At 41.0% G+C, this 72,089-nt stretch overlaps 1 pseudogene; it reads right to left on the reverse strand.

Moving 5' to 3' along the window:
- Positions 1–7,468: 7,468 nt before the first annotated feature.
- On the reverse strand, positions 7,469–58,109 carry LOC134370493 (chondroitin sulfate proteoglycan 4-like; annotated as a pseudogene).
- Between the last annotated feature and the right edge of the window lie 13,980 nt (positions 58,110–72,089).

The following is a 72,089-nucleotide window of genomic DNA, read 5'->3' on the forward strand; positions in this document are numbered from 1 at the left end:
TACATCAATTGGACATCATCAAAATTAAAAACTTCTGTGCTTCAAAGGACACCATCAAGAAAGTGAAAAGACAACCCACAGGATGGGAGAAAATTTTTGTATGTTATATATCTGATGAGGGTTAGTATCCAGAATATATAAATAACTCTACAACTCAATAACAAAAAGACAGATAGCCTAATTTTCAAAATTGCTAAAAGATCTGAATAGACAGTTTTCTGAAAAATATATACAAATAGCCAATAAGTACATGAGAAGATGCTCAAAATCATTAGCTACCACAGAAATGCAAATCAAACCCACAATGAGAAGCCACTTTACACCCACTAGGATGGCTACAATAAAAAGGACAAATAATAGCCAAGTATTGGTGAGGATGTGGAGAGATCGGGACCCTCACACACTGCTGGTGAGAATGCAAAACCTGGCAGCCACTTTGAAAACAGTCCGGCAGTTGCTCAGATGGTTAAACACACCGTTACCATACTGATGTCAGAGGTAGGGTCTAGGGGGCCCGATAGTCAGCCTCCAACCACCCAGTCCTCTTACCGAGTTCTTGACTCCACCACAGGAAAGAATTCAAGGGCAGAGTCAGAGTAGAAAGTGAGAACAAGTTTAATATAATAGATAAGAAATACAGATTCCACAGAGAGAGTACAGTGTAGCTCCAGAGACTGAGCGGGGCCCACACCAAGTTTAACACAAAAGTGAGCTCAGTACAGACATCAAGTCTAACACAAAAGCATGAAAAACATATTTAAAGTTCAGTACAAATGAGCAGCTGCTTGCTGAAAGTAAGTTTGATACAAAGTGAAGTATATGCACCTCAGACACTGAAGTACAAGTTGCTTCCAGGAAAGTGAACAACAGCCCGGCCTTCAGCTGGGACTTGGCTTTTATAGTTTCTCTATCTAATAAATATTTAGTTAAGGGGGTGGCTCCCAGTGATGTAACATTTAGTCTTGCACATGCTCAGTTGGTCTCTTCCTGAAGCATGTTCATCAGTCAGACCCTATCACATGCACCAGGCATATTCAAGAATATTCTGTGCTCTCCATTGAACATGCCCAGCCACTGGGTTTACATAAGCCAGCCCCTCATGGTCTCATTTTCCCTGTTGGTGCTAAACAGTAACACTTCACTTTCCTTGTTGGGGTTAAACAGTAACTTTCCTCCAGGGGAGAGCTCAGAGGAGGGGGCCTGAGACCTCAGGGAGTGGTGGGAAACCCAGAGGCATGTCCTGAAACCTGAACCCAGGGAAACTGAGCACCACCTATATCAATATGAACACGCAATTCCATTCCTAGGTTTAAGAGGAATGAAAACATATATCCACACAAAAACATATATACTAATATTCATACAGCATTATTCATAATTGCCAAAAAAAATGGAAACAACCTAAATGTCCATTAACTGATGAATGGATAAATAAAATGTGGTATATCCATACAATGAAATTATTTAGCTATAAAAAGTAACTTATGCATGCTACAACATGGATGAATCCTGAAAGCATTACGCTATCTGAAAGAAGACAATTGTGAAGGACCACATATTGTGTGATTCTATACACACGAAATGTTCAGAATAAGCAGATGCATAGAGACAGAAAGTATATTAGTAGTTGCTTAGAGCTGGGGGAATTGGGGATAAATGGAAAGTGACTGCTGATGGGTATAGGGCTTACTCTGAGGTGATGAAAACGTTTTAAAACTGTAATGATGGTTGCATGATTCTGAAAATACTAAAAACTATTGAATTGTATACTTTAGGTGAATTTTTGGTATGTAAGTATCTTAATAAAACTTATGTTCAAAAGGAGTACTGATGTAGTCTTTGCTTTGCAGAGACATGAGTCACATTGAAAAGAAATGCAGAGGAGCCTTTCTAAAATGTTATAAAATGCAGTAAATCTTGGGGTTGCTAAAAGTTGTGATAAAAGGGTTATTGTTCTGGGGCCCAACATGCCCAGCGGAGACTGCAATGAAGAGTAAGGAGATGTTCAACTAGAAGGTGGTTCGGTGGAAGCCTGGCTCCTCAGCACTATTCCAAAAGTGAGCCTTGGGCCAGGGTCTCCCGCCACCATAAGGCCTCCTTGCTCCCAGCTGCAGGTAGTCAGCAGTGTTGCAGCAGACCTGAGCTATACTGGGTAAGGGTCCTGGAGGGTAGGGGTTCTGGAGGTGGTGACCCAGATACAACTGTGCACCTAAGGGTCATGAGAGAACCATGAGGTAATGGATCCCTAGCCACAGGGTCTGTAATCTTAGCACACACAATGCAGGGAGAATGTGAACTATTGCTTAGCCTTGTTTCCTCAAAAGCAACGACTCATCTGTGAGTGGCAGCAGGCATGAGGAACAGGGATAATAAACAGGGAAGGAAAAGAGTCGGTGCATCAACTTACGGTGCCCAATCTTCAAGATGTTCTCAGAGGTCTTACAGAACGCATTTCAGATCTGTTCACTGGGGGGATGAAAGGAGGAAGCTTTATCCATAGGCTCCACTTTCCACTGGACCAGAACTGCTCCACGTGGAATAACTCTCCCCATTTCTGGGTGGTGCAAGCACAGGTCCCCACAGACATGCTGTGGAGACAGAGGCACCCTGGGGTAGGAAGCACAAGGCATCCTATACATGTACCCTCATTTCTAGCTGTAAACATGCTTGGAACTGGTAGCCATGGCTATCGCTAGAGTAAAAAGCAAGTTGAGAGAATTTAAAACAGTCCTTAGCAGGTATCTGATGCAACTATCAACTAAATCCTGTGAGGACTCAGAACCAGCTTAATTTGTGAAAAACGAAAATGTGTATCCACTTCAGCTCCAGAAATCTGAAAGACCAGAGGGTGAGGGCAGCTTTTGTGCCATGTCACCCCACCTACTTACTGCAGAACTATAAGGAAATCCACCCAGGTGTTTAAGAAGGGATCTCCCAAAGTTTAGAATCTGCCAAGGCGTCCTGAAAGGGAAAAATGTTTGTGGGAGGTCAGAAAAAAATACAAGACCTTCCACTCCCAGCCAACACAAACAGAGTATAAGCAAAAATCACCACTATTCTGATATCAACCTCTGGTATACACTTATTAATTTACCAGTCATTTGTTAAAAAGCAGTGAATTCATTATGATGAACAATTGAAACTACTAGGGTATAGCTCTGCATATGGGAGAAACCATTTCAAACTGATCTTCAATTTCCAAAACTTCAATTTTCAACACTAAACAAGGCTTTGCCAAAACTTTTAATTTCATGCTTTAGTTGAGCCAGCACAAATGGTAGGCATTGTTTCCTTTTAATTGAACCCATCTGCAAATCAGTAGAATATTCCAGAGCCTCTGGAAGAAAACTTTCCAAACTCTATATTAATTATTTAATTAATCACTGAAGTTTGACATCTGGGTCTCACTGATGTCCTTGCTCTAACAGGAACACTCACAAAAAATAACGTGAATTATTATTTTAAAGTGGCTGTGTGTGTCTCCTTCCAGTAGATACCAATTTTATTTGTCTGGAGTTGCAAAACCAACAGAAAAAAGAAAGGGGCCAGGTTGGTAATCCTAGCTCTACAGATCTTATCAAGGAAGAGACTAACATGCTCACTGAGCCAACTATGTCTGGCTCTTCCACAAAGAGCAGGCATTCTCTTTGTCCAGCCAAGGGGGAGCAAAACCCACTGACTGGAAGCAGGCACTCCTTGGCCCTCCCTTGTGTGTGCAAACTCAAGCACATGCTGCCATCCTATTCCCTCTGAGTACCTGGATTAGATCAGGCCTAAGAATGATTCTGAGTTGCATAACAATCAAGGCCAACTTTGGGCTAAGACTCTCATCCCTCCTTCTTTCTAAAACAAAAACACTTGAAAGGGGCTACATAATTCAGAAATCCAGAAACACAGGAGAGAAGCATTTCTGGAGGAAGAGTAGAGAAGTTTTCTTCAGCAACAGTGGTCTATGACATTAGATCCAGGAACCCAAAACATAGGTAGTTGTCTCTATATCCAAATATGCTACGCTTCCATTTATTCTATAGATTGTGAAATCTGTTTTCACAAAGAGCAGTTAAAATTGGGTTGAGAAGGAAGTGCAACTTAGAGGCGCCGAAAAGAGTGTGGTGAGAAAAAAGTCTTTGCTGTATGAACGCATCAGAGGCATCAGACTTTTGGGGACACTTTGACCTCATCTTTACCTTTGTAAATACCCTACCTCATTTTTTTTCTCCTGATGTGTTCCACTTGTTAACACCAGGCAAAAATCTGTTACTTAGATAAGAAATGTGAAGAACTGCGTTTGTTGTCAAGTTTAGTCTGGTTTTTAATACATCCTCTTTTTAAAATGTTCATGTGTACCATTAGCCAATCAGAGTTTCAAACATACTGTGGGAATTTTCACTCTTCCATTCTGTTTTTAGAATATAGTTTTTGCCTAGACTCGGTAGAGAGTTTATTAATCCTTCATTGGGTATACAAGAAAACTCTTCACTATGGCTTAAATCAGGATTTCTCAGTCTTAGCACTATTAACATTTAGAGCCTGATAATTCTTTGTCGCGGGGCCATCCTGTGCATTACTGGATATCTGACAGCACCCTCTCCTCACCAGTTCTGAAAACCAAAAATGTCTCCAGCCATTGCCAGTGTCCTCTGGGGATCATATCTCCCCTCATACTCATGCCCATCACAGCCCACTTTCACCCACACTCATCCCTGTTGAGAAACACTGGCCTCTGACTTTAAGAAAACAATTAAAGTAAGAAAAGGAGGTACTAAAGTGGATAATAATTTTGAAGGTTAAAATCTTTGTTTCCCCAATTAACAGAGTTAAAAGACAACCAACAGAGTGGGAGAAAATATTTGCAAAATATACATCTGACAAAGGATTAATATCCAGAATATATAAGGAACTCAAACAACTTTACAAGAAAAAAACAAGCAACCCAATTAAAAAATGGGCAAAAGAGCTAAGTAGGCATTTCTCTAAGGAAGATATACAAATGGCCAACAGACATATGAAAAACTGCTCAACATCACTCAGCATCCAAGAAGTGCAAATCAAAAACACACTGAGATACCATCTAACCCCAGTTAGGATGGCTAAAATCCAAAAGACTCTGAACGATAAATGCTGGCGAGGTTGCAGAGAAAAAGGAACTCTCATACATTGTTGGTGGGACTGCAAAATGGTGCAGCCTCTATGGAAAATGGTATGGAGGTTCCTCAAACAATTGCAGATAGATCTACCATACGACCCAGCCATCCCACTGCTGGGAATATACCCAGAGGAATGGAAATCATCAAGTCGAAGGTATACCTGTTCCCCAATGTTCATCGCAGCACTCTTTACAATAGCCAAGAGTTGGAACCAGCCCAAATGTCCATCATCGGATGAGTGGATACAGAAAATGTGGTACATCTACACAATGGAATACTACTCAGCTATAAAAACGAATGAAATACTGCCATTTGCAACAACATGGATGGACCTTGAGAGAATTATATTAAGTGAAACGAGTCAGGCACAGAAAGAGAAATACCACATGTTCTCACTTATTGGTGGGAGCTAAAAATTAATATATAAATTCACACACACACACACACACACACACACACACACACACAAAAAAAAAACGGGGGGGGAGGGGAAGAAGATATAACAACCACAATTACTTGAAGTTGATACGACAAGCAAACAGAAAGGACATTGTTGGGGGGGAGGGAGGAGAGGGAAGAGGGAGGGAGGTTATGGTGATGGGCAACAATAATCAACCACAATGTATATTGACAAAATAAAATTTAAAAAATAAAAAAAAATAATAAAATAAAATCTTTGTTTCCCAAGTATTTTGATAATTGAAGAGTATTTTACTAGACCCCACTCATTGCCTATCTAATTGCTAGTGTCCCATCCTTCCCTAATTACATGGGGGGCTGATCCATTGATCTCTCAGTTAGTAGATTCCTCTCTCAGTCCCAGGAGAGAATATCAGTCATGAGAATCCCATTTCCCTTTGTTAGTGGTTGGTCAAGGGATGAGAATCATGTCTCCCATTTCTAGATGATGAGACATAAACAGGAAAAAGATGTTAGGAGAGGAACTCCCCTTATAAGGTTAAATAATAGTAATAAAACCTGAGTCTCTCCCAGAAAAAGCCGTTGTGCCATATTTCTCTTTGCTCCACTGTGATTTCTGCCTTTGAATGTGGTTATATTGCTTGGAGCTTCAGCAACCATCTCCCAATCCCAAGAAATCAAATAAAAGAATGAAATGCTAACAGCTCAAGGAAGGTAGAACAGAAAGAAGTAAAGAGCTTCAGTTCTCCACAACATCCTTCGACTGCTGGACCAGCCTTGGAACGCCCACCACCAGAATGCTCATTAATTGAGATAATTCAGTGCTTTTATTGCCTGAAACAACAATGGGCAAACTAAGGTCTGTGGGCCAAATCCAAGAACTAAGAATTGCTTTTACATTGTTAAAATGTTGTTTAAAAAAAAAAAAAAACACAAGAAGAATGTATGGCAGAGACCATATGCGGCCCACGAAACCTAAAATATTTAATATTTACTATATCACTCTTTACAGAAAAAGTTTGCCAATCCCTAACCTAAACCACTAATAATGGATGTCTTGTGAATTGCAGCAGAAAGCATTTCTAATTTATGTACTAATATCTTCATTTTATAATTACAAAAACTGAAGCTTGGTGGGCCTATGGTGGGCTCAACCGACAATTCAAATACAAATTTTAATGATTTTAATTCATTGTAAAGTTAAGCACAATTGAGGTACCACAAAAGCATTTAAGAAACTTTTCTGTCCTTTAGGGCTTCAAATAATATTTCTACTACAGGCTTGATTTTACAAACCAGAACAGACAAAGCCTCTTGATGAAATACAATGTTTTCAGTGGATACTTTCAAAGGGAGCCACACTGACCCACAATCAGGAGCATCAAGGCATTTCCTGCCTGTGAAATCAAACCTAGAGACTCCAAGGAGGAAAACACTCTACAGAAAAACATGATATAAACAAACTCATTGATTTGATAAATTACGTCCTCTACATGCTGAAATAGTTCCTGCTTTTCCTGCTGACTCGCACAGAGAGAGTGAATCCTCAATGAAAAATATTCAAAGCTTTCCTCCTTTAATTGTATGTCCCAAGTTAATACTGCTATTTTCAGTAAGGCCAACATGTTCTGTAGTACCTTGGCAAAGGGTTTAAATACTGACAACAATGTATGTATGCTGAGAAGGCCAGGCCCAGAAAAGGACACACAAAGCCCACTGTGCAAAGTTACAATAAACACCCACCGACATCTAACCAGGCACTCATGACTGAGCATTGAGTGACGAGCAGGGCCAGGCTTTTCTCAGTTGATTCAACCAAGATTTCTTTGTCTTTATATTCCAGTGCCTATCCCAGTACCTGGTTAACAGTGAGAGGTCAATAAGAAAAAGAAGCCCTCAGTCTACACCCAGTACTGGTTGTGTTTCAGTGCTGGGTTGGTTTGTTAGCAGAACTTGGCTATGTCAGGATCCAGGTTCATCCATGTCTCCCACAGAGCAAAGTTTTCCATTGGCTCAGTCACTGGAAAGGCCATTTGCTCACACTGAGGGACCCTGAAAAAATTGATGGGGGAGCTGCTGGACCTTTTTATAAGGGGTGTCACTATGACAGTGGGAATGGTTATGCTCCTTTCTGGCCTATGACTTGGGATTGTGGGTTCCAGGTTGGTCTGGGGTCATGATAAGGGATTTTGCTTTTTCTACCTTCCGGCCCAGCAGCCAGACACACAAGGCCACTGTGGTCACTATCAGCAGGAAGACCACCACAGCCAAGGGTACGATGACCATCAGAGGGTATGTGCTCTCCCTGGGCTGAATGGGTGCACCAGGGCCAACATTGGTGGTGGCTGGTGACCAAATGACTCTGGTATGAGAGACCCTGCCATACACACTAGATTTTTCACTACTATGTTGTCCCAAGGGATCTGCTTCCTGCCATTTGGTCTAGGTCAGCTTTGCCAGAGTTTCTGTCTGTGTCAGGGGTCTGGAGGAAACCACATGCTTTTCCTGAGAGAGAACTGAGGTCATGAGGTTATATCCAGTGACTAATAAAGGAACATCTGGTTAAAACTTTGCAAAAGTAAGAGGTCAGGTGGAATGATGGTGAAGGGGAAATAACCTAACACTGGCTGTACATGGTCTTCCCTGAGTATGAAGGAGAAGGAGTCATTCGGCATATCAGTACCTGTTAGAGTAGCATGTGGATCAAGCCCTTGGTCAATGTCCCAGAGTAAATAGAGTAGCATTTCCATCGCAGTGCTGCAAACCACTCTTTGTGAAAGTCTTCCATGGGCAGGGGTTCTGCCACTTCAAATATGGGATCACTGTTAGTCATATTAGCAAGCTCAGTAGCACCAAGTTCCTTTCTTCTCAGCTGATGAGCCACCCTGTTGACAATTTTGAGGTTTGACAGAACCCACAGTAAGGGCTGCACTCTGATACTTGGTGTTTGTCCTGTCAGGTTGCTTTCTGATGTAAACAGTGAGAACTGTAGTCAGTCCTCTGAGGCAGTGAGATATGTCATGTGGTAGATGAGTCTTCCTAAATTCATATCCTCCTGTCCAAAGCTGGTGACCACCTGGTTTTCAATCAGCAGATGCCCATGTTAGAGGGGCATGTTATCCTGTAAGTGATTTGGTGGCTTCTTCCATTGGTCATTGCTGACAGGTAAGCATTGGTAATGGGTACAGTTGTCTGGCCTTGTGGGAGAAGTAGGTCAGTGAGGTTTACAGGGGTGATAGACATGGGACTGACATCCAGGTGGAAGAGCTTGTAGAGTGGGTGGTGTTCACCATCTGTCACACTAAAGTAAAACACTCCAGAGGATGGACTTCCATCTTGTATGAACCACACCTCAGAGTTATCAATGTCAGCTTTAAAATGGGTAAAATGGTAAACAGGTGTGTCTGGATGGTAAGCCATTACCAAAAAGCCACTTTTAGGATTACCGATGATCATATATCTGATCTCATCTGGAGGGCTACCTAGATCTTCCACCTTCAGGTTTTCAGGTTCCACAACCAACCTACTGCCCCGCAGAACTTTCAACAGACAAACCATTTTGTCTTAAATTCTGGTGCCTAGTCATCAACAGGAGAGATGGTGATGTTAAACATCTCTTCAGGTCAGCCTCTGGCTTGGTGACAGACTTGCTCTTTTGATTTGGCCAAACAGCAAGGGTAAAATTATCAGCCAGTGATTCAGAGTTGTCATGAAGTATGTAATTCCAAATTTGTTAATTATATATACTGTGAGAAATTGGATTTTCCTTTAGTAATATTTCTTTCTCCAACCATAATGGTCCCATGGTGAGGAAGAGATATAACCTGGAACCAAATTTCACAGGAAGAGCACTGAGATTGGGGCACTTTAAATAAGAGGTTAGAAGCATCTAACCTAGGTTGGTTGACAGCAGCTCTGGCTAAAACATAAATATAAAGAATAATGTGGCATTTCACTAGAAGTTCAGATGACACTTGCAAAGCTGTTTCTGCCTCGAATTGCCTGTCCTACTGAATTATTCAAAACCCTCTGGTTGCTCAAGTACTTGAATTAGCATTCCTACCAAAGGCATATGAAAAAAATAAATTTTAAATACAAACACACACATAATTAACTCAACATTTCAGGCAAGTGAGCTTTAAAACCTTTAGAATCACTTATAAAATGTTAATTTTCTAACTTATCTACTACTGGACTTTCTCTTGCCATGGAAACAGGTGCAGCTTTCAATACCCCTTTCCTTTCAAGAACTTTCCCTATTCATTTCCATTTTCTATCAACAGTTTTCAGTCACAGACACAGTGAAGTCCCCATTTGGAGGTACAAATAAAATTCTCTAAAACTGAGTTGCCATCCTTTCCCCCAATACAACTATTAAGCTTATGAGAGGAAATGGAAGAGGCCTGGAGAAAGAAGACATGTAAAGAAATAACAGTTTTTATAACTGTGTAAGTTTGATTTTGAAGGTTGATATCATGGAATTGGCAAGTAAAAGGGGAAAGATATATTTCCAAATTGCCCCTACTTTAATAATTACAGATAAGGCTTGACCCTATGTTGGTGGCACTACCTGTATTTGCAAGCAGACAGCTCTGCCCACCAGGCTAGTTAATTTCATGTGAAATAGTAATATGAAACTCCTCAGGGGCTAGAGCTGCTGGTGGGGAGGACGCTGTGAAAGTAAGTGTTCCACAGCCTAGCCTGTGCTCTCACAGTCCACATGCAGGCCAGCCCTTCACTGACCTGGCCAGACTGTAAGAAAAATTAGTCGCTGGTTTCAGGGATGATACAAAGATTAACATATATCCTAACTCAAGGAAATACATATCTTTTCAGGGCTTACTCTACTCATGCTCAAATTATTGCACATATCCATGTAAGTGCAAAAACATTAAAAATGTGGTAATGTATTTTTCAAACCTAGGGGATTCTATCACAAAAATGATCTATGCATTAGAGAAAGAAAATCACATTGATTTTTAGATGACTAATATTATACCTAAAGTATTTGTGTATTATAGAAAGTTGACAATAAACCTCCACTTACCTGTTAGACAGCTTAAACAATTACCAACTCATAACCAGTCTTTTTCATGTATATTTCTACCGACTTTTCTGCCCAATGGATTATTTTGAATCAGATTAGACATCGTGTCATTTCATCTGTAAATGATTTAGTAAGTATTGGTAAAAGATGACTCTTAAAAACATAATCACAACACCACTATCACACCTAAATATTTTAATTACTTAATATGATCAACTATCCAATCAGTGATCAAATTTCTCTAATGATCTAGTATGTCTTGTTTCACCCCCTCCCCCACAGTTGCTTTGTTTGAAAAAGGATCCTAAGAAGCCTACACATCACATTTGATTGATACTCCTCATAGGTGTCTTTTCATTTATAGATTCCCCTTCTCTAATTTTTTTCATGTAGTTATTTGTTGAACAAATCAGATTGTTTGTCTTGTAGAGTTTCCCATATTCTGGATTTTGCTAATTGCATCCCTATGGTGTTTTTTAACATATTCCTCTCTTCCCTATATTTCCCATACACTGGTAGTTAAATCTAGAGGTTTAATAAGAATCGGGTTCAATTTTTGGATAATAATATTTTACAGGTTATATTATATACTTCCTCTTATATCTCATCACAAAGCAAAATAATATTTGATGCCTCTCTTTTGGATATGTTAAGATTGATAGGTGGATTCAAGTGTTGCAGGTTGATCCATCTATTTTGAGGTTCCCCATCAGCCTGTCACCTAATAGGTTTGCAGAGTTGCCGATAACATTGCCTAAATCCACTATTGTTGCAGTGGCAAAACATTGATTTTCTTTCTTTTATCTTTCCTTCTTCATTTATTATCTGAAAGTCTTCTGTAAAGAACTTCCCCTCATCAGCTCTTTGGTTACAATGAGGTACAGTACAGAAAAGACAGGAGAAATGCTTGATTCTTTCCCTTTATGTACCAATTTTTAGAATAGTGAGTTGGTCCCCTGGCTCCAACCTCCAAACGTAGCCAATAGATTGCTTTTTTTGTTTGCTCTTTTGTTTTGAAATTATTATAAATTCATTAATTTTAATATATGATGTATTTCATTCCATTGTAATTCTTATCTTCACTGATGTCCAAATGGTCCCACCCTGCCTAAGGTATTTTTTTCAAAATTTAATCTAAGTCCCTAATGCCTATGCCTGTCAATGTCCCTTCTAACTCAACTGATGGGGATAGGTTCTACCCAGAGTTTTGTTGTTCAGACACCATGTGAGTAGTCTTTCCTTAAACAACAGTGATTGAAAGTTTCAAAACTGTAACCACAGAAGAGAAGACAACAGATAAAATGTCAAGCCCTTAATTCCTATAGGTCACATCTTTTTCTGACCTGAGAGCTAAACTTACATTCTTATACTCTAAACTTACAAATGTGTTTTGCCAAGGTATTCTAGTGTCCAGCTCAAAAGGATGAACTATGATATGATTTACAGAGCTGTTGAGTCTACTTCATCAATCAATATTCAGAAATACTGTAAGAATGAACAGAAGCTTGAGTTTCTTCAAATATATTGCTCTGCCCCAAAGCTGGTTGATAGAGTTTGGATGTTTTATCCTCCCAAAACTCATGTGGAAATCTGATCCCCAATATGGCAGTGTTGGGAGCAGTTTGAGTCATAGGGGCAGATCCCTCATGAATGGATTAATGCCCTCTCTGGGAGATTGGGGTAGTGAATGAGTTCTTGCTCTATTAGTTTCCATGAGAGCTGGTTGTTTAAAAGACCCTGGCACCTCCCCTTTCTCTTTCTCTTGCTTCCTCTTACCTGTGATCTGCTTGTACGTGCCAGCTGCTTGTTGCTTTCTGCCATGAGTAGAAGCAGCCTGAGGCTGGTGCAAGATGCAACTGTCCCAGAATCATAAGCCAAACAAAACTCTGTTCATTATAAATTACCCAGTTTCAGGTATTATGTTATAAGCAACACAAAAACAGACTAATACACTGGTACAGTCAATGAATCTAGAACCAGAGTTCTAGAAAGTCTTTCGGTCTAGTGAGTTTCCATGGAAGATAAGCTCCCTGTCCCAGAGTGGCCAAAAACTATTGGTGAAGAGTTTTTTTGCTCCTTATCCTATTCAGGAATCAGGCAAGGAAATGCTATCATTTTGGAGATTTTAAATGGAGAGAAGAAAATACCGTATCTCAACATCTCCTTAATAAAGAAACAAGGTTACTCACGAGAAAGTGGAGTCTCTCCAAAGATAGTAATTTCTCATACTAACTAATGACCCAATTCTCCAGCAGTTCCTGGGGAATAAAGTCTGTTTTATTTAGCAGTCTTACTAAAGACTTACTAAATAAATATTTTTATTTAGCATTGCTATTCTCAGCTTACGATTATGACAAAAGATTCGTCATGAATGTATTTCTCCTCCCAGAAGCAGGTGACCATGTTGTGGATTTTGGACCAGAGGATGGTTCCTAACAGGTTCCAAATCTGCTTGAGAGAGGTAGAATATCATAAAGCAAAAGAGATCTCCAGTTTCCTAATATTAACAGTAACATAGTCTGTTAACCAGGAGGAAAGTTTTTCTTGGAAGTTGATCAGTCTTGTCTATTGATCCTTTGGTATAAGTGAAAACTAGTTTTCCTGAGAAACATGTAAAAAGTTATTAAAATCACCTAGCGATCTTCTGATGTCTACAGTATAGACAGTGATCATCCCAGGAATAATGCTCATATATAGAGGGGGACGGTTGAGATGAAGGTCAGAAATCTTCCGAGGGGAGTGATTGGGGAAGCAGGGCTTTGCACTTCAGAAGCCTAGTGGAGGCCAAGTAATGCCTTTTTGAAAAGGCATTACAAGAGTGAGAAATTAAGTGTGAATAACCAATTGACTTATTTTATACCAGAGACAGAGAGAGAATTTAATTAGATGCAGTTTGAGTATCTGGACTTTAAGACTGGCTAGCAGGTTACTGAAAGTGCTGAGCTAGAAGTAAAAGGGAGTTATGCAGAATGTCAATTTGCTAGTCATGCCCTGAAAGAGATTTGCAAGTGAGGACAGTCTCTAACATTTAGAAGAGAGCTTTAGCCTCTCCAGCTTTAAGAGCCAGGTTCTAAGGGGTGTGTGTGTGTGTGTGTGTGTGTGTGTGTGTGTGTGTGTGTGTGTGTGTGTGTGTGTGTGTGTGTGTGTGTGTGTGTGTGTGTGTGTGTGTGTGTGTGTGTGTGTGTGTGAGAGAGAGAGAGAGAGAGAGAGAGAGAGAGCACCTGAAAAAGGAGAATGAGACAATGACTTCATAAGAAAAAGTGTGAGGTAAACCTGAGGAGAGAAGCATCTCAGAGAAGGTTAGGAATTTTGTCACCTCAGATAGAGGCCTTTGGAGCAACTTCCAACAGCTCTGCATATTTCCACTGTACTAAATATGGATAGATAAGCACTTAGCTCAATACCTGGGCTCTGGGATTAAGGAAAGGGGAAGGGAGGTTTTTATTTCCTATGGATTTAGTGTAGCCCAGATACTTTCTCTTTTACAGATGAAGTCTTTCTGGAATGTCATTAGAAAACCAATGGTATCGAATTCAAGCTCATAAATGTAGCAGGAAAAACAAAAAGAGAAAAATTATCATTTGGCAGCAACCACAGCCAGTAAATGTTTCAGGCAAGAATCCTAAAATGGTTGATAAAACTAATAGGCTAAAGTGTGACGGGAAACAGTATATTTAAATAGTTATGATGTATCTTCTCACAAGGTATTTATTAATTACAAAGGGGAGAAGAGTACCTACAAAGGGGAGAAGAGTACCTACAAAGGGGAGAAGAGTACCTTCACAGTGGAGAAACCTGAAAGGCACCACCTGACCAAGTGGTGACTGCAAACATCCTCAGTACCGGGACATATTACTGCTCTTCTTCCTCCAAGGAAGAAAAGGACACTTTAATATGAAAATAGAAGCAGAAGAGTGTAGTGGATTGATCAGATCTAAATTCAAATATAAATGATACCAATTTTCAGCTCTGTGACCTTTGTGCAAGCAACTTAATCTCTTGGAACCTCCATTTGTGCATTAAAGTATAGAATAATATCTCACCCATAGATATGCATTTGACTTAATTGGTCTATTGCCATAGCAATTGTCCAAAAAATGCAGACCCTGGGCATTTCTAGGTCTTTCAAGAAAGCTGAAAGTCCTCACTAACCAATTCCTTACTGCAACATCTGGGGACTCTGTTTAAGATGAAAGACTATACTTAGTTTTTATAGTGAATCATGACATGTGACTATTAAGCAATCAGAAAGTTTTAAAACATGCTTTATAAAATAATATTGTCCTATAAAAATGAAGGAATTTGTAGGCTGGAATCTTGGCACAAATTTTAGAAGCTTACTTCTAGTTGCTTTGTAAATAAGTATTTGTTCACACTTCTATACTAGGCATTTCAATAAATATTTGTTTAAAGAAAAAATAGACTAGGTCTGCCCAGTTAGCTCAGTTGGTTAGAGTGTTATAAAACCAAAGTCAAGAGATGGGATCCTTGTACCAGCCAGCCACTAAAAAAAAAAAAAAAAAAGAACAAATAAACTACTTTAACAGTGCTTTACAAAATCTAATTTTGAAGTATATACATTTATAAGCATGAAGCAGTAGAAATAAGGAAATCTAGAATATTTCTTACCCATTATTTAACAAAATCACAGACAGTACCTAACCCTGTTGTCGGAGTCTTGTTATGCCCATTTGACATATTGAGAAAAACACACGCACACAAAACAAGGCTCAGAAAGTGTAAATAATCCATCTACAGACAATGAGTGGGAGAACCCAGTTTGAACCCAGTCCTGTGTAATTCCAGAGTTCATGCTTTCTCCACTACCATAGAGCTGCACCTATAGTGTGTAAAACTCAGTGACACTCTAGACAACAAAGAAATTCACAGTATGTGTTCTCCAACTTCAAGGAGCCTAGTAATATGGAAAGTCAGCTGGCAAGTATGACAAAGGCAGACAAATGCCATTATGTGGTCTGGCCTGGCTAGTACACAGTCACTATTGGCCAGAGCTTGTCCAGACTTGCAATGATTCAAAGAAATAGCTTGTTTTATATACTGCATTTATTACAAATAGTGAATTAAAGAGAGGCTGTATTCCAGTTCTTCTATACTACTGCCATTTTTGATCAGATAGAGACTCTTATAAGATACTGGGAGAAAGAGGGTAGGATTTAAGATGTTTTCCTGAAGGCAATTCCTGTTTGGACCCCAGGGTGACTGCTTAAGGCGAAGCTTTTTAAACCTGGAGCTAGAGAACTGAAGCTCACTTTGAGTGCCCTTGGATGACCTCAGGGATGAAGCAGGAGCTCAGATATATCATGCTTGGTGGGGTCAACCATACCAGGGAATCTGATAATTTTTTTTTTTCCTAAAGATATTCCATACATCCACAAAAGCACATGTAGACAGGACTGAGGGTAATGAGAAAATAATTGTCACACTTGACCAAAAGGCAGGGCTAGAACACACAGGAGAATATCTTCATTCTGAGGGTCTTTCCAAAAATAGCTCCCTACGATTCTGATAAGAAAACCAGAGCGTGAGTCCTTTACACTGATCCTTTCCACAGCAGCGCTTAAAAGTCAAACACAGCTTTGAAATCCCCACTGGAGAAGAGAGGAACCAAATTATCTCAGGATCAGCTGGGGAAAGGGGGAGGGACAGATGGAGACATGGAATCCACTTGCTTGGCTCTCCATAACATGAAGGCTTTATTAAAGATCTACACAATATGATAATTTCTACATGTGGAAAAATATGCTAGCATATAATTCAATGGACTGTAATGGCAAAGCCAAAATTACTGGAAAAAAAAAAAAAACTGGTGGAAAACATCCAAAATGACTTCTGTGTCTAGTTGCCATTGAGCTTATCACTAAAGAGACTCAGAAAGCAGGGGAGCGGGTGGGGCAGGAATAATCATTGACAGCAAGGCTCCTATCCTTCCCTGCTCAGAAAATCCAGGAACCAAAATTTAATGATCCATTAAGTTGATTATAAGCTCCATTAAGTAGTAATAAATTAATTTCTACTGTATGGGAAATGTGTTTGTAATTTCTTAAAATGCAAGTGTTGTCTTGAGCAATAAACCCAGATCCAGGAAGAAGTAATTAGACAAAATTCATAACCCAGAATTGGTTGTATTATTTTCTAAATGTGGCCTGAAAACTTGAGTCTGTATTGCAGCAGCAAGCAGAGACTAAGATGGATGATCGCCCATCCCCAACAGCTCAAGGCTAAAATGCAATTACTGGCTTTATGGAAAAGTAAAAACACCAGGCGTCATAAACCTCAAAACCAGAACACTTTGCTTTTTAATGACTCTAAATTATCTCAACAAGCGCTGGAATGAAAATCACTCAATTAGCTTCGTGTTCTACTTGGAAGAGATCAGTACTTTACAGAATGCAATTCTTATGCTGTTCATACATTCTTTGAAATGAACAATTATTTCTCTAAATTTGTAAAATGCTTTATTTAATTTCAGAATTAATGATTTACCTTCTCTGAATGCTCATATATTTAATTCCTCAAGATACAAGATTTTCAGCAAAATTTTTTGTGGTTTAATTTTTCCCATTTAGGCAGATACACTATTACGTTGAAAAACAAGAGTGTTACTTGTTTATCTTAGTAGGCTGACATGGTAGCATTTGAAAAAAAATAGTGAATTTATTCTGGGATAAGAAAAGATTCTTGAACTATGACATAAAAAATATTTTCTCCAAAATTATTTTGCCAAAACATATTATGCATGATAGAAAGTTGAGATTTCTTTCACAAGCTATATCCATCCAGAGCCACTGATGAAAATGTTTATTTTTACTTATCTATCAAAAGCAAAAAAAAAAAAAAAAAAAAAAAAAGTGAGTTTTATGTGGGCATGAAACAGTGGTTTTTGCCTACCTGAGCTGAAGGTGATAGAGGGCTGGGAACAATTTAGTTCTTTCAGGTAAAGGTGTGAAAGAGCTCTCAGCCATCAACTGCCTAAGACACTCTTCCCATTGGAACACTTAGCAGGTTACTGGCTGGAATCGACTCTTGACATTAGAAAAACTGGTCTAGGGAGCCAGATAGTAATCAAAGCTATTTGATTACTTGTATACACCTGAACAGTTCTGAATTCCTTTTACAATTGAAATTGTTTCCTGAGTGATATCTTTTCTCACTACCCAGATTGAAGAGTACAAATCAAAGCACATAATACTTGTTAATAAGTGTTGTCTTTGAGTATTTCAGAGAAAAGGTTTTGGTCATCTTTACCACCTCTGTAACCTGTTTCCACCATTTCTTTTACTTCCTAAAATGTTCTGCAGCTGCTGGGTTGTAAATCTGAGCCAATATATGATGGTTAGGAGTTGAGCAAAGTCCTATTTGACAAAGGCCATAAAACTGCAGACTTTAGGAAAAGATTCATATTCCATTTGCATGTGAAAAAGGAGACAGGATCTGGAAAGGGGAAAGTCACAAAGATGAATAATAAATTTCTTCCTCTTCCCAAGTCACAAATAAAATGTTGATTTTTGACCACATGAGCTAACCTAAATTGGAATGCCTGCAGATGAACACCCACTACACTGTACTTATGTGTGATGCTTTGCTCTTTCTCAACATAAATTTAATTTTTAATGTTTTCTTATCTTATGTTTACAATAAGCATGTATTATTTTTATGCTCAAAAAGAAAAAACACACACATACTGAAATGTCAAAATAACCTACTACTCTGAAAGAGCTGGAGTTAGCATTTTGGTTTATATCCTTACAGAGTTTTCTCTGCACACTCCCTCCTCTGCCCACGCTATTGATGTTCCTTATTTATGGACGTGGAAGTCTCATTGATATACAGCGTATATCGATGACAAGCACAGAAATTTAGGCGAACATCATCTGTAAAAACAGCTCCACCTGGCGACAACAGCTTTCAGCTGCTCTGATGAGGAGTCCGCCACCACCTCCTTCTTGCTTTGACCCACTGCCGTAGGGTCTTTGGAGATCCCCCAACCCCAGCCTCATTCCTCCTCCAGCCTGTGCTCTACACAAGGATGGAGGGTTCGATCTCCGCATCAGGCCCCCTCACATTTTCCTCAGCTCTCTCCTGTGATCACCACTCAAGGAGATATATTCGAGATCACTAGGCACACTCCCCAAAGGGAAACAAGAAGTAGGTTATAAGGTGAAGCAAATGCCACTCTCCTGTTATGACCTCATTTCTATTCATTAAATTACTATAGCAAATTAAGGGAAACACAAAGCCAATTCCAGTGTCTCAGAAAATTGCCTTCCCCTGTGAAACTACTATTTCAGCTACTAGGAGAGGAAAGGAACTTGTCCCTTTTCCAAGAATAAAAAGATAAAAACATCAGCCTTAGCTACCACTTATTTAATGTTTGGTATATTTGGGGAAATGTGCCAAGCATTTACATCTATTATCTGTCTTATTCCACATTTAAACACTAGCATGACGTAGAGTCAGGAGCCCTGGGTTCAAATTCTGACTCTGCTACTTATAGGCTGGGTACCTGTGGGCAAGGTGTTTAACATCCCTGTGCTTTAGGATCTGAGTCTGTGGGGATAATAAGCAACATAATAGAAGGCTTAGAATAGTGCTTGGTACATGGTCAATGTTCAAACTGTAGAGAAATGGCTCAAAAGTTAATGACAGGAAGATGGTTTATTCTTGCTATTTCCTCTAAACTTGACTTTGGATTTTTTTTATTCCTTAGCCTCATAAAGCTACAGACAAATCAAATGTCAGATCTAAGTGTACCAAGTGTACACAGTTTCAGAATAGAAAAAGAAAGTTGAATGGCAAATAAGAGAAATAGTTACACTCGAGAAGATCATTTGGAAATGTAGACTTTTGCAAAATGAAATCATGTATAAGCAAAGATGTCCAGTAAGTCAGACTCCTGGCAGAAATGCAAAAAGTAAATAAAAATAAAAGTTTGAAGTGCATATATATATATATATATATATGCACATGAGAGTACTTCAAAAGGCACATGGAAACATTAGTGTTATCTTTTAATTCTATTTTCCATGAACTTTTTGAAGTGCCTTCATTCACTCACACACACACACACACACACACACACACACACACGTATACACACATATGCATGTAATTATAACATATGAAATAATGTATACAATATTATATATTAAATATAAATGCACACACAAAAATATATCCTGCAGGATTGACTACTACAACTGTGCTTTGGATTTCCTTTTAAATCATTTTTTAGTGATAAAAGGATCCCTTTTTATTAGACACAGAAATTAAATTTGCTTAGCATTTTCTGACAATTGTGTCCCCATCTTGTGCTTTGTACAAAGTGTCTAGTTTTAAAACCAGCACAGCTGAAATGACTAATGGCCTGGGCAAAGGGGCACTTCCGCTTGGTTTAACAGGATGAAGACAAATGATGTTGCCTAACCCGCAGAGACGCCCAGCCCTGCTCATGGCGTGGACGTCAGGACTCACCAGATATTGGGTAAAAACACAAACATCCTCTGTCAAAGTTCATTCTCACCAACCTGCCCAGTCTAGGGGAACTTACCACCATAAAAGTTACAGTTCTATTTCCTGCATTGTCCACATTATTGGTCACAGTTTTCAGGTCGTGAGAGGAAAGGGCATTCATCGAACCTAACTGATTAAAACATGCACATAAGTATAAAGCATAGGAAGGCTGTTGGTTAATGAAATAATCTTAGAGACCCCTGAACACTCTTTGGAAAACACAGGGTTACAAATGGAGGGACTGGCTAGCTCTAGCTTGAAATTGAACTGTGAGGGACCAGCCCCTGAGGCATCTATTGGCTTAATTTGTTGCTGGGGCCCCAGACCAGGCCTGGGTGTCTAACTGATCCCTAGAGAAAGAAGGCAATGCCAGGGTGTGTGTGGCCCCTGGATCAGGTCGGAGAGTGTGAAGGGGAAAGCAGATTGTACAGCACTGAGAACACAGGACACAGCCCTCTCCCCTGGGAGGGGAAAGGCATCCTGGCTTGATGGTGGCTCAACAGAGTGTCCATCTGCATATACCTCTGAGGGGAAGGCTGGCTCCTGAACAAATGAGAGACATCTCCTGGGCCCCCCAGACATGCATGCTGCATGGACACTGTGGGGAGTGAAGGCCATGTGAACACCCAGAGGGGAAGAACCAGTGACACATGATTTTGCATGCTAATGTGACCTCATTGGCAAGCAAAGGCCAGAGAGTCTTGAGGACACTCAGGTTAGAGCAGTGCGTCTCAAATGCTCTGCAGTAAAGGATCAGTGTTTTCTCCCTAATCCACTGTCCACCAATAATTTTGTAAAATACAATAAAAATGTCACAGTAATATCAAATTGCTATAAAAATCTCTAAATACTTCCACTTGCTCTCCGTTCTTATCAGTTCACGGACCAGAAGGTCCATGGACCATACTTGGAGGAACACAGGGTCAGAGGACATATCCTTTTACTTTGCAGTGATGTAGGGATGTCTCCAACCTTAGAAGATGGCAAGTCTGAAATCGACTGACATCGTTCTTCCGGCCCAGACCTTTATCTCATCTCTTCTGTTTTAGCCCTTGCTAAAGGACTTTAGCATTAGGCTCTCCAAGTAGGCACCTTATAAATTGTTTATGAAGTTGAGTCAACCCTCCAGTAATAGCTAAGTCTTCCAAGTGACATTCTTTCTTGCTTTCCTTACTCGCCATTGTAGACTTAGAGAGCAAGGGCCACTAACTGTTTAAGCCACATTCATTAGGCACTTGCTAATTCCAAGGCAAGCCAGATTTGGGTCTGGAAGATTTCCAGACTTGCAAGGATTGTTCTGAGCCCTCAATCTCGATGCTCTATTCAAAATGCCCGAGCCCCTGGGACAGGCACTAGGTCCTGGGACTCCTGGGTGGAGGGTAGGAGTGCCGGGGAATGTCAGCCTCAGGAACACAGTTCTTGCCAGGTTCAGGACGGCCTTGGCCCAGGTGTGGTTGCTGCACACAGAGTTCATGTGATGCCTGTAACTGTCTCCCACATTCCTCTCACTTCTTACTGCTGTCATTCTTGTGGTCCTGGTCACCTTCTGGCCTCTGGAGCTGGGGGGCCAGTATCAGAGGTCAACACAGGGAGGCTGTGAGGAACATTTCTCTGCCCTTAGTCACTGTTATGTAAAGTCGTACTGGGACCATTCCTCTATTACCTGTCTCCCCTTCCTATCAGATAGATTGTGTCTCATGTGTGCAGTCTCTGGGCAACCCAATAGCCAGCTTCTCCATCTTCAGCTTTTCTTAGGAATCTTTCCCTATTGTTCCTTCTTATAAGGGACCCTAACTCACAATTCACTTCTTCCATCACTTCCAGGATTTATCTTCAGTGGGGGTAGTGAGTGGGGGGTGGAAGGGACTCTTTTCTTAAAATATTATTTCATTAACTTAGCCTTTTGGAGTACAGGACCCACCAGAACTGTTCCAGGCCAGGCCAAGAGTGCTTTTTTCTAAGCCAGGGTACATTAATCCCTCATTCTCTTCTCCAGCTGCCTATCCCAGAAGGCTGTCTAGGTTTAATTCCTAGTCAGCAGTCACTCTGAGCTTACTCAGCAAGACTAACTCATCCCACATTGCAACTGCCTGGCAAGTGTCTCTTATGACCCAGCCCAACTCACCAAAAGCCAGACATCACTTCCCCCTCCCACCTCTTTTCATCCAAGCAGTCGAAGTTTTTATCAATGAGCTCCAGGCACTTAATTTAGGAAGGACTTCTCTAGGATCCCATCTCAATCTGTGTCCATGGAATAACTGTCCTACAAGGGGCGCAGTCATAAGAGGGCTGTGTAACCACATCTGTTTGGCAAGGCTTTACTCCACATGTACTTCTAGGAGATTCGAAAAGCAAATCAGCTCTGAGAAGTCTTGGAGCAAAGAAGTCTGTTTTATCCTCCTTTTAAAAACAGCATTTCTCAAACATACTTGTGTCCCACAGTGTTTGTTTCATGAAAAACAATCACCACAATAATAACAAGAGTTTCATGGTAACCAGGCTTGGAGGCCTTACACCTTTCTTCAACGAACACTACCAAGTATCTCATATGTGGAAAGCCCCACGATCAGGAGCAGAGATATACCAAGAAACAGCACAGACATTGTCCCTGCCATTTTTTTTAGATTTCATGATAACCCTGAGAAGTGTGTATCTGCTTGCTCATCATCAAGAAGGGATAATGTGGCTTGGAGAGGTTAAGTAACTTCCCTGACAGTCAAAGGTAAGTCTCCCTGACTCAGAAGGGAGTATTTTTAAAGTTGACTCTATATTGTCTATACCATTTTACTTTGAACTCAATGGAAGAAATGATATCCAAGTTAGGAAATACTGTGATTAACCATTCAATAAATCTGACTTATTCTCCTCCCCACCCTCCAAATACACCCTTCCTCTTTCCTGGTCTTCACTGAGCAGTCGTGCTGCCCTCCCTGGCATGCTCACCCTCCTCGATGCCACCTGCCAAAATGCTACTCCTTTTACAGGGACAGCTCAAGGTCTGTCTTGGCCAGCAAGCTCTCCCTGACCATTGCAGTCTATGGGAAGTGTCCTTCCTCTGAACTCATGCAGCTCATCCAGGCTGCACCACTCACCAGACACTTACCATATTATGTTCTGTGTGGTTAGTGCACTCTTGAGTGGAAGTCTCTTATTTCACCAACTAATAAGACTTCATTTCCTTGAGGATCAAAAACATTTTCCTATAGTTCTTGGTTAACTCCCACTAAGTCTTACAATGTTGTCAACCACTACCTGAGGGGAGATGGTGGGAAATGAAGAGACACACTTTATGGGGTCAGGAGGCCCTTACAGGATGCTGACCTGTAAAGCATCCTAGTTTATTTTAGGTTCCTTTTTAAAAGCCAGTGAAAATGACAAATCGTACAGATTAAATCAGTTATGCCTGGTACCAAGCTGTTTATAGAACATTTTCAGCTGCCACAGCGCTTGAAGATGCATAGCTAACTGCTTATCAACAAAATAAGAACATAAGTTTCTCATTTACAAAGCTTTGGGGTCCTGGGTTCAATCAAAGGTCAGACCTCAAGGGGAGGGAGAAGAGCAAAGTAGGCAAAAGGGATGCTAGCCTTCCTGGCTTCCCTAGAATAGCAAGGACTTTGTCAGCTTACTATTTAGCACCTCACATTACAACATTCAATTCAGTGTTTCAAGACCACTGGCTAAAAGGTTCTACAAATCTCTGCTCTATACCCTTTGGCAACACACTGTGATTCCCTTCTCCTTTCTTCTCTTCTTCAGTTCCTACCAGGGAGGACAGATGGATATTGGTGAGACTTGGTTCCCACTATCTCAGGACTAAGGAGACTGAAGTCACAGAGTTTGCCAGAACGACCCTTTGCTGATGGGCTGCTTAACTCTGGATCTATGTAAGCTTATATTCTAGACCATTCAAACAAAAATCTCAAGGTCAAACCAAGTATAATTTGATACAAGCAGAAAAACTAGTTCCTAAAGCCACAGTACATTCCAACATGCCACCACCAAAGATAGACAAACTCTATGGTAGCATTCAAGGTGAAAAACTGGTTACAAAGCTCCTTTCTGGGGAATAAATTCTGCAGAAAGAAACAGAACATGTTTTTATTTATATATATACATATATATACACGCATACATATATATTCGAAATATATATAATAAAACAAAAATACATTTTGGGTAGATTTTTTTTCTTAGTTCACACACAAAAAAAGTTTGTTTAGAACTGTAATCCTTTAAAATAACCGAGTTAAAAAATGATTTTCACATTCTGTAGAGCATAGAATACATGGTTAACCTTAAAACATTGACCGCACAAAGCGTTTGAATAATTCTTCTGGCTTATCATGAAAATTCTTACAAGTCTCAAGCCTGGGCCGCTTTTTAAGACTGAGTATACAAAGGAAGCAGAACAGGAATAGCCAAAGTCTAATGAACCAGAGAGAAAGTCTGACTGGTACGCGATCAACATGAGTAAAAAAAATTTGTTGACTAATGCCAGGTTGCAATATTTTCCCAATTGAAGAGAGTAAAACACACAAAATTTCTACATAATCATTGCTGTTTGTTAAGTTGCTATGCATATTTCCCTGGTTGCTCACGTCAATCCATCACTAACATGGGAGAGACAAAAATAAACAGCTACCGCGACGGCCCCGTTTTCAGGAAACTGACATTGTGAAATAAAGACAGCCCCGGAACACTGGCCCACTCATAAAGAAGAGGAACTGCTTGATGCGAGCACCAGATTTGGAGTCGAGTTTGCCTTCAGTCTTGGAGCTTATGACCCCTATTAGTTACATGACCTTGAAACTTGCCAAGCCTCCATGTTTTTAATCTGCCAAATGGAGATGATCAAAACTTGCTTTTATATACATCATTTCATTTAAATCCTTATAACAACCCAGGGCAATAGATAAAAAATATAAAACACTATAAAAACACAAGATATCCATAGCATCTGAATGTCTGACCTGTAATAAGAATAAATATTCTATTCCCATTATAGTTCTAAAAATACTGACAGTTCTATAAAAAGGAATAAATTTTCCCTGACATTGTGGAACATGTAGGGTCTGAACACATAGGTCAGCAATAGTTCAACTGACATCCTAACTTACACACTGAAGTGGGACATAGTATCTGCCATCATCACCCGTGGCTTCACACAGTGGCAGGGACCACTTCTGCTGCAGAAGCCACACTGAGCAAGCCTTAGTTGGGTCCGTGAAAAGAGGACGAGGTAACTTGGTCTTCAGAACCACACTCTCACCAGGGAATTCTGATACAGAACAGGGTGGGTCCCTGCTACTTGGGGATGTTAGGGTAGGAAAAACAACAAAAACAACGGGAACAGATGACCCATAAGGTCCAACCCAAGTCTAAAATATGTGATTTAACAGTTCTCATTTCCACGCCCACCCAAGTTGAGATTTTATCAACTATAAGAACCATCTAATGGAAATATATGTGAAAATCTATCTTTCTTCCTACTGGCCAGGAGCTGGAGCAGGAAACAAGTCACAGTGTGGGGATAGAGGGTGACACAGAAACCAATAATACCCACAGAGCTAACGTGCTAGGGGGAGCTCAGGAAAAGGAGCAGCCCACTTTGGGATCTGAGTATAACATGCAAGTCCTGGTCAGTTGAACTATTGCTGACCTATGGTGCTGACCTGCGTTCTCAGACACAGGGAGGCAAGGTCAGGACAGACGCAGAGCACGTTGAAAACGGAAAGGAGAAAGTTAATTAGGGCTGTGCCCAAATATTAAACAGAGAGCTATAAAAACTATGTTTTGCATAGTTCAACAAACGTGACAAGGGAATTTTGGCTACATCAATATACTTTTCTTGCCAAACTAATATTCAGTAAAACAAGCACCAGAAACTCAAAAGTTTCCAAACTGTAGTGATTATGTGTCCTTTAACATAACTGTCTTCAATTATTTAACCAGAATCAGTTTAGCCAGAATAAATAAAAGGTACTTAATTTTTTGTAGCAACCAGATTTACCCAATTTTGGAAACTTTTAAAATAGATTACTGTATTTTTCAGATTACTAGGGTGTAGTAGTTTGCTTTTTAAAAATGATACTAAATGACACCCTAATGGCCTTTAAAAAGTCGATAGAAGCACAGCACTTATTCTCAGAGAAAAGTTCCAAGACAGAAAAAGGTTTTAGAAGAACCTTGGTTAGCATTTCTTTCACTGTTTTTTGAAAAAGTTTCTTTTCATGAATTCAAATGCTTATTAAAACAAATAAAAAATTTTTTAATTTCTCCAAAAAATAGGTTTTTTTAAAAAAAATAGTTACAACAAAAAGTTTTTCTCTGTGTTTCTTATAGAAGTATGAGAGCTCTCTCCACCACTTACTGGTGGCATGGCCAACCTACATTCTCTCTTTAAGCCACTAATCCTGCCAGTTTCCTGTGACTGTATCACCTACCTCGTGTGCTTGGAGGGATTAAAGAACTAGTACAGTGAATAGCCCTATGGATTCAATCCTTGCTCCACTTTAGAACCAACTGGGACTTTTAAAAAATGATGTCAGGCCTCATTCCAGAGACTCCTATTCAACTGGTATAATGTGAGGCCCAGGCACTGGTATTTTTAAAAGCTTCCCTGTGGTTGAGAACAACTGGCTAGTCTGACCATCATTAAAAATTTTATTAATGATTAATTATTAGTGTCTTTCTCCATCTATGTTTTACTGGTAACTCATATAATCTAAACAAGTACAATGCACAGGGTTAGTGTTTTGTTTTGTTTTGTTTTTTTCCAACATCCGGGGCATGTTGAAATTTTTTCATTTCCTTTGTTGTGTCCACCTCAGTACTTTTTTGTGGAGGATATAACAAATTCAACTTTTTTTTCTCCTTTTTTATTATCCCTGCCATTAGGTAAATCTTTCCCCATCCCTGTGATAAGGGTGTGGTTGATCCAGAGAAGCTCCCTTAGCTCTTTGCACATCAGCCAGGCTGAGTTTCTTGACAGAGAGCAGTCCAGAGTTTGCAGGGCCCCAAAGCAAGTGCTCACTGAAGTCCCCAACAGTCCCCTTGTGCACAGGGTTTTTATATTTAAGGTAAGAAATTCCCAAGAAAGTAAAACTAGATGGTCACTTAACAGCCTAGCTCTCTTTGCTTCTTTAAGGACCCCAAGGAGAGAGTAGGGGTAAGTGCACATGGACTGTAAAGACAGACAGCCACTTCAGTGATTCCTGCCCCACCCCCTTACCAGCAGGCCCTCCTCTGAGGAGGGGGACAGGGGAAAGAGAGGAGGGTCGCCTTGAAGCTTTTGTTAAATTCCTGCAGAGAGAATTCTTTCTGGGAATTGCTGGCAAATTCTTTCTAGGAAATGTTATTGGCATCATCCTACAATAAAAGATGATATTTTATACCACGCCAAATGTTTCTAAACAGAGAAACACTTAAATCTGAACACTGACTTAAGTTAAAATCCTACCTGGAAAGATGCTCAGTCCTCTGTTTACTTCTAAACTAATGATCAGAGAGAGCCCAGATCATGATGCTAAAAATTTGTCCAGCTGCAAATTTCAAACCATCAGTAACCTGAAAATTCAAGCCTCCTGACATTGCTCCTTCAAAAGAAAAAATTAGACTCTGGTCAATTCGGTTGTTCTGCAGAAGCCACCCAGTTTCACCCTTTTTCCCACCTGCTCCCCTGCAAAACACCCCTTATTAATTTGAGAGTGTGCTACTATAGTCACTGAGCTCACCATAACAAATACTGTCAAAGACACAAAACAATATCAATATAGGTCTATAATGCAGATTTTCCCCATCTCGTGACATAATAAAAGAAAGAAAATTATTGAGATATGATTCACATACCATATAATTCCCCACTTAAAATGCATATTTCAATGGCTTTTGTATGTTCACAGAGTTGTGCAATCATCACCACAATCAATTAAATTTTTTTTTCATCACTCCGAAAAGAAACCCTGTGCCTGTTGGCAGACACTTCTTATCTCCCCTCAAGTTTACCCCTCTCCCCCAGACCTAGGCAATCACTAATCTACTATCTGTGCCTATGGACATTACATATAAATGGAATCAAACAATATCATTAAAATTTTTTCTAAATCAAAGAAAGCAAAGAAGTTATCTCCAAGAAATTATTTAAATGTTAAAAACATTCATTACCTGCATTTTATTATTTTGAAATCAATTTATACCAGTAAAAGTAATGCATATATAACACACACACACACTCACATACCCTAGTAATTTCTGAAACATTGATAATACTGCAAATCAAAATTGGGGGAAATAAATAATATTTAAGTCCCACCACCACCACCAAATAGCCACACTTCTAATTATTTATCTATCTCAAATTCCTCAAAGAAGGGAAAGAGAAGGGCAAGGAAAGACCCAGCCTTGCTTTTGTTAAATTTCTGCAAGGAGAAAATTCCACTCCCACACTTCTGTCAAGGGATTAGTAATACCAGCAAAGTTAGAAATTAACTTATGTGCAAAGATGAAACAGAGACAGACCCTATTGATCTAGTTCCCAAGAGTGCTTTACCAATCTGGCTCATAAATCACCAGGCAAGATCACTATGCAGAGAGCCCAGTGTTCACATTCCCCTCACCCTTTGAAAATATGCATCCAGTAGTAATTTTGGAGGCCCAGAGGTCTTTGCATCATGCAATGAGTATCATTGTTGCCCTCAGTGACATGTGGCAAGGAACAAAGGAGGAATGGTTAGACTCTGCAATCACATACAAGTACTCCCTTAATAAAATAATTTAATAAAATGTAGGTTGATGGCTTGACTGTGTCTCAAGTCCCTGTTTTCTAAGCAAATCCTGAGAGTTCGGATTCCTCACACACACAAAAAAGGTTACAGACTGTTAAAATTTTTCCAGTACACTCAAATGTCACCATTAAAAAAAAAAACAACAGAGAGAGAGAGAAGTCTGAGCTTGCCTAATTCAGAACAAGGGTCCATACTCAAATGTTATTTTTCATGTGTTTGTTTTTCTAGAAATAGCACTTTGAATATTGTATTTAATGAAACATGAAATGAAGACACTTTGAAAACTTTATGTATCCAGAAACAAAATAAAAATGGGATCAAAGGAATTATATCAAAACAAATATAGACTATGGCACGGGGTGTGCCCTAACAGACTAATTATGACAAAAGAAAGGTAAGGAGAGAAATACAAAGTGGAGTTGACCTGTGGGTTTTCTATTGCACAATCTCAGATTTCCCAACAGTACTTTCGGAAGGGTGACTTAAATAAATCACTTAGCCTCCCACATCTTAGTTTTATCAACCTACTTAAGTTGTTATGTGGAATAATGAATTAGATTAATGGCAGAGCACTTTGCAAATATAAAATGCTAAGAGAGACTAATTAAACCTAAGTCTTTGTTTGGGACTGATGATGGACAGATGTACCAGGGGAGAACCAGCTGGTTTCAGCAAAAGACTCCTCTGCAGCTGGGCTCCAGCCACTTTGAGGGTTATTATCTTGCCCTCATGTCCATTTAGAAAATGTAATGGATTAGCACTGATATAGAGCTTGCCTTTAACTCTCGTTCCTGCTTTTTTAGGAGAAATTATTTTCTCTACTCACCAAAAGCAAATATTGACCTGGTGGTTGACAAATAAATCAAGAGAGCGAATTTTTGTTTTCACTCATTCATGGCAAATAGTAATCTCAGTACTTCAACCTGATCTGCCTTTCAATGGGTGGTAGCTAGTGGAGAAAGCCCATTTTTAATGTCAGATCAACCTAATCTTTCTGAGCCTCAGTTTCCTCATCTCAAAAATGGTGCCATTACTCCCTATAGCTCAGAGGACTTCTAAAGATAAAATGAAATGGATGACGTGACCGCACCTCCTGCAGTGCCTGACAGGTGGTGAAGAGTCAATGATTCCATTGTAGATGGTACAGCTTTAGAAATTCAAATTTTCCCTCATGCAAGTCTGTAGAGCAGTTCTCTCAACTTCGAAAATATAATTCTTTCATAAAAATAAAAATCTTTCTAAGCCCTCACCTAATAATACTTGGGCTTTTGGTACCTACTAATAAAAAAAAACACACATAACTGACAGAACCCTCCTATCAATTCAGTGCCTCTTTAAGTGAATTGCATTTTATTGATTAGCACATCTGCACACAGTTAAAAAATGGAAACACACACGTGTGTCTAGAAACAGCACTTTAGTCCATATGTGGGTAGCTTTGGGATCCCACTGCAATAAAACTAATCCCCATGGGTCCCAGGCTGCAGGTTTGGAGCCACTAGAGGAGAGCATACACATAGTAAATTATTTTCAGATGCTTTAGGGATTCTTTGGATTACCTGCAAAAATAATCAGAAAGTCGCTATGTTTGGATTTAGAATGTTTTATCTTTATTTTCTTTACTATATTTTCAAAGAGGATGATTTAAAATAACTGAAAAGATATGGCTTTTTAGCTCTCCATCATGCCGTCCTGGCTCATGCTTCCATCATCATCATCTACTGCAGGCTGGGAATGGCCCACTTCCCTCTTGGTCCACTGATCAGGGCAGCCCGGAAACTCAGCCAGGCACCCTTGCAAAGCAGTGGGTCACCTTGTACAGATTCACAGTGGCTGTTTGGCTTATTGATTTATTGATGAACTGGGGAAGAAGAAAAAGCCTGTCAAAGTTAGGGTCTCATAATTACAGTTATACTCATTCATTCGTTCATTCATTCCTTCACTGACCAAATATCTGTTTGTTTTGCTCACTCATGGGTCCCTAGCATCTGGAACATTACCTGGGTACATAATAGGTGTTCGATGTTATTTCATTCTCTCAACAAATTTTTATTAAGCACCTGTTATGTTCCAGCCACTGTTCAAGGTGCTAAGCATTCAAGAATGAAGAAAACAAAGGGCCTGCCTTTACAGCGCTTATACTCTAGTGGCAAAGACAGACAACAAATACATGTCCAAATCCATCTATACTATCAGGTCAGGTAGTCAGGAAAAGGGATGGAGACTGACAGAGAAGAGATGCTATCTTAGTGGGTGGTAAGGAAAGAGCTCTCGGAGAAGCTTATGACCTTACATTACAATTTGAGTAAGCCCCATGAGAGTTATCTGTACTCTCTAATGTTTGCTATAATTAGCCTTAGTAAAACATGTCACCTTTTCAAAAATTATAGGGCATGGAAAGTTTTTAGATGGCTTGTGGTTTTCAGTCCGCAGCTCTCAGGTATGACTATCACATTAACCACTGATTGAAACACATTTTAGTTTCACATTCATTTTCTCTATGACGTACTAGTGTGTACAAACATGCTAGCTGGCCCTCATTAATTTGAGCCTGGGTGAAATTCTGGATGCTTTGGCCAGGAAATGACCTGAGAGCCAAATGCTCATTACTTGGTGGAGTGACCCAGTAGGCCAGGTCCTGTGGGGAGGAGTCCCCATCTTCTGCACAGAGGTCACCACTGGCCATCTCAGTGACAGAATTCACCCACACCTTAAGAAGAAGAGGACAACAGATCTTTCAAGGACCAATTCCAATCACACCACATTAGTAAACTAGATAGCTATGACACCCTAACCTCTTGCACAAAGATTTAAAAACTAAATCAATTTGCCAGAGTTTTTAAAGCATGAGGTTTCTTAATTCAAAACAGACACATAATTAAATGCCAGATGAAATGCAAGGCATGCAGTGTTGTTTAATTTATGAGGATTATAAGGTTTTGATTAAAAAATAGTAGTTGCAATTATTTATTCAAATTAATTATTTAAAATGCATGTGCCTTTATACAAAGTATGATAACAATAAAAGCTGATGGTTACTAAGCACCTTCTGTGTATCTGGCTAAATACTCTGCAGGGATACAGAACCTACCTCATAGGGTTGATTTAAGGATTTCTATTCAGCACTTCTAGAAGCAAATAATTTCAGCAGCTTTTAAATAGCTGAGAGAAAACACACACACACTGCACATTATTTTCTTCTCTTTACCCTCCTATCTTGCAGGAAAACAAGTGTCTGGTTCCTATGGCCTTGCAAAGTTTGCTATGCTGATAGCTCGCACCTACAATTGCATCTGAGCAATATTTCCTGTTTTCCAATTACATTTAAAATCTATTTCCATTGCCTAAACATCTTAATTCAACAATTCATCAAACATTTGTTCAGCATCTACTGTGTTCCAGTCAATGTTCTGGGTGCTTGCAACGTCAGTAAACAAAACAAAGTGTCCTGTCTTCATGGAGCCTACATTCCAGTAGAAGCAGATGAGAGGACACAGAGAAGAAAGAACAGGCATAATAAATGAATTATGTGGTGTGTGAGAAAGTCATAGCACTGTGAAAAAAGAAAAAAAGCAAGATAAGGTGAATTCAGAAGTGGGCAACGTTAAACGGGAGGCTAGTTTGAGGACAGGCTGTAAGGCAGACGTGAACTTGTGAATGTCTAGGGGAGGGCCCTCAAGGGAGCTGCCCCATCTGCTGGAGGACCAGCAAAGGGGTCAGTGTGGCGGGAGCAGAAGCAGCAAGATGATGAGTAAGAGGAGGTGAATGAAAAATGTAACAGAAGTTCAGCTCATGCGGGGTCTTGAATGCCACTCTGGCTTTTCCTTGAGTGCAATGGGGAATCATTGTGGGGCTTCGGGAGAGGAGTGAGCAGGTCTGACTCGAGTCTTCACAGAATCCTCTGGCTTCTGTGCCAACAGTCTGTGCGAGGGCCGGGGCAGATGCAGGACACCAGGTGGGAGGCAAATGTAATAATCCCGAAGAGGGATGAGAGAAGAGAGTGGCAAGAAGTAAGCAAACAATTCTGGGCGTCTGCTGAAGGTAAAGCCAACAGAGCTTCCGGCCGATTAGCTGTGCTTAGGGAAGGCCGCGGGAGGCCATGGCGCGGGCCTCAGCGACTGGACAGACGGACAGGGCCACCGCCAATTGAAATAAGGACAGCTGCAGGCAGGGGAGATGTGGGGAGTAAAATCAGGAGTTCAGTTTTGAACTTGTTGGATTTAAGATATTTATTTGGACACTGAACCACATCTGATGGAACTAGGCTGTTTTGAGTTTCTATAATCATGTAGTCACATGACATTTCACTAACACTAAAAATGAGTGGTTTTGTCACTAATTCTATTTGCATATTTCTATCTGCATTTACTTTTTATACGTTTTTTTCTTACCCACAGAAACTATACACATTTCTGAGCTTATGTGTCATTCTTTGCTCTCTGACTAGAACCTTATTATCTTCTATGCTTTTTACCAACTTGTTTAAAAATTCAGCCCTAAATAATTTAGTAGATTATCTCTCCAGCTAAAAGGAGCTATTTTCCTCACTAGAACAGGCAGTTTATGATATAACGATCCATGCCCACTCACCATCTAATAACTAAACCGTGTTTTAGACAGGGAGATGAGAAAATACACAGGATTCCTATGTTTTCATATCAGGCATGATGGGCCAGAAGATAAAAATCCATTCTGATTCCTTCCAACTACTTACTGATACCACAGAAAAAACTCTTTTGTGAATTATCTCCTCACTTTTTGAAAACTAACAGCTGAGATCATGAAGTAGTTGTACATAAATAAATACCCACGCACTCTATATATGCACATATGCGAAAATGCATGCACATACACACTGGAACTTATATATCCAAATGGATGTTTAACTCCTCAAGTGACTGTGTTGAAGAGCAGCACATGATTATTACTGCCCAAAATTCTTCTTTTGAAATTATTTTCAGGTTGTTCAGAAACACTTGACTTTGGCTTTATCCAGTCCAGTCGGACTGTCTGTTTCAAGTCACTTCTTTGCCACTTACTTGCTATGTGACCTTGGGCACATCTCTTAACTTGCCTGTGCCTTAATTTCTTCATCAGTAAACTTGGAATGATAGCATCATTATGTATACTGAGAGACTTAATATATGTAAAGTGCTTAGAACATCTTTATCTGGCACATGGTAAGCATTCAATAAATATTAGCTTTATGTCACCCATATTCTCATAAGATTTGGTTCTAAGGATGAATGCAATTTTTTAATATTACTTAAAGTCATTCAGAGTATGATGATTACCACTACTGAGGCTATACTATAACACATACTGCAGATTTTGTTGAATCCCACAGCATTCCTTCAAAACTCAGGGTGAGTAGTTCATCTGTTTAATGATTGTGCTCTCAACAGATGCTCCTATATCTTGCCATTTGGAATATACCCACTGAAGATTTTTCAGCAGTAAGCTCTAAGGACATCAACTTTTAAATAGCAACCAGAAGTGCTAACCAATAGAATATTCAAATTATAAGGCTTTGGCCTTCATTTAACCGTGGAAAGGCTACAGTTTCTATAAAATGTGCAAGTTGCACTGTTCAACAAAATTCCAGGCCCGCTCATTCCAGTTTTTCACTTTTTACATTTTTAAATCCATCTACATATTTTATCCTTATTTCTTCAGAAATTCAAACTGATTTGGAAATGTGCTGCCATTTCTCTTCCTGTGACTTGTAGACACTCATTTTTTCCAACACCGTGCACATGAAAGCTGGACAAAGCATGTTTTCCACTGTAGTTATTCCACTGTGAACACAGCTTTTTCTCCCCTCACGACTCTAGAATACACCATCTTCCAAAACAAATGGAAAACTTGCCACTCAAAACAAGAGCTAGTAACCTCAGGTCTTCATTTCCACTCGAACCAAATTTAGTTCAATTCATAGCCCTATTGCTTCAGGGAAGGCCTGATTTAGGGCCCAGGGCTTAGGAACAGAAACTTCAGATATGTGGGAAGAAGAAAAACAAAACCCCAACCTTGAATTGAGACTTAAAAGTGATCCAAAGCCCAAGAAATAATGTTTCAAGGACTAAACATCTGAAAAAATTAACACTTGAACCTGGAATACTATTTTTTTTTAATTCACCTTTAGCTTTTAGAGGAGGTTAACGGGATTTAGAAACTTAATTATGATACAATTTAATCTTAATTATGATCCTAATATTTTAAAACACTGACTTTGTTTTGAGTCTCATAGGAGGGATGTGCTATGCTCATGAATTCACTATCCCACCATTGCAGCAACCCCCACCCACCCCACCCCAGGTCTTCACTTGTCATCTCAGACTTTGCTGCCCTAATTAGTCCACTGTGCCTAGGTCTCAATACTCTTTTTAGTGTTGACAAGTACTTATCAAAAGCAAGCAAATGATTCTATTTTCAGTATAAAAACAACAAAAGAAAATATACAGAATTACTGAAAGAGAAACTTGAAAAATAGGAAAATGAAGCCCCCTTGTGGACACAAATATATTTTATCAGGTATGCACGAAATTCACTGGTCATGCCTGAGTACAAAAGTACTTCGTAGAATATATCTCAGAGTAAAATATAAAGGATTGACCTGAGGTGTCTAACTCCAATTCCTAATTCCAGTTTGTCAGCACTCAAATGATCTCCCGTACCAATGAATGGACTTGGAGATCAGCTGAAAGTCCTGTGGCTTAAGCAAACGCTGTTTTCATCCTCCAGGAGAAAAAAGTGTATTTGAAATGCTGGGACAGAGAGATTAACATTCAGATTTCTGGCTTTAAACTCCCACCCAGAGTCTGAGGTGCTGTCAGTGGTTCTATCACCCGTACTCCCACCTCTTTCTTCCGAATAGACTGCAGATGACCCTTCTTGCCACCTCCTCAAGACCTTGATTACAAGTAAGGAGAGTGAGTGGTCATGGAGGATAATCTGAAGGTCTTGAGAAAACTCTGGTTAAAAAATCAGGGACAGCACAGCATCTGGAGGCCTTATGGGATTCTCACTTAGAACTGCCTTTGCTCCAGACTCTGCCACTGTCTAACTTTGATATTTTAGGAAAGTCACTTAACTTCTTGAGCTTTAATTCCATCGTCTTAAGTGGGAATAAGAGCGCTATTCGCATTATCTAATTCACCAGGTCCTTGGGCTTCTTTGTTGTAACTGTGAAGGAAGGAGCGGGAGGCACTGTGGTTACAAGCTCAAACCTGCATCCTAGCTCTGCTGCTTACTGCCTTCCAGTGGCTCTTCACTTTCGACCCCCACTTTTGGGGAAGCATCTACACCTCTCTGTGCCACAAGTTCCTCATCTTTAAAATAAAAATATCCTGTGGAGTTGTTGAAGATTCAATGAGTAATTATGAAGTGCTTAGCATAATGCCAGGCACAGAGTAAGTACTATGTGAGTATTAGCTATCATGATTATGTAAGTGGTTGTTATTATTACTGTTTGCTATGATCTGAAATCTAGGGGGGGAAAAGTTACTGTCTGAAATAATTCCCTAAATTTGAAACTTTGCCTGGAAAGAGATAACTAGTTACATAGCTTTGGAGAAATTGTTAATGGAAAATGCACTCTCATGGCTCTACTATTTTGATAAAATGCATATGCTTTATACATTAGCTTTCAGAAAAAAAGTTTAAAAACCTTGATGTGTGGCAATTCTTTAATGTTATTAAAGGTTACCAATTCACTAGAATACCCTGCAAAGTGTCCAACACATGCAATGTCTTTCCAGGCAGTTTTCTATGCTCATTTGTCATTGTTATTATATATTATGGTAGATAAGACAGAGATATCACAATTCAATATTTAAAAATTAGGGAAAAAAGTAAAAGGATGTCTTTAAACTGCCTACACAGGCTTTCAAAATTAGCAAGACAAATTCCTGGCTGCCTCTTGGCTCTTTTTCATCAAGTCTAAATTATGTTGAGATTGATAATCAACATTGTGATTACATCATAAAATTTCAGTGCACAAGACATCATTATTCCAAAATCCTTACAGCAATTTCATTTACGTTATATTATATATAACAAGAAAGCAATATTGTGATTATATGCTGTCATCAAAATTCCCTTTTCTTGGAATATATAAAATTTTATGATTTATTCTTTTTCTTTCTTCATCACCATGACTTTGGGCCACAATACCAGTATATAAAGTGAATCAGCTGGTCTGAAGTCAGTGTACCTCCTCCTTCCATCCCAACCTCCTTTCCTGCTGAAAAGAACAAGGCAGATGGGCATGGTTATGGGCAGTTAGGGTTAACCTGGCAGGCAATGCCCCCATGCTATGATGAGCAGTCACAGGGTGACTTCAAAGCTGAAGGCAAAAATCTGGCTCCCCTCCCTGAAACACAGGGACCTCTTATGTGTCCTAAAGTATCCTGATGAAGGGGTATTTGAGGAGCAGGGTGGGTTGCTGTATCAATTCTGTCATTGGCTATATTAGTTCTGTTACAGCCCTATAGTACCAGTTACTGGGTGTACTGGTGGATAGACGTTTCAATAGATGAAGTCCTGGGACTTGACTCAACCCATAAAAGGACAGGTTCTCCCAGAAACAGGAAGAGCAATGAAAAAAAAAAGTGATTCACACATATAAAAGTATGTAGTTTTGCTAGATCAGTAGTTTACAGTGCTTTTTGATTAACACCTGAAGTAGGGAATACATTTTACACAGAAACCTAGTATACATATGTATATTTGTATGTATGTGTCTAAAATCCAATACATTTATTTATACATAACTGAAGCAAAAGTCTCACAAAACAATATCTACCCTCATTATACACAGTGCATTCTGATACTACTTATTTTATTTTATTTGTTTTGTTTTGTTTTTTATAAATATTGGTCTGACCCACTCAATTAATTTCACATCTCCATTCATAGCTTGCAACCTGCAGTTTTAAAACATTGTTGCTGATCATTCCCATTGTGGATAGCAGAGTGTGCACTCTGTGCTCAGACTACCTGGGCTCAAACCCCACTCTTTGTTTTACTGACTGTAGGACCTTGGTCAAGTGACTTAACCTTTCCATTCCCCAAGTCTAATGTAATCCTCCTCATTTTATTTTGAGACACTGAGAGAATTAAATGAGAAACTATTTAATCATTTATGTGATACTTTTAGAACTGAACCTGACTCACAGCAGGGGTTCAGTAAATGCTGATCTGCTTCACCATCATTATTTCTAGAAGGACTATGGAACAAAATTGCCTGATGCTGCGGGGGTCCTATTCCCAGAAATCAACTCTCACCATGGAACCTAATATCATCACTCTCCTTTTCCTTCCACCTGCTTCAGTCGCTCTGAGCTTTCTACATCCTCAAACACACCAGGCCCACTATAGACTCACAACTTTTGCTCTTAATTATCCCTTTGCCAGGAATGTTCTTCACACTAATATTCATATGACTGAATCACTTAATCTCCTCTCCCCCACCTCCACCTTTATTCAGAAAAGAGTTAATGTAGCAGCCTAAAACTGCCTTTTCTTAGAAAAGCCTACATGCAAGGTTGGCCCTTGGCTGGCATCTGGGACCTTGGATGTTAAACAGTTTCCTACACTGATAAAACTTTTCCTAAATGATAAGAGTGGCTCACCATGTCTAAACTGTACCAACAATGTGGTTTACGCTGGGAGTCTGGGATTTCGTTACATATTAGGCAGAGGATGCCTACCTGACCAGCCCCCAATAAAAATCTTGGGCACTTAGTCTCTAATGAGCTCTCCTGGTAGAGAGCCCTTTGCATGTGTTGTCACGACTCACTGCTGGAGCAACTCAATGCATCCTGTGTGACTCACTGGAAAAGGACTCTTACAGCTTGACATAGTTTCCTAGGGACTTTACCCCATGTACCTTTTCCCTTTGCTGATTTTGCTTGATATCTGTCACTATAATAAATCTTAGCCATGAGTATGCTAAATCCTACAGATCCTACAAATCAGTGAACCTGGGGGAGGTCTTGAAAACCCCTGACACACAGGCCTCCATGCAAATGCCCCCTCCTTGGAGAGACCTTCCCTGACCACCCTCTGCAATATCAGTATTCTGTAATCCCAACCACTCTCTATCACCTTAACTGCCTTGAAGAAAAATACAGCAGATCATCACTCCATTTATAATATAATTTTATTGTCATCCCCACTGAACATAAGCTCTATGAGGGCATGTAGGCGTTCAATGTTTATTGAGCCCCTAAAATGTGCCAGCTACTGTACCAGGCACTGAGGACACCACAGGGAAAAGACAGGTAAAATCCCTTCCAGATGGAATTTACATTTATGCGAGGAGACAGACAACAGATTGTTTTTTTGTTTAATATCAGAAAGTGGTAAGCACTAAAAAGAAGAAAGCAGTGTCCAGGGACAGAGAATGGCATGGTGTTAATTCTGCTGGGGAGGTCAGGGAAGGTCTCTTTGGGAACATCACATCTAGAAGCCTGGGGAGCCATAATATAATCAGGCTTTCCAGAGGAGGTGATATATCTGTGCTTAAAGAGAAGCCCTCTTATTAAATTCTGTACCGTATGACTAGAAGTCAATAAAATACAAAAAGGCTCTATTCATAACTGTCATAATTTAAACAAAAGAAAAAAATTTGTTTGGCAAATGAGTCAAAACACCTTGGTATGAGAAGACTCATTGAATAGCACACCATGACCATTGCCTACAATTAAAAAAGCAAATTCTTCAGATTTCTTCCATTTTAAAACAATCAAGAAAGTCCTATCAAAACTTCTTCTACATCTTTACATGACTAATTATCATGTTCACAGTAGTACCTGCTCATCTTCAGATTTTACACACACTGACTTTAAAACCAAAACTATTAATATGTTTCTCAAAGAGAAGAGAAATGGTTTACTCTTAAATGTAAAACTGAAATAGAGCTCCCTACACCCTCATAACAACGCTATCTGCTTCTGTAGAATTGCTTGCTTAACCTAAGTAACTCCATTTTGCCCCTTCTCTGACCTGCAGACTACCCCCCTCTTCTGCATGAGAAACGATTGACCTTCTCATAGAAACAAAAAACATTGCATAGAAACAGGAGCCATACACAGTGAATTATTACAAGCGAACAGGAACCACACACAATGAAAACTTGTACACTTGATTGCTCGAACAGCTCATTTCGGCCTCTGTGACCTAGCTCCCTAGCTTGCTTTGTGCACCTGGACAAACCTGTGTGCCAACGGGATGTAGTTTTTGCCTTTAAAAACCCCACAAGACCAAAGTTCGATGCCACTCTTCCTTGGTTGCTCCTTGGGAGATGTTCGCTGGCCAGCTAGAGTGAATAAACTGCCCTGCTCTGCATGAGTGGCGTGTAAGTGCATTTTTTGTGGGAGGGTGCCTCACAACAAAACCTCCACCTAGTCTAGACTGGAGTGAATCTGCCTACGTAAAATGGCAGCTCTACAGTTTCTCCACCTGTCCTAGTCCAGCTTCAGCCGGACAATAGCAAGCAAGCTTTACAGTCATAAAATCACAGCGCATTAGAACTGGGAGGGACTGAGAGATCACCACGTAAAACAATCCCCCTCCGTATGGTTTGGCTATTAAGGAAAGTGAAGTTCAGAGAGATTTTGCTGAAGTTCACATGGGAAGTTTACAAATCTTGAAACTCCAGCCTCCCAATCCAAAACCTGCAAGGCAGAGAACAAGTTTCTTACTAGATAAATAAACAAACAAACTCAGAAAGAGCCACCATCGAATGATACATACATCAAAACTGGAAAGTTGTGCCCTTTCTGGCCCAGATCCAGATTAGCCAGAGAATAAGGTAAGAATAAAGGAAATGGTCCCTGCCCCCACCTACTCTTCTTTTTTATCTTCAGAAAAACACCCTTGTATCAAGGTTGCAAGGAGGTGGCCTGGGCAGACCATTGGAGAAACCCCATGGTTCCTGATGGAGACTAAGAGACAAAGTCTAGGGTATGCTTTTTCACTCTCACATTTAAATGTTTCTGAACATCTTACATTGACAGGCATATTTATGTATGTGTGTGTATATATATACATATATACATATATGTATATTAAAAGCTGTTATAGCTGTTATTAAGTTGATGGAGTACCTTATAATTGAGTGCACCTCAGAACTGAAAGCTGAGACCAAATGGGGCTTCAATTCCTATTCATAAAGAAGCCTAAGAGTTTACTATGTTGTTGGTTTTCCCCTTCCCCAGCCAACTCCAGCTCTTCTTTTCTATCTTTCTGCATTTTGACCTCCTGTTTCTGTCCACTGCATCTTTCTCATTCTGCAGTTCTGTATCACACAGCGAAAGGCCCAAACTCTCTACTGAGGTTCCTGGGCAACCCCACACATGTTGATACAACTGTTGTAAACTATTCCCATAAAAGCCACATCAGTCACAGCAAGAGGCACAACAGATTTGGAGCTTTTTTTCCTTACTAATAAAGATACTCTTTGGTTTGGATTGAATTGTGTCCTCTAAAGTACCATGTATTAAAAACTTAATCCCCACTGTGACAGTGTTAAGAGAGTGACAAATCCTATTGTTAATTGAAAGGTGGGGCCTTGAAGAGGTGATTAGATTGTGCAGACTGTACCTTAGCAAATGTATTAATCCATTGATGGTTTAATGATGGCCAGGGCATGGTTCTGAGGGCTTTAAAAAGAGAGCCAGTGAAGAGGTCAGTCTCTCTCTCTTGCTTCTGCCATTTTACCATGTGATACTCTGTGTCACTACATAGTCACTACCAACAAGGCCTTCACCAGATGTCTTCCCTGGACTTTGGACTTCCCAGCCTCCAAAACTATAAGCAATAAATTTCGTTTTCTTACAAATTACACAGTTTCAGGTATTTCTGTTATAAGCAACAGAAATGGACTAATACGCCTCTTAATAACATGGACACACCAAAAGAGCCCAAATTGGTCAAGAATAATGGGGGAAAGTGGCAGAGTATGGCAGCGAGAGTCAGATTCAGACAGATGTGGCTTCAAGTCTTCACCTTCCCTGTGGCCACTCTGTGCCTCAGTGATCCCATTTTATAAATAAGGGTAGTCATTACAGCCAGTCCTTTGGAGGGCTATGAACATGACACAGTTACAGAAGAGGCTCAGTACTCAGTAAGCACACAATAAATGCAAACTTTTATAATAGTATTTAATAATAATTGACACCTAAAATACCCTCGTCAACAACCTGCTTCTCACATCACTTTGCAGAAGGTGAGTTCAGTGTGTTGTGGGAGACAGAGAAAATCAGCTGAAAACAGAGGGGAGGCCTACAAGTTTGAGTAGCCAGCACATACCATTCCCAGGCACCTGGGAAATGACCATGAAGTAAACCCAAAAGATAAAGTGATGAGTTCCAAAGATGTAAACACTATTAATTTTTCACTTAAATTGTAGAGGCTGAGTAATGAACCAAGCTCTACGATAACTAAAAGCACCTGAAAAGCTATTCCTAGATCCAATTGTTTTGAAAAAATAAAAACAAACGTTAAAAAACCCAGCAATTTTTAATAATGCAAAATTTGCTAGCTAGATTAGCCCCCGGTGGGCTCCTGGATATTCCTACACAGTTATTTAATTGGTCCTAGGGTGTTTTATAAATTAAGGTCAAAGGTTTACTGCTTCATATTTCTTGGCTGTTCTCCTCGCTTTCTCCCTGTCCCTCCCTGTCGCCAACCTGGCCACCATTCTCACCAAAGATCCTTCTTCTGTTTGTATCAACCACAGTCTACAGGTGGTGTATCTTTGCACCATTCTGTAACCTGGTGGTCTAGATCCTTGCTACTTAGAAAATAATCTTTAACATCTATTGGGTTAGAATAGCATCAGCTCCAACCATCATTTTGTTAGTTAAAATTTTTTAAATCCCTCTCCCTACCCCACCACCAAAAAAGCAGAGAGAAGAAGGCAGGGTCAAAGGATTCTCAGAGTAGAAGTCAGGAGAACCTACAGCCAACCCATTATAGTACCTTAGCCCCCTCCACTGCTCCCAGGGCTTTAGCTGCCTCACCTGTAAAACAAGGTTGGGGATATAATTTGATCCTGTTTTCTAACTGAGGGACTACATATAAAAATATTTTTATATATATACATGTATACTTATATAAATAGTATATATACCATATAATACGCCATATATGAATGTTTATTATAGATCAGTTGATCTACATTAGTTGGTTGTTAAACAACATTGCCAAAACTCATGAAAAACTGTGATGGGGTCTTCGAGTTCCATAACTAAATTCAGCCACATGGACAATCAGGGACTATTACATAGATTTCCTATTCTTTAGCCATGATTATAATGCACTTCAGAAACAGCAGGGGCAGGACAACTGCAGACATTCTTTAAAAGCAATCTGGATCTATGCTGAAAAGAATGAACGGCTATCTGAAGGAAGAGAGGACAATCACTCAAACGAAAAAAACAATACAATGTGTTTTTTTTTAAACATTGTGACAGTGAAGTAGCTTTGAAAGTTCTGTATTCTCCCGGCCATTCCAGAAAGACAGAAAATATCTGCATATTCTCCCATGACCACAAAATAAAGTCCAAATCACTTTCCAGAATTCAAGGCCCTCATCTCCAGCCTGCGCTGTGAAACATGGATTTTCACTGTTCAATGTTAAGCACATGGAGCTATTTACATTTAATTTAAACTAACTAAAATTACATGAAATTTAAAATTCCATTCCTTAATCATACTAGCCTCATTTCATATACTTCCTAGCCACATGTGAATAGTGTCTACTATATTGGGCAGCAGAGATACCAACATTTTTATCATCACAGAAAGTTCTATTGACCAGCCAGCCACCAAAAACAACAACAAAGGAGTTCTACTGAATAGTGCTGGTCTGTAGCAGGTGTTGGTAAATATTTTCAGTGAAGAACCAAAAAGTAAATATTTTAGGCTTTATGGGCCATGAGGCAAAATTGAGGATATTATATAGGTACAAACATACCAAGAAAGAAAACAAATTTCCACAAATTTTTGCTGATGCAATTTAAATTTAATAATAATAGCTGAATACAATTTTTTATAATACAGGCATACTGATGACAGGAATAGAATTCTTTTTTGAGGGATAACATTTTGCTTATGTGGGCTTCAAAGTTAGTGTTCCCTCTTATTAAATTGATTTAAAATGATTATCTATAAAAACCATTCTTAGCTTGTGCACCTTATAAATTAGCAGGCAGCAGGCTTAATTAGGCCCATGGACTGTAATTTGCAAGTTCCTGGTCTAGGGTGTTTCTCAACAGGATATTATCAACACTTTGTGTGGGACATTTCTTCATTTTGTAGGATTGTCCCACACATTGCAAGATATTAAGCATCCCTGGCCCTCAGGCATTAAATACAGTCAACGTGACAACAGAAAATGAACAAGCACATTTTCAAGCTCCCTCCCATCCACGGGCAGGCACCAGCACAGGTGGAACTACTGGATCTTTACTTAACATCCACTTTTTCTGCATCTCCTCTGACCAGCCAACTTCCTCTGAACTTCGAAAAGAATCTATTCTTAATTATTTACCCTCATGAGCGGTATAAACAAGGATGAAATTGCCAAATATGTACATAAGAGTATTTGTCCCAACCAGATTTCAAGGTGAACACATTCAGATTTCCATGTCTGGAAATATCTGATGAATGAGTCCACCAGGGGCTCATTTGTGTGAGAGGCCAAGGATTGTCCCAGGAACACAGACATGCTAAAGGAAGAAAGAGTCAAGACAAAAGCCTGGTCTACAGAACATGGGCCAGTGCTGGGGGAATTGACAGTTTATTTTTTCATTTATTCATTCCTTCAACCAATATTTCCTGCTTCTTCTGTGTCAGGTACTGCTGGAGACCACGGAAGGAAGCATGTACAAGCCACCAAGCCCTCAAGCTGTCATTCTGCCCTGAGCCTGTCATTCAGCTGCTCTGCAGTTCCTTCATCTGTCTAATGAGGAAAATGGTGGCACACATCACAGCTGGTAGAGCAGTACCTGGCACACGACAGTAGCTCATACTTATATTTTGGCACTTACTATTGTAATAGTTACAACTATTCTCCAAGCTGGTCTTGTGGGTTCACACCCACATTCTCAGAAGAAGGGACAGCAAGTAAAGGTAAGTTAAAATCAAGAAAATCTATTAAATGAAAGCCTTGGGATACTCGAGTGTAAATTGTCACCATGGGTTTGTCAGCATTGATGCTCCTAGTGCTGGTGTGGCGGGAAATGGCACCATCTGAGACAGGAGGCTCCCTGCACCTCAGCCCCATCGTGTGGGTAACAGAAGCCACGATAGCAGATATTACCTCAAGGCTCCAGATCAGGAGAGGAGCAAAACAATGGACACCCTATGCAGCCAAGAGACCCTTATCTGTGGTGCTTGAGACCTACCCACGGGAGTCTCAGAGGGAGCCAAGGGGAACTGAAGCTCCCAGGACCAGCGAAATACCAACACATGTCTATAAAGTGGTCTTATTTTATCCAAAAATTGGTGTGGCCTTGGAGTTTTTTAGTAATAATAGCTACCAGTTATTGAATGCTAACAAAGTGTCTGTCAGGCACTGGCTGAAAGCATTACCTCATTTTATCATTTAATCCTCAAACCAATTTCCCCTCACCCAAATGAGAGCAAATTAGCAGGCAAAATAACTTGCCAAAGGTCACATAGCGAACAGCGGGGAGCCAGGACTCTCACTCAGATTGGTCTACTACAGAGCCCACACTCTTAACAATTACACTACCAGCCTAGCAGGAGCTGCCCAGGGGCATATACCTTCCTAACCTAACGTGAAAAGGCCATCACACAGGGAGTATGATGTGAGTGGTGCTTGCCCAAGATATGCAAATATGAAGATAGCCCATTGTTATTCTTTATTGTTTCCCAACAACACCCAACCCAACAGAATGTCCTGGAAATAACTAATATTTATTTAAAACCAGCAGGACTATATTAACTATATATATATGGTCGTATGTCTTATTATTTAACATTACAAGTAACATAAATGAAAATCAAATTGGTAGCCCTAAGGTTCTCATGATAACTCGAATGCATGCATTACTTACCTGGAGAATTCTATTGACTGTTATTACTGGAGCTTCATCATTTACAGATTTAACAGTCACAAAAAGAGTTTGGGGAAGACTCTGTTTTCCAACCTCTGAGCTACTTGCAAAGATGGTGAAATTGTCAAGAATCTTCTCACTATCATCATGAACATAGTAAATCAACTCATTTTCCACCTATAACAAAAAACAACAAAAATCACCAACTTGCTGAAATGTGACTTAAAAATATGAATAAATTGCTATAAATAAAATTCTTATTTTTTAAATCTCTCTAAAATTCCAAAGCACATCTTTATCCCATGTAGTTTGAGTCTGATAATCACAGAGCAAATTGTGATGGATGGTATAGTTTTTCTGAAATGATAAACTTGTTTCTGCATTCTAGAAACAAGTTTAAAAAGAAACAGAGCTATTGAGCAATGCGGTACAGTAGACAGAATGCTGGATGGAGAAACAGAAGACCTGAGTCCAAATGTTATTTCTAATACAAAATGACATAATCCAGCCTTTCTTCCAATGAACATCACTCAGTAAAATTGAGGCTCTACTTGTTTATTTAGAATGACTAATTTTTGAAGTTGCTGATTGCTTTGTTGGACAATTCAAGCTGTTAGATTTAGGCTCTGAAACTTCTACTCACTGGTTGGACTTCTCCTCTTTGGAGACATATGGACCAGGGCAACTATTAAATCCCCCCAAATTTCTCTTTTCTGAGCATTGGTCTCTTTCCTGTTGTTTGTATATGAGGTTACACCTGACACCTTTTAATCCTGCTCCTTCTCCTTCAGAATACAAGTTTTTTGTACATTTCTTAAGGAATGCTACCCATAACTAGATGACATACCTCTCCTGTGGATAGACTATCATGAAATACATTGGAATCAAATTATTCTATCAAGGTGGATCTCCCTCACTATAATAATTCAAATGCAAACATTCAGTTTTATGCCTGTTAAATTTCATCTTTTTAATCTTAATTCTGAAACAGTCACCCAATGAATTAGTTATTCCTCTTGGATTTGTAGTAACCACAAATTTGATCAGAATGCCTTTCATGTCTTTAAGACTGAGGGAAATACTAAAGAGCACAGGATCAAAATCAGAGACAAAGAGAATTTTAAAGCTAGAAGGGAATTTAGCTTTAGTGAGTCTGTGACCCAAAAGCACAAGGGCAGAGAAAAAACCCAAAAGGAGTTGCTGAACTTCTGAAAAAGTCTCTGGGGTTGTGTTTGTTTTGGTTAAATACAGCCAGAATTTTTTAACAGTTCAACTTTGCCCATTCCTGTGGTGCACTTCCTTTGAGCAAAGTCTTTTGATCTCTCAGAGGTGCTGCTGACAAGAGTTGATAAGTTCATGAAGGGACTCAAGGGAAAACTGTGTCCACTCGTACACAGGTGCAATGAGAACTTCTTTGAAGCAGAGGGATTCCAGAACATAGGCCTATCCACATGTTCTGGAACATGCTGTTTTAAGCTATTTGAAAACAAACATGAAAGATGGAACTAATCAGAGGTGGAAGAAGTTTTAACCTAAGGTGCTTTAGGAATGTAGCATTTAAACAGCAGTCATCTCCAGAGTATTTTTCCTGGAGAAATCCATCATTTCTTCAACGGAATGGCACTTCCCGAAAATTACATGTCACTGAATGGTATTAATCTGAAGACAAACAGAGGGTATGCTGGAAATTTGTCCATTCCTAGACTTCTGAAATTAATTAGAAAAATATCTGCCGATCTGAAATTAAAAGATACAAAAAACGTGCAGAACAACTTGACAGGTTAAAATGTGTTTAGTCCCTGTTACCAGTCCCCTGTTTGGAAGCATGTTGTGTCGGTTCTCTACTCACATCCTCTCACCCCCCAGTGCTCCCCATCTCACTCCTCACTTGGGGTCAAAGGTGACATCTCAGGCCCTCCCATACTTGACCTCACTGACCTCATCAGCTACCCTCCCCACCAAGCATGCAGCTACAGCACACTGGACAACTTGTGCTCTTCAGACATGCCAGGCATAGTCCCCACACAGAGCTGTTGCTCCTGCTCTTGGTTCTGCCTGAATGCTCTTCCCCACATACACTTAGCTACCCATCTATCACCTCCTCCAGGTATCTGCTCAAATGCTTCCTTCTCAATGGGGCCTTCCCTGACCACTCTATTAGAAATATCGATACACACACACCATCACCACCACCAAAGGCCTCAGCATTTCTATCTCCCTTTCTTACTTTATTTCTCTCCACAGTGCTAATCTTCATTCAAAATGCCATTTATTTCATGTATTTATTTTATTTATGGTCTCTCCCTGTTACCCTCTTTCCCCTACCAGGAAAAAGTTCCACAAGGCAGGGATTCAGTCACCACTTTATCCCCACTACCTAGAACTGGCATCCCTGACACATGACAGATACTCAAAAACTATTTGCTGAATAAATGAAGGGCTAGAATGGCCATGGACCTCTCCTTCTCCAAGCCACTAAAGGTTATAGCCACTAGTTTTTAGGGGTCAGTGTTATTGTAAGTGAAAATGACTATGTCTGAAAACCTAGAGATCTCAGGAGTCATATAGGAAGAGACAACGTGAACATCATATGGAAAGCAGGGACCTGTGACCTTGACCCTTCTCTGTGAACAAGGCTACACAATAACATAGATACCACAGGGAATACAAGTATCTCAATACAGATTTCAATCAACCATCCTTAAATACATACCTCTTAGGAAGTACAATCAATAATTGGATTGACTAAGACAGGACCACGATTTAGTGCTTGGCTCTCACTTAGACTATATGAGGTGAAAAGTATTAAATTCAACTCACATCAAAGCAGGTAATTATCTTGGATGCTTGTCCAGACTTTGAGAGGGAACCCATGATTAAGGGACACTTGCACGGGGTCACTAAAGAATCACCTTCCTGAGTCCCCACTTGAGAAGCACTGATGTCTAAGTTTTTCCCAACCCTCAGCATGCTCTGCTTCTCCCCATGGCTCTCTAATGCTACCTGGTGAAGACTAACCCCCTGACATGTACCTCAAGTTACATCTCCTGGGGGCAGAGGCGAAGGCTCCTTGACAGTCCAGCCTGAAACACTTTCTGCCACTCTTCAGCTTTGTGGACAACTCCCCATCCCCTGGAATACTCTTCACTACAATGCCTCCTTGCCCTTGGCCATGCTGTTCCCTTTCTCTGCGTTGCTTTTTTCTGTTTCCTCCTTTGTTACCTCCCTTCTCTTTCCTCTCTCCTCAAAGTCTAGCTTAAAAGTTACTCCCTCTATGACGGCTTCCCTATACTCTCCAGTTAGAATCAAATGTGACAATTCTTGTACTCCCATAGCACTACTATGCAAATGCCAGGTGACAAGCAAGAAGGGAATACCTCATATTAAAGTTGGTATGCCTGTTTCCTCCCCACAGCATTTCTTGCAGGCAAGGGATGTTTCACTTACTATGGTAAATCCACATAGTAATTCAAACAGAGTAAACCTTTAGTAAATTGACTCAAATCTATTGATGAGTTGAAATGCTTAGAAGCAAAATGAAGCAGCATACATGTATTCTTAACTGACTAGACAGACACCCAAAGACAACTGAAGGTTGTTAATGATTCCAACCTGAAAAGTATGTATTCCTAGGGGCCTTTAAAGGAAATGGTGGGATTTGCAAGCTACTTTTCAAAATTTAAAAAGAAAGTAATGGAAATTGTTTTTTTATTCATACTGTATTTTTATTCCAACCCAAAACAAAGAAATCTGATAGCAGCCCAGAGTTGACCTTGGTTATTTTATGCTGATTGGACACCAGACTGGGAGTTGTATCTAGCTCCTGATTATAGGTACTGGGTCACTTTGACCACTGATAGATTAGCATAGGGCATGACACAAAGTATATACTCTGTAAGCATTTTTTGGCTCAATGAAGAAACAAATGAATGAAAAAATCCACCAATGACTAAAGCATGCCTGTGTTAAATATCTTGGTGTTACCCTGATATCATCTAGAATTGGGCAGCCAGGATGGTGCAAGAAATCCATGGCATATAAGCAAAAGTTAGAGGACTAGGGATGTTTAACCTGAAGAAAATAAAATCCAGGATAATTCGATAACCCCGTCTTTCAAATATTTAAAGAGGTTCCATGAAAGGAGGTATGATTTGCTGTAAGGGCTATCAGAGCCAGGACTTAGGAGAAGTTTCTAAGTGGCAGATTTCAGCTCAGCCTAAAGAACTTCCTAACAATTGGAGTGTTTTTTAAACTGGAAGGGCCCATCTCAGAAGGTAGCAAGTTCCCCATCAATGAAGACTTTTGGGCAATGTCTGGATGACCTCTATGGGGATATGGTAGAAGGGCTTCTAGCATCTGATAAGAGGTTGGACTAAAAACCTTCCAAGGTCCCACCACCCCCAAGAGTCTGTGAGTTTTAATGATAAACAATTTTTTTCTCTTACCCAACATACCCTTATATATTAACTGAGAATGATTACCTGCTTTCTGGTAAATTTCATTAGCTTTACTCTTGGAAAATTTGGACTTTCAACATAACCTTGTTTTGGTGGTTCAAGTAGAACAAATTCAGTCAAGTCCTTCAAAATATTTGCTTGGAATTTTGAGGAAGTCTTCCAGAAGTGCTTTCGAGCCACTTTGAACTGTGAAATTCTGTACCTACAAAGGAATCCACTTAGGGACGATATCCACCAAAATTTCAACTCCACTCACAACTTGAAAACCATTTGTTACATCCAGAGAAAAATGGTCCTGTTGTTGGCCAGGAGCTGTCTGCCTATAAAGGACATTGCCATCATCAACATCCTGTTGGGTAAAAACCAAAATGGACTTTTCATTGGCACTCAAGCTACCTTCTTCTGGTATAGATTTTTGGAGGTACCCATGCACTGGTGGAGTTCTGATTATGAACACTGCCTCTGAAGGAATATTGTCTTCATGCACAGCCTTGAATGCATATACACAACACGCAGACACAAAAAGAAAAACATATTAATAAATGTAAGAGTCAAGACCACTGATGAATCAAATTGTTTTCTATTAATATTTACAAACAGGGGTTATTAAGTTACAATCGGGGTTGATCCACAGTTTAACCTGGGTCTGTTCTGGTGCCCATGCTAATATTTTGAATATCAGTCTTGGTCACAAAGAAAAGTAATGATCAACAATACTTGAGTAGCTATTATTATATTAACAAGGCATCACTCACAGCAGCAAAAAATCCAGGACTCAGAAAGTTGAGATGAAAGAAATAAAATGGTATAAGGAGAAGGAATAAAAGATGGCAGAAGAATCAGTTGAGTCACTAAAATTGCAGGACCTTAGAGGAAAGTTTTTTCTCTCCCATTTTAACTACTTCAGCAGTTTCATTACATATTTAATTTATTGATTCAGCAAAATCCATCTCAAAACTGTGATTGCAACTGATTTACAGTCACAAAACTGCACACGCCCCCTTGTGGTAGAACTTACATATAAACTCTCAGCTCTTGAAAAAGAATTGAGAAAATCCGGAGGGCCCCCTATTCTCTTACGTAAAACTCAGTATTTAGCAAACTGATTCTTACATGAATTCATTTCTAATTGATACTATTGGCTGCATTTAGTAAACAAGTAAACTTGTTTGAAGTCCTGAGGGTAGATAGAAACTAGCCTGCATGTTTGGCCAGGTGTCATAAATCACAGCTTACACACTGTACAAAATTACCTAAAAAGAACACCTCCTCTTAACTCTGATCAACAGGGCTATGCTTGCTGAAAATTTCCAAGTAGGAGCCCCCAGAAGCCAGGTGGCTTCTAGTCTCACCTCTGGCATTCCATTCATCTCAGCCAATTTTATCCATCAATTTCAGGAAACTAAACAAGGCCACATTCAGAACTAAGTAAATAAATTGTGTAATAGAGTTTCTTCTGCTGATTTAGGAATCCTTTTTATTAAATTATTGCAAGTTTTTAATCCTGCTTCATCACATCATGAACATAACTCAGATCGAATGAAATACTGACACTGTTGCTATGAATAATGTATAAAAGTAAGATCACTTAATTTACCATAATACATACATCCCTTCCTTATTCCCAGTTCACACTACACTAAACACACACAGGCACATGTATGCACATGTGAACAGAGCTCTAGAATAATGCTGAGCGTTGCCTATATTCCATTTCCAACTGTAGGAAAATTGGTAGTATCAAAATCATGAAGCTTTCCAACTTTTCTTCTCAATGGCACCTATATTTTTTTTAAAAATTCACTCCTAATACTCCGAGAGAAATCAACATAAAAATAGCTTTCAGAAACAAATAGATTATTATTTATCCCCTGTGATCATGGGAGAGTGAAAATGCTTGGTACTTGGGATGACTACCTACTTGGAGCCTTCCTCTACTCAGTTTTACTGGTTTTCCTTTTTCAACTACAAGGGTCTTGCTATGCAGAGTCTAGGTGTGATGTTGGTGACCTTTCAAGCACACTTCAACATAGACTCCCACTTCTAAGTATGTGTCTTTAACTTTCACTGTCAGGTTAAACACATCAAAGTCGCCACTGGCATGGTGCCTATAAATCACACATCCTTGCTTCACGTGATGCTGGGAAAATGAGTGGGACACTGAGTTGCTGACCAGGACTCTGCCATGCTTTGGGGGCCCCACAATGTGGAGTTCGATCTCATGGTCTGTTCTGACATTCCGGTTTGTCTTGACGCTCAGGTTGGCTGCTGTAAGGCTGCCGTCTTTTCCTCTCTGCATGAGCAGCCCTGTGTTGCTGGCTATCTGGACATAAGGGTCTGACACATTGACCTCGAGAAGGGATGATATGTAGTGCATGCCATCTGTCACAAACGGCATGAAGCGAGCCAACTCTGCACCCCGATGTCTGAAGAGCACACACCCTTCCCACAGGTCCTCTTGCCTGAACTGGTAGAGTTTCTGAGTGGGGTCACTGGCTCACACCAAATCCCTATTGAGGATGCCCTGCCACGTGTACAGCAACTGTCCGTCATCAAAATCTAAGCCCGGGTCATGGTAACAGAGATTTGCCTGGGTCAATAAGCACTGGCCACTCCACACAACATGAAAGACCCTATCTACCACACACACTGGTTTCTCATTATTCTTTAACACAATGGAAATGGTGACTTTGATGTCTGTAGACAAATGCTCTGTGTCCAGATCCACTCCGTCTCTACCAGGTCCTTCGGCAGAGGCCACAATGAAGAATTCATCACACCCGGTCTCAGAGTCATCATGATCATACATCAGCCATTCACCCACTATGTCTTGATTAGTGAAAGTTGTGATATTGTCATTGCTTTCCCAAGAATCTGAAAAGCTAATCAGTTTCAGCTTCCCATGCTGAGGACTCTTGGTGAATTTATATTGGAAAATCTGATTGTCTATGGTTTGAACAAATAATTCTGGTTTTGTGATTAATTTCTCTTCTTTTACAAATAATCCTATGTTAATTAGAATAATTCACATCTTGTCTGTTTTAATGTTTATTCTGAAAGTATAATCTTTTGATTCTATGTGTTTTGCAACAATCAAATACCTAAAAGTATCCTGTGAGTCTTCCTTTGGCCTCTCCTGAGGTTCACAACTTAGAGTCCATAATATTTTTTGGCTAAAGATTGAGTTTGTGTTTAGAACTTTATTGCCAAGTAGCAATTTTCCTTTCTTAGGTGGGGTCAGTAATTTAAAATGTACTTCGCTCTCAGTTACTTCCACACCCTCTGTCGCAGCCTGCAAATGATCAGAATTCAATACTGGCTTGTTTGTTTTACAGATCTCTAGAGGAACATTTTGCTGAAGTGTAAACTTCAGCCATTGTACAAGTAACAGGAAACATCAGCTCTTCACTGATTTTTCCTTCTATGTTAGCTTTATATTTAAAGTGTCTGTAACATTTTCTAGCTGCAATTCTTTGAATGTACAGTAGTACTGGACCTGACTCCAATCAACGGAACTCTGAGAAAAGTTACTAACTTGTTTCCATTGTCCACTTGACCCCAGCTGCTGAATCTGGCCAAATTGAGGTGGACAAGTGACATCATAGCAGATCTCCATTTCATGCCATTTCCCCATTATCCTCCACTGACAAGTTACTCTGTGTAATCTGAACAATGCCACCCTGTTGCACAACCACACCAGTTCTGTTGGCCACTTCAAAGTCGTAAGGAACAGCTATGACCCATAACACCCCTATATTACCAACCAGCTCTCCATCGCTTGCTCTCAGAACAAACCAAGAGTTTCAATGACCCCTGTGCATGTAGAAAATGTTGGCATCTCTTAAATTTTCATGTGTAAAACTATTAATGGCTCTCTCAGGATCATTGGCATTTTCTAAAAACCCAGCATCTGAATTGAAGTTGCCAAGAACTGAAAAACTGACTCAAAGAATCTGTGCCAGGGTCTGAAACATATATTATATTCAGGGTCAGTCATTTCTTGGAGTTCTCAAACAGAAGAAGCAAGTTTCCTTCTGGCAGCTTAAGGTGAGGGGGATCTTTTACTGGAATGACAATAAAGTTAAACACATGTGGTACACGTTCTTGCAGATATAATGCCATTTCCCTCTTGCTATTGGAAGAGACCAAAAATGTGAAATAGTCCATAGATTCTTCTGAACCATCATGGACATACCAAACTTTTCCATGCCACAAATCTAACGTAGTAAAAGCCTTCTCCATTTCTTGCTCAGGTGAAATATATAATTGAAGGAGCCCATGAATAGGCTTTTCCTCTATTTTAAATAGTATTTGAGAATGATGGATACCCAAATCCTTAAATTCCTCATTACTTTCATATGCCTTTATTCAAGTAAGGCTCATCCAACTGCTTGGACCTCCAAGTTATTCAAAACCAAGAAATCGCTACTTATATCTTGAAGAAAAGGCTTGTCAGACACAGGAACAGCAGTGGAAAGGGATACTTCTGACTGAATCAGGTTTTCCATTGTTGTTATGGAAGGATTTGCATTATTGATACTCTTAGTTTTATACCCAGCAGAAAAGTCTTTGAAAACAAGGGCATTCCTTCATTCTCTCTTTTCTGGGTTGGCTTTCAAATTTCTTAAGCACCCCTTGAAAGAGATTCCTTGAGCAGATTTCTTAGGCACAGAGGCAAGTTCTAACCTCTTTACTTCTTCCTGCATTTGGTTTTCAAGACCTCCTGTGAAGAGGGGACTTGCAAGTGCAAAAGGCTTGCTTTGCAAAGACAGCAACGTCCTTACTCCTTGATCATCTACCATCAGGTCCAGATACCTTCCCATGAATTTGAGTTGAATAACATGCCACTTGTTGTCACCAACTAAGCTGAAAGAAGAAAGCTGCATTTTACTTTATTCCTTCCTACATGAGCCTTCAAAAGACCTTCATCTGTTTCCAAAGGAACAAAATCTCCTCTACCAGACTGAAATAAAAGCAAGGCTTGTTGAGTTCCAGTTTGCAAAGCAAATTCCAATAGCCCTTCCTCTTGCACCTTACATTCTGGAAAGGTGACATGGGATCTGGAGCTAAAGAAACTAATGGCTTCATTCTCCCCTGCAAAAAACTCCTCATTGCATCCTAGTGACACCTCATAAACCTTCTTAAAACCAGGGTAAGATCTAAGGGACAGAAGGATCTCTTTCCGGTTAAATATCACACCCTCCATACATCCGTGGAAATTGGGGCGCTCTCCCTCTCAGTAAGGGACATCGGCTTCCTATGTAAATTCATTGTTGAATGTTCAAATTATGCATCCTACCATCCATTTGGCCAGTTATTTTACAGTGTTTATCAATAACCAAAGAAATATTCTCCTTAACATAGTATAGTTCCATCGAATGCCAAACCAAGTCATCCATATGAACTCTTTGTTCAGAAAGGAGCTCTTGTTCACCTGCACCCAAATTCACTCTCACCCAAAAGAGAAAGAATCATAATTAACTAATCTCACTTCTCATCTCAAAGTGTTTTATTGAAAACAATGGGGCCCTTCACAAAATAAAGAGAGACAGAGAAAGAAATTTGGACGTGAAAACTCTTCCTACACTTATAGATTACATATTAAAGTCAGAAAATTTTAGAGTTAAAATATTTAAGATATGCTGGTAAAAATGAAGAAGATCCCAACATATACAAATGGCACATCATTTTATTCTGGTGAAATAATAGTAATCAACACGTATAGCTATTTTATTTTCTTTTTCTCTCACCCTTTTTCCTCTCAGGTAGTTGAATGTTTATATATTTTAAAGATTTTTTAAAATCGTACCTGTAAGTTTCCAGATAGAAGTTCTATTATACAATAGTCATCTTTCCCAGCTGCCAGAAAAAATAATGCCTGTGGCTTGCTGGATTGAAATTTTAATTGAAGAGATAGCTCAGAGGAAACTTCTATGATGTTGAGCTCCACATAGCTTTCACCATAAAAAGATGCTAGGGGAAAATTGAAAAAAGAAGTATAGGTCAGTAAATTTGTTACACAATGACTATTCCACTTTATATTATCATCCTCTTTCAAGAACTGACCCTGCTAAAGAATGCTGCCTTGCCCAAGGCCACACCTGCTTCCTGGGGTGGCCCACAAATCCAACATGGGTGTATAAAGGCTGTGTTCTCTTACCTCAACTTAGAACAGCTCAGAAGGGTCATTCGCTCTTTAAAACTCCTGAGAGGGGTGGCCAAAGTTTGCACTGAAACTGAGTTGCAACTTATCTTCTCCATCTACCCAAGACTGTTTCCTTCCCCTTCCACGGGGGTTGATCCTAAGAGTTCCTGCATGCTAAGTTATATCTCAGATTCTGCTTCCCCAGGAACCCAACTTGTGACAATTGGTACCAAGAAAGCAGATACAAGGATGGAATTTGTAGCTGGACCACCTATGATCCCAATGGCAATTAAGACTCCATCACTGGGATAGATGCATCACAGAAAGCCTTAGCAATGATTATTAAAATTTCATTGGTGGTGCAGTGATATAGTGCAAGAGCAGAAGGGAACACATTAGCCTGGCTATGAAATAGCAAGCTATGAAAACTATAGGGCAAAGAGTAGTTATGAGGACAATGGAATTGAGTGTGTATTGCTCCGCTTGAATGAAGCTTTGGAAAAAGATAAGGAAAGGGTAGGAGAGAAGAGTTGACAATTACAAGCTAAGTGTGAAAGCCAGAGGCAGCCATGGTAGCATACAAACTCCTTATCTCCTACAGCAGGAGGGCAGAGGAAGCTGAGACTCTGACCCAGGAATTAATCATCAGAATAGTTGAGCTCCAAAGTCAAATTCCAACTAAGACAGGCTTGCTCTGACAAGGACAAGGCCCTGGTTAGAAAAAAGTGAGGCCCTGTCACATGGAATGAGAATATCTGGGTGATGCATTCAAACATCCTAGACCCCCTTGAGCCCTCCAAGCCTGCAGAAGTGGCCCATTCCACTATTAAGGCTGGCACTGCCCCTTTGCTTAAAGAGGATGCAGAGGCCTCTCTCCACAAGACAACATGTGACCCCTAAAGATATGACCCCATTTCTCCTCCTAGCCATAAGACCAAAAACAAGCATTAAGTCACAACATAACCTGTGTGGGGACACATTGAGCTTGATATGGTAGGAAGGAGCTACCCAGAATGTACAGCTAGAAGCTCGGAGAATACAGTTGGGGCTGAAGGCACCTAATGAAGGGGCAGGAGCACAAGGGTGGATCTTGGAGAGTTTAGAGGTTTGGGAGCACTCTCCAGGGATACAGGGTATAACACCCTGCCAAAGATTCCTGGAAATGGTTTGAACTACTGCTAGGGTGGCTCTAGAAGCATGAAAAATGCGATGGCCACTCTAAGTGAGGCAGACATGACAGAATTGCCATGGCAGGTGGTGAAAGCAGAGATAAAGGGATGAAGGGGAGCATGAAGGGGAGCATGAAGAGGACCAGAAGGCACAAAGAAGCCACATGAGATGTACCTAGACCTCGTGTCATCCACCGTTCTTGAGCCAGCACCTTGCCCTTGGCTCACACCTATGGCTGCAGGGGGGATCCTTTACCACCAGCTGATGGAGGAGCAAAACACCTGAGCTTCATTCTCAGAGGCATCAGCTTCATCCTACGGGTGCCAGCTAAAAGTGGATGCCAGCCTCATTACAGCTCTTCACAGGGGTAACCATGAAAAATGCTGGTGAGGGAAAATCCTCCAAATGGAGAGAACTATGTGTGGTCCACCTAATTATCCACTTTCTGTGGAAAGAGAAGTGGCTTGAGGTTAGACTATATAAAGACTCATAGGTAGTAGCAAATGGACCAGCCAGTTGATCAGGAGCCTAGAATGAGAAAGACTGAAAGATCAGGGACAAGGATAATAGATGTATGAAGACAACATCACTACAGAATAGGCATTTAACAACCAAGCAGACAACATGACTTGGCCAGTTGACATCAGCCAGCCTCTATCATCTGCCACCCCTATGTTGGCACAATGGGGACATGATGAAGTAGCCATGGTGACAGGGTGAAGTATAAGCCTGCACCCAATAGTATGGGCTACCTCTTACCAAAGCTTTCCTAGCTACTGCTGCTGCAGAGGGCAACATGCCTCCAACAGAGACCAGCACCCAGTCCCCAATATGTCACCTGAGGAGACCAATTGTCCACTTGGTGACAAGTTCACTGCAGTGAAACCCTTCCTTCTTGGAACGGCCAGTGGTTCATTGTGATTAAAAATAGACACATATTCTAGGCATATATTTGCCTTTCTTCCCCCTTGCCTGGGGGACCTCAGCTACACCACTATCTGAGGGCTCATGGCTATTTGATCCAACAACGTGGGATGCCAAGTAACATCCAAGTAACATCCAAGTAACAAGTAACAAGAGGCTCATTTTACTCCCAAGGAGGTATGGGAATGGACCTAAGACCATGAGATCCACTGGTCCTATCACATGCTACACCACCAAAGCTGCAGGCCTGATAGAGTGTTGGAACAGCCTGATGAAGGTACAGTTAAATCACCAGCTCAGAAGCAATACCCTGTCAGGTTGGGGTTCCATCCTCTAGAACATAATACATACTTTAAATGAAAGATGTTCACATGGTGCTGTGTCTACGAGAGGTAGATTCTATGGGTCTGAGAATCAAGAGGTTACATCAGGAGTGGCCTCATTTACCATCACTCTCAGTGACCCACTTAAGGAATTTGTGCCCGTGTCCCCATAAATCTGGAATACGGTCTCAAAGATCTTGGTTTCCAAAGGGGAATGCTTCCACCAGGGAGCAGCAAGATTCCCTCTACATGACAGGCTGTAGATTCTGCCTGGATGTTCGGTCTCCTTATATCAAGGATTTACCTGGCAAGAAAGTTTCTTCCATATTTGTCGGGGAAACTGACCCTGAATCATCAGGAGGAGGTGAGACTACTGTTAGTAATGGGAATACAAGGAATGCATTGGGTGCCATGTGATCCTCATAGATGCCTCTTGGTACTTCCTTGGCAGCAACTAAGTGTAGCCACCCTGGCCCCAGAAGAGCATGTTGACAAGGGTTCAGACACCTTGGGATGAAGATTGGGTTACACCATCAGAGGTGCCAGTTGAGGGTAAAAGGATCTACAATGAATAAGGAGGAATGAAGATTATCACCCAGGCACTTTTCCCAGAATTTACATGAAGAAGTGGATCCAAGAGATTCAAATGGTGGATTCTGTGATACAGCACTCTGATTCCCCTTCAGGAATAAAGGACTTGTTACCCTGGCTGCCATGAATGCTGCTGGAAGAGAGCCCCCAGAATCTTCAAAGTCCCCTTGAGTCCAGCTGAGACTTCCACTGAGACCACATTTCAGCTTGACTTCTCATTCTTTCTTCCCAATCCAGCTTCCTTCCCTTCTCCTCTTTTCCTTTCTCTTCCTTAGAAGTAGACCCAAGAACACTCCCTAATAAAATTCCTGCACATTTATCTGCTTTGGGGGAACCCAGACTGCAATATCTGCCTCTCCTCTTTGCTCCTACAACACTGCATATTTCTCTATCCTAGCACTTAACGTGTTGTATTGAAAGTACTTGTTTTTGTTATCTATCTTCTGCACTGTTCCATGAGTTTCCTAAGATCAAGGACAATATCTTTTGTATCTTCACCTCTCCAGTGCCTAGCACAGGAACACAGATGGTACAATAGATGCTATTGGTGCCCCCATTCAAAACCCTTTTAACAGGCTGGTGCACCCATACTTCAGATGCTGCATTGCCTTATCCAGAAATTCCAGTGAAATCACACCCCCTAGCCTGGAGGGCAATCCACAGCCAACAGCTGATTGAAACAGATGTATGAAATATGTAGAACTCCATGCTGCCATTCATGCTCCAGAGCCCGCTCTGGGATCAGGCTGAGATTACATCAGCTGAAACCACATCTTTGCTTGGCTTCTTCTCCTGCCCTATCCTGCCTCCCTCACTTCCTTACATTCTCTCCTGGGAGAAATTGCTCGATGATTCACTTGCACAAGAATCCCTGTCTCACACTTTCTCTAGGGAATTTGGCCTAAAAGAAGTAGGTAGCAACCAAACTAAACTGACCTGGTATACCTCCCATTCTATAGTTGAGTAAACTCAGACCTAGAGAACCTTAACGGACTTATGTAAAGTCAACAATTAGTTAGAAACAGAGATAGGACAAAAACCAAACTTTCCCAACCACCATTCCAGTGGTTTTACCAAGAAATAAAGTTGATATAGAGATGAATATGGTCCCTACACTCTCCAGGATGTGCATAAGCACTCTTGTCTCAAGTCTAAACAGACATTAATAATTAAACCCAATAAAACTAGAATGTACAGCTAAGGCCTTAAAGTTGAAACAAGCAATTACAAACTCACTAGCTATCTGAGTTTATCCTCCTAGCTTTCCCATTACTGAATCCCCCCACCCCAATTTTTGACAGACTTAGAGGCTGTATTGTTAAGTTTTCAAAACCAGGAAATATTTTCTAAATCATAAAATCTACTGCTGAGAATGGCTATGTAACATTAATAAACAATACCGCTATATTTTCCCACATTTCACCTCTCTGGCACTAGATCAATCCCAGCCTCAGCTGGTGGCCAGAAATTTCCACTGCCTCAGGAGAAAAACAAGGAAGCAGGTTAAAAACTTCTGGTTTGACAGCCTGAAGCCAGTTTGTATCCTCAGTTACCTCCAAGTTGACCCCATATTTTGCAGCTCCTCATAAGTGTCTCAAAATAACAATAAAGAGCAAATGGAACACGAGTGAAATTGGATCCTGGAAAAAGAAAGGTGATCCCTACTTCCAGAGAAGGAAAAGGTGCAATTTCAGTATTAGTGAAACAAAACAAGCTGACCAAAAATCAGACATGACTTCCTGGTTTTGCATGCTTAAATGAAAGGCGAAACGGTTGAACGGAGGCTGGAGGTTGGTGGTAAGGTGGGTATAATACTTCCTGTGGAAGGTGAACATTTATATTGCTCTGCAATTTCTCCAGAGGGTGATTATTTATTATATCCACCTCAGAATTGGTTCTCATTCCTTTTTCCAAACTACACGTTTCTGATTTTCTGTTTGATTTTGGTTTTTTGTTTGTTTTGGTTTACTATTTATTGAGCACTGTATTAGTCCATTTCTGTTGATTATAACAAAATACTTGAAACTGGGTAGTTTGTAAGAAAACAAAATTTATTGCTTACAGTTTCAGATGCTGGGAAGTCCAAAGTCCAGGGAACACTTATGGTGAGGGATTTCTTTGGTGGTGATTTCAGCGACACAGGGTCTTACATGGTGAGAATGGCAGAGCAGAAAGAGAGACTCTCATGGGCTCTCCTTTTAAAGCTCTCAGAACCACGTCCGTGACCACCATTATTAATCCATTCATTAGGGTACGGTCCTCAGAATCTAATCACCTCTTCAAGGCCCCGTCTTTCAATTACCATAATAGGATTTCTCACCCTAAACAGTTACAGTGAGGAGGTAGGGTAAAGGGCTTCAGGCAAGGCAGTGGCTTCTGGAAAGACCTGAGTGTAGAGCAGAGGCGAATAGAGAAAAGAGAGGAGAGACAAGAGAGAAGGGAGAAAGGTGAACACAAGGAACTGAAGGTCCAGTCTGGTTGAGCACAGTGTGAGCAGGGGACAGCCAGGTGAGAGGCTGCAATGGCAAATGGTCAGAGGGCAAATGCCACTGTGTCCATCTGCAAGGCCTTCCCTGACCATTCCATTAAAAACGCCCTCACACACATACCGGCAAATGCACACACTCCAGTGCCTGGCTACTCCTTTCAAGGCCCTTATCATGATTTCTAATTGCCCTCTTTATTTCCTTTCTTGGTTATTATCCAGCCCCAATACCACACCACCCAACACAAAATATAAGATTTTGAGATAAGAAGCCTGTGTTAGTCTTGATCACTGCCTAATTCTCAGTGCCTAAAACAGCGTAAGGCATATAGCAGGCACTCAAGAGATGATGGCCTTGGAAAACAAAAGTTTGGACTCTGCCCAAAGAGAGCTAGAGAGGAATCAGACAGGAAATGACAAGATCAGACTACAATTTAGGGGATGACTCTGGCTAAAAAGCAGACTTGAAGGGGTGGTGGAATGCGGGGAACCAGAGAAAGAGAGAACTGAGTTCGAGAGATATTTACAAAGTAGGATAGGGAGGAGGGAGATGACAAAGGGGCAATTCAGATTAATTTCCAGGTTTCTGGAATAATACCTGTTTATTGAGATGGGAAACCTGGGAGGAGAAGCTCCGGTTTTGCTTTTATTTGTTTTGTTGATGTATATGAGGAGTCTCCAAAATGTTCATGGAAAGATTCATATTTTCTTTTAATCCCATTTTTCCATGAACTTTTTGAAGTACACTTGCGTATGACAAGAAATTATCAATGAACATTTAGGGAGCAAATGAACGACTCACCAACTGGATCCCCATGGGCAGAGAGCCACTCGCGGGATAGGAAAAATAAGTTCTAGTGGTATACAGTAGTGCTAGGCATCTATAATTAATAATAACTTATTGTGTGTTCTCAATTGGCTACAAGAGAGAAGCTCAAATGCTCTCATCACAAAGAAATGATAAATTTTTGCAATGATGAATATGCTAATTTCCCCAGTTTCATCACCGCACATTGTATACATGCATCGAAGTATAAATCTGGACTCCATAGTATGTACAATTGATAACGTGGGTCTAGTGCTGAGTGTACGCTGTACCTTGAGAAAGTGGCTAGTGAAAGTAGTACTCATGTATGATTTACAAATGGAGACTTACTGGGCATGTATGCTAAAGATAGTTTTTACTAAGACAATATCTTTTAACCAAAGGTGACTTCTCACTGTGATGAGACATGCCAAGCTGAGGACATGTCACCCTCTGACCTTCCAGGACTGAAAGCAGAGCTCACCTAAGTCTCTGACAATTAGATCCTTCAAGGCAACAGCCTGAATCACCCAAGGAGATAAGGGTAAACCTAAATTCAGATCACACATCTGGCTACTCAAGAAAATGTTCTTCCAACTATCCCAAAGTAGATTTTGGTAAGACTTTGGTACCCAATATTTTTCATGCAAAAGAGCCATGGACAAAGGACAGTATATATGTTAAAGTACATGCTATGGAATTCTTTATTCAATAAATTTCCTTTATTCACATTCTTTAACCCTAGATGGATATCTAACCCACTGGCTCTTACCCAAGTTAAATGCACAGATGGGGAAGAAAAGATGAGGAGGAAAGGAGGTAATAAGAAGGAAAAGACAGATATGAGTGTTTTTCGAGTGATTCTCAGTCTGCTAGGCAGTCTTACGTAGTACTTTATTCAAGTCTCCCTGAAGAAACTATTATCATCTCAGTTTTACAGAGGCAAAATCAGGAACCAGAGAAGTAAAGTTAACTTCCCCAAGGTCACTCTGAGAATATATGCTGGCATCCAACTAAAGCCCAAGTCCACCCGACCCCAAAGCCATGGGGTCCCATCATCCTATACTGACCATTTGGATCACTGCCTCCTCCCCGGGCACCACTCAATCTGTCCCCCAAGGCCATTCACCGCCTTCTCGCTGCCCTGGCCTGCAACTCACTCTTTCCCGCTCAAACTCACAGTCACAGCAGCCCCAGGCCTCCAGTTTCCGCCCCACCTACCCTGGGAACCAGGCGGGAAGGAGCAGGGAAGGGTGCAGAGAAGATCCGGGAAGGAATGAGCAGAGCTGGAACCTCCAGCGCGGGGAAGGGAGAGGCGTCCTCCACGTCAGCAGCGGATCAGCCGCGGGGGCGTCACTCAGGCTCCCGACGAAACCGTCACGCACTGTAGGCAGCCATGCACTATTTATGCCCAAAATGAAGTAAGTCAGTCTTCAGAATTTAATCCAAATACTACGGAGATACGAGTTCTTTGATTTAGAATGTGCTCTCTTTAAAAAAAAAAGTCTCTAATGGAGTCTTTCGTTGAACTGAATTCAGAGAGCCATTGAGGGTGGAAGGCCCAAGTACAGGTCTGTCATGTAAAACGTCTAAATAACTGTTCTCATCAGTAATCTTTAACGTCTGGAAAGCGCCATAGAAACGTAAAGCACGTCTGCCTAATTAGGCCCAGAAAACTTATGTGGAGGGATTTATGGGACAATGAGCCAGTGATCAAGGAATTTCGGAGACGAGTCGAAGGCCCCCAAAGCCGTGACGTGGGTCACATGCAGCCCAGTAACTCTCGGAAGGGGGCGGATATGGGGCAGGCCTAAAGAGGATCGGAAAGAAAGGCAGCAGGAATCATTCATTCTGCTCGTCGGGGGAGACCGCGCGGCTCAGGAACGCCCGGCCTGAGAGACAAAGTCGGGGTGGCCGTGGGACGAACCCGGCACAGAACAGAGCGGGGTCCCTGCCCGCGCCCCCTCCCTGCTCGCCCACCCTCTCCCGCGGGAAGGGCCGGGGAAGGGAGGTCCGGGGCGCGCACCTCCGAGCGCCCGCGCGCCCCGCTGAGCCCCGGGCGGGGGCGAGCAGGACGAGGCGGCGGGTCCGCGCCCCGCGCTCGCGCCGGGAGGTGGCCGAGCTACCTGCGAGGGGAACCCGCGAGGGGGCGCCGCTTCAACAGCTCGGGGGACAGCCATCGGCCACCTGCGGCTGTTGCGCCCCCGTCAGCGCGCGGCCTCACTCCGGGACCTGCGGGGCGGCCCGGGCCACTCCCCCGCCGACCGTGAGCTCAAACCCGGCTAGTGCGGGGGCTCCAACGCGGAGCCAGGCGCCAAAGGGGCCGAGGGTACGTGGCCCCGGCCTGGCCGGCGGAGATCTGCGACGGAGTTAGTGTCCCTGGGCGAGCAGGTGCTGGTGACGAGTGGAGAGGGAGCGCGGCCGACGGGAGGCGTGGGGAGGAGGGAGACGGGCTCTGGGAGGAGGCGGGCCCCTAACCCGCCTTGGGGCAGCCGGCTCTGCAGACCAGGAGCCGCTTCAGGAGGGCTGGTTGCTGTATCCCCAGTGCAGGCCCGGCGCACGGGCGTCTGTAAGACAGTATGTGTTGGATGAGTAAGAACCGGAGGGCAGAAGGCGACTAATCCTACCTTGTCAAAAGTGAGTCTTATTTTCGTTTCTTTTAAAGCACGGTCGCTAAATTGTTTCATCGAATTTTTGGAGCAACTGTCTATCATGAGAATTAAGACCCAAGAATCATCACCTCCTGATTTTTGGCACATGATCATAGATCACAAACAGGAAAAGCCTCCACCCAGGTCTGAGTAAAAACTGACTTAAGCAGGGCCTGAAGAGGACAGGGAGGCAAGAACCTTCTAGATTCAGCGTCTCTGAACCACATTTCCTCAGCTAGGTTCTCTGCAACATTGGTCTATACATGTGCTACAGGGACAATCAATGCCAGTGAGATTTTGGTGCTAATAAAATTAAAGATGACTTCATTTCCCCTTCGTTTCCTTTTTTTACTTCGGTAATAAGGTGCTTTTTAAACGTAGAATCAAATTTGACCTTTGCTTCAGTGGATAATCTGTGAGACTGCTGTTTTACTTCTGAGCAGATATGTTTTGTCTACCCAGCAGCCCTCTATTCTCCTGGGAACCTCACCCTCCTTTTTTAGGGCAATTGCTCTCTACTCCTTGCCCCCACCACGTGTGGAAAATGGGAGCTGGCATCTACTTTCATGACTTTTCCAGGCCACGGTGAGCCACTTTCATGACTTTTCCAGGCAGGGAGTCGGTACTCAACCCAAGCAGAGCCAGTCAGTTCCAATTCGAAGACTTTCAGGGACGCTTCTAAGGGGAGAGGGTCTGCTCCTCTCTACACCAGAAGCAGGGAAGCTGTAGTTAGCCAAGCCTTCTTCTTTTTCAAAGAAGCTAGCCTGCAATAAGAAGAGAGCATACACAGAAAAGATTTCACACGTGGGCCTGGGGTCTGTCATCTCCGTTCTTCCCTGGGGCAAGCTGTACCCTTACCTTTTCTGGGATTTGGTTACATGAGTCAGTCAAGTCCCCTTTTAACCAAAGCTAGCTCAGTTTGAGTTCCATTATTTGCAACCAAAAGAGCCATCTCAACTGAATCCAACTAAGATTTATATCTTTTTTTTTTTCTTTTATTGAAGCATAATTGATTATACATATTTTGGGGATACAGCATTGACCATCACTATTTGTGTACAATATGTGATGATCATATCAATATTACTAGCATATTCATTATTATAAATTGTAATTATTCATTGTGCCCTTTACCCAATTTGTCACCAACCCCCCTCTTCTCCCCCTTTCCCATCTCTAGTAACCATAGGTTTGTTTTCTCCTGAAAGTTCAACATATTATTGTGGCCCATGATTTATATCTAATTTCCATTTGTGTTCTGCAGCCATAAATTTGCAAGCCCTGAGAAGAGGAGCAGACTTCCAGCTGACCAATAATGGACTCTAGCATAAGTTTCAAGGACACTGTCTATCCTCAGTTCAGATTCCCTTGGCACTCATACCTTACCCACTGTTGACCTTCTCCTGCAAGCACCTGCAGTTCTCTTCACGGGGGGCTTGCTCTTAGTGTAGGACATGCTTGGCCCTTGTATGCCCAAGGCAGGCCAGAGGTGGATGCTCACAGGTGCAGCCCTTGACCACTGATGAGAGGGAGTGGTGGCTAAGTATCCAAGCATCCTCGCACTGGGGTGGGACAACTACAAAGTGGGTTCTAGACAGTCTCCTAGAGGATTAAGCCCTAGTTGCCCACAACAGTAAACTGCTCATTAATGTGAGTACTTGGGGGAACCTCTTCCCCATACTCAGTCACAAAACCAAAAAGTGATGGGGTTGGAAAGAGCTTCTGACACTGATCTAGAAGCAGCAGTGTCATGGTTAAGCACCTGGCCACTGGCTTTGAACCCTAGACTTACCTCAATGCCCCAGGGCAAGTCTCAGCGTCTCTGGGGTTTGGTACCATACCTGCCACATTGTTTCTTGTCTGCAAAATGGGCATAATTATAGTTCTCACCTCATATGGTTGTTGTAAGTATTAGTTAAGATTTTTTGAACTCCCAGAATGGAGCCAAAGGGGCAGAGAGATCCCACTGAGATCTGCAATGGTTTGTACCTAATGTAGATGAGTCCAACCTTCTTATTTTATATACAGCTCCTTCCTCTGGGTTACAAGGCTGGTCACAGCAGTTCTTTAGCTTCACACTAAATTAGAACAGGATTTCAGAGGAGGTTGAAAAGTCTAGATAGGGGTCCTCAGGCCTCTGGCCAGAACCCTTAAAGCTGCTTGGGCAGGTGGAGCTCTGCCCATGTGCTCGCTATGTCTTCTAGTTTCTTTGTGCTCTCTCCACTCCCTACCCCCCATAAAATGTGCTCTTAATTAGTGTTGTTGGACCAACAAGCAAGAAATGAGTAATCAGCTAGCTGACAAGCAGCTAAAAGGGGAACCAGCCAAAAGGGATTATATTTTTCCAGGCTCTACACAAACCTGTTACTCTTAGCCACTATGGTCTCTTACCGCTTACATCTCGGCATAAACTAAACACAAACCAGGCCTCTGTTTCTTCCTTCTTAAAATGTGGAGATTGCATCAGATCTCTATAGTCCTTCCAGCTTTAGCATTCTAAAGTTCATCTTCTGAGCAAATGGAAAAATCTCTCCACAAGGAATGTGAGTTAATAAGCATAGAAGCTGGCCCCAGCCCAGGCTGACTCTGTCCTACCAAAGTGCTGGAGGCAGAACTTGTGATAAAGGTTTTCCCCAGGGCTGAGAGACCAGTTCAGCTCAGGCTGATCCAGGCTTGCAGACTTTCTCCTGGTGGCTCAGGTATCCACATCAATCTAAAAGCACACATAGCATAGCAAGAGACTCCCTCAAGAGGCCCATGCTGTCACCAATGTCTCCCAAAGGAGTCTCTACTCAAATGTCATCTCTGGCTAACAACATAGGTTTGATGTCTTGAAACACCTGAGTGTAAATTCTAGCTCAGATACTAGAAAATCACACTGGTACGTGACCTTGGGAAGATCACTCAAATGTCCCAATTGTCTCCTCATCAATGAAATGAAGGTAATCATGCTGATCCCATAGGTGGATCGTGGTTTAGCGAACTCATGAAGACTGAGTATCGAATATGATGACTGGCTGTGATATTATAATATGTATATCTTGGTTTTCATCCACGGTTCCTGGCTTGTTCTAACCTTCCCCTGCCTTTCTGTCTTAGAGCTAGCCATAAAGAAATTCTCCGGCCTATCTTATCTGATTGTAGATCATAAGATCCCCATTCCAGAAGGGGACCTACCCCGTACCCAGGAGGAAGAAATGCTGCACAGAGAGGCTGAGAAGAATCTGAGCAACCAGGCCCTGCTGTGTTTCCCCACCCAGTCTGTTAGTGTTAGATCATACCTTTTTGACCAATCACATTTCTATATGGTTATCCATGCTTCAATTATGCTTGTATGATGGAGTTTCCATAAAAACCCAAGAGCACAGGGTTCGGAGAGCTTCTGTTTTTTTTTTGTTTTTTTTTTTTTTTTTTTGTCTTTTTCGTGACCGGCACTCAGCCAGTGAGTGCACCGGCCATTCCTATATAGGATCCGAACCCGCGGCGGGAGCGTCGCCGCGCTGCTAGCGCAGCACGCTACCGAGTGCGCCACAGGCTCGGCCCATCGGAGAGCTTCTGGATAGCTGAACACATGAAAGTTCCTGGAAGGTGGCATGCCCAGGAAGGACACGTAAGTTCTATGTCCCTTCCTCCCTATCTTGCCTTATGCATCTCTTCATCTGTATCCTTTGTAATATCTTTTATAATATCCTTTATAATAAACCAGTGAATGTGTTTACCTGAATTCTGTGAGCCATTCAGCAAATTAATCAAACCTGAGGAGGGGGTTATGGGACCCCAATTTACAGCCAATCAATCAGAAGCACAGTTAAAACAACCTGTAGCTTGTGATTGGCATCAGAAGTTGGGGGGGCAGTCTTGGGGACTGAGCCTTCATTCAGCCTGTGGGATCGGACCCTTGACCTGTGGGATCGCCAGGTAGATAGTATCAGAATTGAACTGCAGGACATTCAGTTGGTGTCCACCGCAGAATTGGTTACTTACTTGCCGATGGGGAGAAATCCCTACACATCTGGTCACCGAAGTCTGTCTTCTGTGTCAGTTGTGCTATCAGAACAAAACAGTATGTGTTTTTCCCAACTGACTGGCTCATGGTCAGAACTCACTGGGCACTATAATTATACCAGGGAGCCTAGGAGGCTTGTGGGGCTTCCCTCCCAGCCTCTGAGCTTCCTTGGGTGGACACACACTGCTGAGAATGGAGCCATCTCATACCTTTCCTTCAGGATGGAGGACTGGTTTTCCTTCCAAGCATTTAGCCATATACTGCTAAATACTCCTTGTGTTACCCACGTTAATCACCTCTAGCAACCTCTAACTGACCACACTAGTGTTTATTTTCTTGGGCTGAAGAACCCTGGCCCACGTGGGTGGGAGTTGTGGCTCTGGACCTAGATGTGTGACAAGTCACATCCCCTGCATCAGTTTCAGTTTCCTCCCCCATAAAATGAAAAGGATGTGTTAAATGATCTATAAACTCCCTTCAGGCTCAACATTTTATGATGCTAATTGGTTATCATTGGCATCAGGACAGCCCTACCATTTAAATAGAGCCCTTTTAATTAGCACACAGAGAAACTTGAAATAAATGTTTGAATTTCTTTACACAAACCAAGGCAGTGATTGCTAATAAACTTGGAGCTATTAATTTAGAAAAATCATTCAAAGTGTTGAAAAGAGAAGACTAGGAATTATCTCCCTATAGAGCATCACTCGCTCCTGTTCTTTAAATTAGTTCTAATTTATCACTTAAATGCTTCAAAGATTGAAGGTGGTCTCCAGCCAGTTCCCATGGCAGTTAAGATGACTCTAGGATAACAAGAAATTAAGATGCTCGTTTGTTGGGGAAAATGTTTTATTCATGGTGACTCTAAGGATGTTTCTTTATAGTACCTGGTCAGGAAATTTACCCATATAAGGGTCACTCTCTAATCTAGTCATTTTGAACGGCACTCTCCTGCTATGTCCCAGAAACAGGAATTTTTATATTCAGATATTAGCCTGGACACTGTTCACTCAGAAATGAAGGAATAGACAGCAGGGAACAAGTATAGGTATGTGCATTCATTTGACAAATATTTACTAAAGTCTTCCAAATGCAGAAGGCACACAAAAGTACAGGTATGTGCATTCATTCGACAAATATTTACTAAAGTCTTCCAAATGCAGAAGGCACACAAAAGATGTGATGGTGCATGCAGAGATCAATTAGAGCCCTTGCATTCTAGGAAGTAGCAATATAGAGAAGGGTATCAGACACATACAGGAGTAATTTTAATAAAAGTGAATTAGAAATTGGGTCAAGCTTTTGGGACCAAAGCTCTCTTCTCTGGAAACATCCAAACCTTACAACATTGATGCTGTGACTGGCCTGAGCAGCCATGTCTGATTTGCATAACCTCTCAGCCTCTGACCCCACATGATTGGGCCAGAATGGATTCCTGGCCTAAGGTGCATGACCCCAGGAAACAAGAGTGCCAAAACTGATTCCTTGTCAAAACTTTCAATCACAAGGCATAAAGAATGGAATGATTCAGTGCCATTAACAAGACCAGTAAGTCAGGTGGAGAAGGCACCTTAGTGAGCACCAGCAGAGACCTATATTCCAAATTGTGAAGAAATGGGGACCATGAGTCAGCAGAGGAAGCCACCTGCCTCTGTCTTGGTATTTGCAAAGAGGAGATTGACACCATGTCCCAGAGAAAAACTGATTATAAGGGACAGTCAGAGCCACAGACAGTAGCTTCCTGTTGGCTCTCTCATTCCCATGAATCCCAGATATACTTTCTGAATTTTGTTTCCATGAGATTCTTCTGGGTTCTTTCAATAAATCCTCACTTTACTAGAGCTAGCATACCACTCTAGTGTCACAGAGTCAGGTGTGCACAAATTATAACTCTCTATATTTTTCCAAAACTCAATGTGATTTCTGTTTTGACCTCCCAGTCTTCTGTGAATGCAAAATCACCTTTCAGTCAATTACAGTCTCTCTCCTGCATCCCTCCCCCCACCTCCCGCCAAGTTGTGTTGCAGCTCCATGGAAGTTAGAGTTGTCTGCTGCAAGACACTTTCACTTTCTTGCAGGCACCCACTGAAATATTCTAACCCCATGTGATCTTTGGATGTCCTGCCATGCAAGCTTCATGAGGATAGCCTCATTGCCATTTGATTGGATCCATCAGGTGCCAGCAGCCTTTTCCATTTCTCCCAAGCCACTTTGAATGCTCTCAGACCACCCCCAGTTCAGGAACTCTCTGTGCATCTGGGTAAGGCCTTAGGTACCAAGACTCACCACAGAGACATTTCCTTTCCTGAGGTCTTCCTGTCTTCCTTGGGCCCATAAATCTAGATGTGGGGATTGGGCTGCTTCTATGAGCCTCTTCCTTTCTTTAGAACCCACCCATGTCATCACTGTGACCACTTCCCCCAACTGTCCTATCCGCCAACCCAGGAAATCCTAGTTATCATTTGTGCAGATTTGAGTTGTAGACTGGGACACCTCTTTCCCATATCA

This window comes from Cynocephalus volans, chromosome 2 (assembly GCF_027409185.1).
Source record: "Cynocephalus volans isolate mCynVol1 chromosome 2, mCynVol1.pri, whole genome shotgun sequence".
NCBI lineage: Eukaryota > Metazoa > Chordata > Mammalia > Dermoptera > Cynocephalidae > Cynocephalus > Cynocephalus volans.